Source organism: Pinus tabuliformis, chromosome 9 (genome assembly GCF_031772625.1).
Source record: "Pinus tabuliformis cultivar Carrire ecotype Pingquan chromosome 9, CPIR1, whole genome shotgun sequence".
NCBI lineage: Eukaryota > Viridiplantae > Streptophyta > Pinopsida > Pinales > Pinaceae > Pinus > Pinus tabuliformis.
The window spans coordinates 404,360,568-404,432,656 of record NC_142307.1 but is presented as its reverse complement, the minus strand read 5'-3'; the positions used below and the strand labels follow the sequence as shown (position 1 = coordinate 404,432,656).

General features: G+C 35.5%; 3 pseudogenes; all 3 read left to right on the top strand.

Moving 5' to 3' along the window:
- Window positions 1-38,294: 38,294 nt before the first annotated feature.
- On the top strand, window positions 38,295-40,864 carry LOC149148859 (putative galactinol--sucrose galactosyltransferase 1; annotated as a pseudogene).
- A 482-nt stretch (window positions 40,865-41,346) lies between these two features.
- Window positions 41,347-44,252, top strand: LOC149148858 (NF-X1-type zinc finger protein NFXL1 pseudogene; annotated as a pseudogene).
- A 23,249-nt stretch (window positions 44,253-67,501) lies between these two features.
- On the top strand, window positions 67,502-69,147 carry LOC149148857 (uncharacterized; annotated as a pseudogene).
- Window positions 69,148-72,089: the final 2,942 nt, after the last annotated feature.

The window sequence follows — 72,089 nt, the reverse complement described above, 5'->3', positions numbered from 1 at the left end:
TGCGGGACCGCAGGTAATGCTAAGAGAAAGTGCGGAACCAGAGTTTTATAGACTTTTGACGGCTTTCTGTTATTTTCAAGGCTTGATATGAAGAACTGAGGCTTAAGACTTGCAAAGGAGGAAAGTATGAGTGGTGATGGACTCACACAAATTGTAGAATGTCAAGGTGACAATTTTTGTGCAACACTAACTTATGTCTAATCTTGGAGATCTAATTCTAACTCAAATGATCATAATCAAGCCACTTATGCATCATGGTCTGACTTTCTTGCTCTTTTTGTCAATTTAAGGTTTTGTAGATTTGTGTGCTAACCAGTTTCGCAAGATTTTGATCCTAAATGAAAATTGTAACTCTTTTCAGTATCACTTTAGATTTTTTTAGAGGTTTATTTAGAGAAGAAATTGTTTTCCATCTATTTCTATGCTTATTAGGGATGGATTTCAACAATAGAAAGTTTATTATCTAGATTTTTTTGAATTTCTATTTGTTTCCAAAGTGCGGGGCCATCTCATCAAATATTGTCCCCATTGGAATTCCCTTAAAGGGCTTCCCCATCTTTAGGTGATGTAATTTCTTTAATGTTGTTGGTCTGATAGGTAAGTTGGGTTCCTTAGTTCGGTCCAAGTTTCTAAGGAGGGCATGTCTAAGACCATTATAGGAGGGACTACCCATCTTTCAAGACCTTGAACTAGCCACATGTTGGGGGATTTAGTGGTTTATGAAACTTCTAAAGGAACTACAGACCGATACAATAATAAACTCCCAACAATTGCGGATTTCCTCTAGTTCCTCTCTCTAATCCTCCAGCTCATACCATGCATAAAACTTTAGCCATTGGTAGTTCTCCTATTCATAATAAGTAAGTGGATGAGGGTTGTAAGTTAACTCTATAAGTGTAAGGGGGATTTGTCTCTTATAGTATTGGACAAGCCTGATAGTACTATAATCCCATCCCCATGGGTGAAGCATTTTAAGGAAGTTGTGATCCACTTACCTAAGAGGGGGGGAACCTTCCTTGGCAATGTCTAATACGTGGAGCACTTTGGCTAATCCAATTTTTTTTATTTAATCTCTCCCTTATTTCATGGAATTTCAAAGGAATGACCAACCTTGGTACGAAGTAGGTTGCTTGATTATTTCTTCAAGAAGTTAAGCCAAAAAAAATTTCTTTGTGGCAAGTCAAATCATCCAATTTTTAGCTTCATAGTCACATAAGTTATGTTTGGAATGGGCCCTTTTAGGCCATGGGTCATGATCAAGGAGGACGTGGGTGATACCATCCATTTCACTGTATCCACATATTTTTGTTACAACTTAAGTGAGTACCTAAACAATTGTTGTGTATGGATTACTATGTTCCTTTAAGAGATATTGCTAGGTTTTCGTTTCATATATGCCACAAACCTTATATTTGCACATACTTGTCTTTGGATGTGGACATATATCTCTCTTTCATATGTTGAGTGGATAATTGTTAGATATTTTAGCATGGATGAATGTGATGGTCATGCAAGAGGATGGTTTGGTTTTGTGATCAATGATTCAAAGAAGTAGGCTTGGTCTAAGTATAAAGCATCTCTTTAGCTACTTGACCTCAACCGGGGGAAGACATGGTTTGTTTATAATGGATGGTTTACTTGGTCCAACATTAGATAGGGCTCTACTAGAGTGTATGCTAAGTTGAATTGGATTTATGGCCTAGGGGAGAATATATCCTTTTCAATAAAATATGCATTTGATTGATGTGTTGATTGCATATATAGGTTCATGTTGCCTATCCATTATGACTTCCATTTTGGTAGGGCACATGGTGGAATCCAAACCTTTTTATTTGATCCAAGTTAATGTTTCCCATATGGAGTCTATAGGTTTATGGGATTTTTCCAATCATGTTTGGAATCTTGTTACTCATCCTAGTTGGAAAAAGGTTTGATTTTATGATGGGAGATAACCATTCCCATGTATAATTGTCATTTATTTGAAGGTGAGAATGATATTTTATAACACAAATAGGGATGGAAGATGAATGTATGATGACATGTGATTGAAAAATGGAAAATTTGAGGATCATCCACATAGTATTGTAGGATGAGGAGGGTAATCTAATGACTAAAGAATTCTACAAGTGTTTTTTATTCCCTAGAGCTTGGTTATAAAGTGTCATGTGAAAGAGAATATGTGCATGGCCATGTATGGTGGTGAAACTAATTTAAAAATTCAAATCTCACATAGAAAAATGCATGGTCATGTTGTTGGTTCTTATGGATAATGCTTTGATATGGGATATTTTGTAGAGATGAAGTTAGAAATCACCTAATAGATCTCCTTTATGCAAAGAAAATGAAGAAAGAATCATACAATTTTTTGTATAATGTGCATAAATTCTATTCAATTATGGTAGGATGTTGGATTTGTTACATGTTTAAGGGATGATTGGAGAGGATATACAATTGAGGAATGTTTGTACTCTTGTTTATCTCTCCAATTATTTTCAATATTTGAGATAAGATTACATGGTAATATTTCCTCTTTGTCTTTATAGAGGTGGTACTCCTTTGATTTATAAGAAATAAAATAAAATGTCTAACATAAGACCAAGCTTCTTGTATAATAAATTCCTAACCCAAGACCAAGCTTGGAATGAAATGAATATTGACCTGGATATTTATAATACTAGTTTCAATGAAATAAATGAAAAATGATACATTCATGATACATTTTTAAAAAAAGTACGACATATTATTCAACCAAATGAAATTAATTGAGACAAATGTGCAGAGAAATTTAAATAATCGTTTCCTCTTAAAAGATTAAAGGAGAGACATACTCAAAATCTCATGTTTCAAACTCGACATTGGACATAACACTAGTTATGATTTCTTGGGAATTATGTGTGGAGCTTTTTAAAATGATATTAAATAAATTGTTTGTAAAAGTTCATAATATTTGATTAAAATAAGAAAGCATTTGTTATAGTGAATTGGGATGGGCTCCTATGGACCATATATGGAGATGGAAAATACTTGGAATAAATAAGGTAATACAATCAAGAAATTATCTTAAGCACTCAAATATATTTATGATACAAGGTTGAATGATTATAAACCGATAAGAAAGTAAGAGTATGTTTTTATAAAATTTCTTCGCTTACAATGTTGAAAAAAAAACCTTTTTTTTCATTAAAGCCTACTTTTAATGTTGAAATTTGAGGGACCTTGATTGTTGTAACCAATTATTTAATGTTTGCCACCATCAATTATATTTTGTAGCACATGTCTGAACCATTGTTTGATGTATTAGCATAATTGTGCTACTATTATCCGTAACTGAATCAAGAAACAAAAAAATTCATTTTGGATTTATTTTAATTTAAATCCAATTTAATGGATAATAGTTGCCTGGCCTTCATTTTTATTAACAAATCCAACAATCACCATTTAATTTCCCCTTCAAAAAATCATTAAGACTATTAAAATCGTTTTCCCAAAATATTTTAAGTGTATCTAATCATCCTTCCATCTAGTTCCTAGTCAGCAATATGGCATCCATTATCAAAGGTGGCATTTCTAGTTCCTTTATCACATCACCAATTTTGAAGAAATATCCACTTCTTTTAGCTTTAATGACATCACATTAACAAATTAGTTGATGAAGTACATTGATTCTTTCTAGCTAGCAAGCTTGTATTTATTTGAGCCTATTCTTAGATGGAAGAGATTTTTCCTTCCTTTTAAGCTCATTCATATTTTAAACTTTGAAAAAAGGCGTTTACATCATTTTTATAGGCGTGTTCATCATTATCCACATCCTTTTGTAGACATTTCATAAGGAATGAAATCCTAGTAGCAAGAGTACTAGTAAAACTTGTGGCAACATCCCTGGCTTTGAAAAATAGGGTGAACCATTTGTTGATATTATTTACAACATATTTCCTTATTCCAGTTAATAAAATTGAATCCCTTTTTATCCTTGAAAATGATTCATTTTATTGATTAATAAATTCAATGGGTTTGAAGTAGATAATGGTTCAATAGTGGTTTGGGAAACAAAGCAACATCCAACTCAGTTATTCTTCTTTCTAAATTTATATTTTATTTTTCCTATTTGTTGATTGAGTATGATAGAGCATCTCTAGTGGCTTAAATAAATAAAAGGACTTTTGAGAGTTCAATCTCTTCAATCATTATTTTGAATTCCAAATTTCAATGACCTTTTTAATCTTCCAATTAGTTTTTCCAATCTGTAATTTCTTTTATTCTTTATGATATCTTGCATGATGTAGAGTGACTAATTCTTCTTCAAAATATATTGGTCCTTCACAAACCAATTTTTTAACTACAACTGATATTTTAATTAATTGTATCCCCATCCATACAAGTATTATGTTATCATCAATTTCAATCTACTTAAAATTTATTTCTCCCCTTTGAAAATTTTTCTCCACCATATTTATCTTTCATTCAGAGATGATTAAAGTAGTATGTGATTTTTCAAGTCCTCCAAGAAAGATCTTCATATCCTCCATCACCTACACTATCAGTGTTAGTTTGATTCTATTTAATCAACACTTCTATGACTTTTATGAGAATTGAATATTTCTATGACTTTTATGAGAATTGAATAGATTTTTGTGCACAACAAGGGGAACTAGCATTGATACTAGTTGTAGATTTCTTTTTGTCTTCATTAGTACTTATTAGAGTATGAATATGATCCTAAGGGATTTGATTTTCATATCCCTCATCAAGAGATACTTCAAAATCTTATTGTAAACCTTGATTATCACCTGCTCCTTCACTTAATTGTAAAGACTTGCTTAAATTTGAACCATAACTAATTGACGTCATGTGGACCAAGGAAACACATTTTGGGTTGAAACCCTCATAGGCTTGGGCCTACTTATTTTTAAAGGAATTAAAATATGAAGTGTATCAATTAGGTTATATATCCTCCTTATTTTAATTTCTTCAATTTTGAAAGGTGTTGAAATAAATTTCCTTTTCCTCTTTTGTCGAAAAAGTGATACCAAGATTGGCACTATCTATAAATATCTACTACAAAAACATCGCAAATTAAGTATGGGAGGAAGGAAGGCTTTCCTTCACGCCTAAATAACCCAATATAATAGAATCATCTTGGGTACTCGAATATTCCTTTCCCATGGAGATATTTCTAGGCTATCTATGAGAATTTATCTACTATAGAACCAAAAACCATTCTTTAGAATCTTGTAACAAAAGAATTTTTAGCTTGATAAAAATAGAATGGGGTTTCATACTTCCAAATTTGATAGGGTCCTAATTTAAGTCGATATTTCAAGGCTAGGGAAACCATGAAATGTATTCTAATATAATAGAGCATAAGCTATATAAGATGTCATAAAAACCTTTTTGTTTGATGAAGGTTATCCCATTGGTAGGAAATTTAATTTGAGATGATATAAGCCCAGTTGAATATGGCTCTTTCACGTATTGAGTAGTGAATAACATAAAAAAATATATTAGATATTTTTTTTTGGGATTTAACTGTGTTAAGTAAGTCATTAATCTATTACCATTTCCATTAGAGGTAATAGTAACTGACTAATTTCTCATGATTTTTAATAGTCCACTTAGCACTCATTGCACCAAGTGATTTTCATAGGGGTGAAGAAGTGAGATTGAAACTAGTGAAATGAATCACATAGAGTCAATCATCACTTCCGAGGCTTGCACTGGGTAGGCCATTGAGAATGCACAATTTATGCAAATAACCATGGAAATTCTTTGTATGGATTTGCAAGTGAATGTATCTCTATCTTGGCAAGATACTTTCAAGCACTAGATAACTGAATAAGAAAATTCTTACAAAGATTGATTCCTCCACCTTGAGAATTAAGAAAATCATATGTTTTAAAAAAATTAAGATTTTATTTGCAGTAGGAAGTAAAAAATTCGTTTAAAAATACTTCAAGGTAATGGGACATAGGTTCTTCTAATGAGCCTTCATTTTGTATAAAATTGTATGAACCTTCATTTTATATAAAATTATATGAGCCTTCATTTTGTATAAAATTTATTTGCACACCAAGACACTAACTCTTTCGATTCAAAAAACTAAGGCATCAAATTAGCTTTTGCTATTACATAAGTCCAACCTTGTTAGAACCTGTGAAAGTTCATAATACCATTCGTATGAAACAAAACATTGAAATTTATGGTTCTTTCATCCCAGAGTATTGGTAGTATCCCCATAGAATGGATCCCTTCTTCTATTTTCCATATTTTATTAAACAAACGTCAATAATATTTGGTACAATGAACCCCACTTAATGAGGACTTAAATAGTATTATGTGTCACTATATTAGTCTTTAATTTTCCATGGTGGTGCATGTTCACGAAAAATGTTATTTATTGAATGCAAATATAATGACTTATCTAACAATAATATATTTCAAATGTGTGAAAGATACATTGTTAGTGAGACTTTAATTCACTTTGAAAAGAGTGCTTCATGCAACAATGTTGAATATGATATGTCTCTTAAAATTGATTTTTCCTTTTCCCAATTAAAAAGAGACAAACTATGCAAATGAATGAGTTCAATTTGAGGAATGTGGAAGGTAAAATTGAGAATATGGAAATGTGGAGGTATGGAGTTTCTTGGGAATGCAGGGAAATTTCCATATTAATAGTCTTTTCACATTCCATAAAGTTCATGAAAATGGTTTAAGTATTGAAGTGAGGTAGGAGTGTGGAATTTGGGAAATGTGGGAGTTGGTATAGGTAAATCTATGCATTATGTAAAATAACTAAGTGTTGAAAAATATGGAATAGGGGAATGTGGAAGTATGGTGAATGAGATTATCAACATTTCATAAAAACAACCAAGTATTTTAGCAATGCAGAATATGGAAAATAGTATTCTCTCCATTCACACTTCGGAATTTTTTAACTGTAGTGTTGTAGAAATATATTGTTTGGAGTGGGTTAATGCAAATAATTGTAAATGCGTGTCTCTCTACATTATTTAAAGCTTTGAAGAAACTAAGGGGTCATACATAGGATTACCATTTAGTGAAAAATATAGGAAAACGAATAAGAAGGATGCATATATATTAATCAAGGAATATTGGTCAACAACTCCCAATGTGAAAAACATCCTACTAAGTCTATTAAAGAATTTTATTTGAATATTGTATCGGGAATATGGCCTATCAAAAATTGAAGTATATTTGAACTCAATAGATTGATTCCACTAACACAATGTGCTACTCAAATTATAATCATATTAAAGAGCATTCAAACACCAAAGGATGAGTTTAGTTGATGTGATTGATATAATAGGTTCTTGCTATATTTTAATCAAACAGCTGGGGGAAATCAACAATTATGTGGCATAGTGGGGATTATATATATAAGGGATACACATATCATAAAATTCAAAGTAGGTTTAGGTAAGGGAACAAATAAATTTGTTGTGGTTATGGAATTGAAAATATTACTTATACTTGTAGTTGAAAATGAGGGTGGGGGCCAAGATTTTTTTTTATAGGGAATTTCAAGTAATGATCAAGTGGATGCATGGTTTAGGAACTTTGGAGAATATTATTTTTAGGGATATATTTTAAGAGATACAAAGGATCAGTTTCATACCAACATGTAGATATAGAAAGGAATACATCTACATATGGATTAGCAAAAATTGGACTCTTATGGATATAGGTCAATGGCATGTCACTTAGGATCTAGAAGGAAGAAGGGATGAATATTTCAATGTTACATTCTATCAATGTCTCCATGAACAATTTGTATTTAGTTTTTTTATGCTTTTAATATTGAATTTAGAATGATATTAAGATAATTGATTTTTGGTCAATTATATTGCTTTTAGAAATCCATTACATTTAAATCATCAATTTGAGTTTGTAAACCTATGAAGTGTAACGAAAAATATATGCATGACTTAGTTTCTAACTTATCTATAGAAAAATACTTGTTGAGATAACTATGTAAATAGAGTTCAACTATGGAAAGTAAATGGAAATCAAATAAATAAGCAGAGTACTAATTCTCGACACTTTTAAACCATCATCCTGTAAATATTTCTTATTGAAAAATAATTACATAATTCTTTATTCATTTAATCAATAGGTTCTATAATTGAATTAAACAATCATTTAATCATTTTAATAGTTCATGTGAATAGTCTTTACTATGAAGACACCGAAGATATGAAATAAAAGAATTGAATTGAAACATTCACACAATTGGAAATAAAATAATTTTGTATCTAAAAATGAGCAACACACTCCTCACTTAGAGGGCCCTCCTGGCTTGATGAACAGTACTGAGAAATTATTATGAGGTTGAACTTGTGAAAATTAGCCTCAAGTCATATGGAAAAGAACAAGTTGTTATTTGATATTAATCAAAGGATAAAAATGGAAATTTTCTACATTTGACTCATAAAAATATGCTTAACACTTATCCTCTCTTCATCCATTTCCTTCCTCCAGATGTAGCTCCCTAAAATGACTAATATCCTCTCAAACTAATACATATAACTCACCCTTCATGAAAGGAAAGAGGTTACAACAAGATAAAACCAATCCCAAAATAAGTGTATTAACAACCACCCTATCTTAGATATAGGATAATGGGGATCATGTGAACATCGTATGAATATTATGTGTAGATCATATGCAAATCATATGGAGATCATAAGAAGGTCAAATGAAATGAAGCCTCCTAAATTCCAGATGCTCAATGTATACATGACCTGTTGGTCAAATAGGGAAGTGCATATTTAAGGAACAATTTTCAGAAATCCCTTTAGAATCCCCATCAAAACATCCCCTATTTTGTGATTTTTAAGGATTCTGCTCCAAGTCACCTAAAGAACAATATTCTGCATAAAACCCATGTTTTAGATTTTCTTGATTCATCTTCATCAATTTATAAATAATGTGGAAAAATCACATTCCAACTATCTACTATAGGTTTCTATAGTTACTCTGCTATAGGGTTCCGTTGTTATGGAAAATCTAGAAAACACCAAAAAAATTAAAAGAAAGTTAGGAAAGGACAAAAATCATTCTATGTAACCATCAAATCCTGAAAGTCAACTGTACTAATGCTCATATGACTTATGAAGTTTGTATGATATGAGAACAAACAAATATATGGTAATGAAGGTAACAATGAATGAGGAATAAAGGAATTTTATAAAATATTAGGTAAAATTACTTTCAAAATCATGTCAAGACAATGATTTGACATCTCCCCCATACCAAGCATTTTGCATGTCCTCATGCAAACTAGAGAAGTAGCTAGCATTCTCAAAATTAAAGTAAATTGATCCATGGATTTTTCTTTGTTTGGTTTTAGGTATTTTGATCATTGTATTATTAGTTAGTTTTCATATACCATGTCAAGACAATGATCTGACATCTCCCCCATACCAGATATTTTGCATGCCCTCATGCAAACTAGAGAAGTAGCTAACATTCCCAAAATTAAAGTAAATCGGTCCATGTATTTTTCTTTGTTTGGTTTTAGGTCTTTTGATCATTGTCTTATTAGTTAGTTTTCATATACCATATCTTGGAAAACTTGTATAATTGTTTTGTTCTAAGATGGCAGTTTTGTGTTGTCTTTATATAGATAAAAAAACATTGTCCCCTTAAGAAATCATGTCTAGCCAAGATAATGAAAATTTTCAAACTCAATTTTTATCAATTCAAGTTCGAGGACTCAAATTACTTGACATATTGATCATATTTTGTATGTAAGATGTTTGAATCATAGGGAAAGAAGGAAATGTCCTCATGCAATAAGGATATAGGAAATTTTATCGAAGCCATAGTGTAATGGATGATGATGGATGGACAATGGGGTGTGATTCAAGCAAAATAAGCAGACTTGTTGAAAAATCCAAAAGCTTTATGTGCATGAAATCCACATTAAATGACTACTTAGAAAGAGAGATTTCTTTCCTAACTTTACCTAACTTGACTCTCTGTATGGTGTTGTGAGAGACAATCATTGAACTCTAGTTGCATTATATGGAAGGTAAAATGATAGAAATCAAATGAAAAGAACTCATACTATAAATCTTGGAAATTTTGGTAGTGGTTAGTCATGTTTTCCATGAAATTTTGAGAATTTTAAGACCAATTCTATAAATAATGACTTGTTAGTGGATTGTTGAAATAATTTTGTTGATGATAGACATTTTGGTAACCAACTTTTTGTAGTATAATTTTTTAACTACTATCTCCCATAATAGAAATTTATTTCTCATGAATCTTGGTGAGGTTTTTACCATTACCTTTATGTATATTCTCACCAAAAATCACATTCAACGGATGCATGAATCTTGAGAAAAATGAAAAATTGTTGTAGGTGATAACAACCAATTTCTTGAAAAATATCAATTGAAATTTCTCCAAATATGTTATATTTGATTACCATACCACAATGCATTTATCCTCCAAATTTTGAGACCAAGAGATGCAGGGTTTGCAAGATATCGTCAAATAAATTTCTACATTGTTTCATCTTTCATGTTGTCCAATGTTGCACAAAAATATACACCGCAAACTCATTTTAAGGCCAAATTGAGTGATTCAAAAGGGAAACAATGTATCTTTACCTATTTTACCATATAATACCTTTCAAGTTTCATTTTGATTGAAAAAATAACATGTTGTGAAAAAGTATCTAATTCTAGTTTTATTCATACACAGTGGTAAAAAGTGAAAATTTGTCTTAAAAACTTGTTTGTATTTTTTGGGAATTTTGTTTGTGTTTTACACAAATTGTTATATTCTTGAAAAACAAGGCCCATATCTTGGATTTTTCCAATTCGGTCATTTCGATATGCAAATGAGGTCGAAATTTTCCCCTGCAGATATGATGCTACATGAATTTCTTGTAGTTGCAATAGAATGTTAGTAGCTATAGAAACTATGCTTCTAACTTTTACTTTGACCATTGATGAGCCTCAAAATTGACATATTTTTACACCTTCTTTCCCCTATTATTAATTCATTTATTAACATATAACCCTATATTAGCCCACTCCAATTCTTATATGAGGAATTTATACATAAAGTGTTTTCTATTGCATTTCCTTAGTATTTTATATGAATTTATGTATAAACATTGAAAAAGATCAATTATGTATTTATATTTGAGTTAATTTTCAAAGATTATGTGCCATATAGGTTGTTATGCAGGTTGTGATGTTTCCACAGGGGATGTTTTGGCTGTCATTTTTGCAACTCTCATTGCTAACTCTGAATCTTATTTTTGTAATTTTGAACCCTGTTGTTGCAACTCTGAATCTTATTGTTGCAACTTTGAACTTCATTGCTACAATGAAATTACTACAACTCCAGTCCATGTTATTGTTGCAACTCACTACTGCAATTCTGGTGCTACAATTCCCATTGCTACAACTTTGGAATCATGTATCATTGGAACCTTGAGTTGATGTTGTTACATAGTTGCTATTCTATTATTTAATTGGGATCAATATTAGACATATTAAATGACATTTTAATAATTATTTTGTAATTATGTATGAGTAATTTATTGTTTGTTAATTATTAGAAAATCAAATGAAATATTTGTGGAGGCATATTTATTGTAATTCCACTACAATTTAACCCATGGCTAATTGTTTTGTTTTCTTATAAAGCAAAGAATAGAGGAAAATATATCAAAAGAAATGACATTATGGTGACTAATGGATCTAAACACATTAAATATGGATATCAACATTAACAACTAGAATTTAAATTAAATGGTTGGTAAACCGAGAAAAAACAAAAACAAAAACAAAAATTGTAACTTTATTTTTTTATATTCTTACATTAATTATAAAAAAATTGATATAATAATTAAATATATATAGTTAAAAAGAAATATGTAACAAGATCATTGACTATAGAGATTTTTAATATGTAAATAGACTTTATTACAATACCATGGATTATCAACACCACATACCCAAAATACCATAACTCATTTCATATGATACTTTTTGATATGACATTTGTTTTAAATTAATCAATTTAATTAAGATAGTACAAAGAGCATAACTACTTTTGGGATAAATATCAACCTTTGATCTATAACTATTACTAAGAATTTTATGTGAATGTTAAATCCCTACCATCCAGGTAATATTCATAGATAATTAATTAATTTTTTGGAAGCCTTATTCCAAAATAGACATGTATCAACGTAATAAAATTATCATTAAACCACAGATTTTTCATGAATCTTGCTAATCAATTTATAATGCCACTACAATTAACACCATAACCCATGACTAATTGTTTTGTTTTCTTACAAAGAAACCAACAAAAGAAAATATATCAAAATAAATGACATTATGGTGACTAAGGGATCTAAACACAATAAATATGGATATCAACTTTAGCAACTAGCACAACCATCTAAATAAAATGGCTAGTAAATTCCAATAGGCATAAATTCATGATAAACATCAAAACATTTACTTCATGATACATTTCACATTGCCAATATTAAAAAAAAAAAAATCACAAAAATTAACTAAATTAGCTCAACCATATAAATTAAATGGTTGGTAAATGTTAAAAAAATCATAAAAGATAACTGAATTATAAATTTAATTTAAATTATGATTACATTATTTTTCTTTTTTTGTGACAAGAAGAATTGGCAACTAGATCGGTTTCATGCTTGCATAATACAAGGTCGATTTTGATTGTTACCACTATAACCCCTAAGTGCCTACATCACTTCAGACTGTTACCACTATAACCCCTAAGTGCCTACATCACTTCAGATTGTTACCACTATAACCCCTATGTTCCTACTACTATAACTCCTAGGTGTATAAATCAATTCTGATTGTTACATTTATAATCCCTAAGTTCCTACCGCTATAACCCATTGATCTGGATTGCTCATTATATTTTTTTCGTCCATCTTGATGCTTTTAGAGTGGAAAAAGTGGAGGAATCAGTTCACAGTATTGTTTTTACCGACGGGACCCAGTTTGAATAAACAATGTTTGAAACCTTCAAGGAGTGTTTTGAGGAATCAGATGACATTTTTTAGGGGTAATTATTTTTCGCTTTGGTGCAAAACATTTTCATGCTATTATACACACATATACCTTTCCAACAACACAAGAATCGCATCAGTCTGAGTCTGTATGCGAAAGTGATGCCATTCATAAATTGACCTTCCTATTTTCACCACCATAATTTGAGAGGATGCCACATCAACCCCAATATTCATGAAAAAGAGGTTAGTTATGTGATTATGATGTAGAATACTATAGAATAGTCTATATTGTAACTCTGGTTAAGAGTTGAGGTAGTTAAACCTAACCACTAGTAGGTTATTGGGTTGTGTTATAACAAGGCCACTAGGAGGAAAAGGGATTCCATTCTTTCGAGTGCATTTCTTCCATAGCTGAGAAAAAATAGCCAAGAGGGATAGGATGAAGAGAACATACAGAATATTTTTGCAGTGTAGCATCCCACGATCTAGAGGCTATACTTCTTTTTACTTGTATCCATATTTCCATTCATAGAAAGAGAGCAAAGAAACCTCACCTTCCAGCTAGGCTTTTCTCCCAAAAGGGTTTCCCATAGCATATCTTGTGTCAAATGTGTGTGTGTGTGTGTGATTTTATTTTTCCATTCTTTATTTTCAACATAATTTTCATTTGAATGCATGCACTATTAACAATAAATCTACAGATACATAAATCTATTAAAATTGTAATCGTGTATAATTTCATATTTTAAATATAATATTATTAGATCTGTTGTGACAAACTGTCTAATGGAGTATCCATGTCAGTTTATGGATCATATTGGTATCAAAGGATGTTTCGTTGGGTGTATTATGGACATTTGCAGGGGATCTATATCGGTTGGGCTAAAAGTCACAAAACCTTAATTGTGGTCGAAAAAATTGTGACTAACTCTCACGATCTTGCAAAGGAGAGGTTTTCACGGCTATAACAAAAAGTTGTTGATATAAATCATAATGTAAATCTCCTCATGGCGGCCCTAAGCAATAATATTGGGATATTTAGAGAAGATGGAGGTTCAAATGAAAATGTAAAATCAGGAGGGGGATCAGGAGATCAAGAAGAAACTAAGAACCAGCAAGAGAAGGAACCCGAAAAAGATCAACCTAGTTTGAGTGTCATGAATCAATCCAAACCATGTTTAAAATGGAAGAAAAGGTCGATATCAAGTTGTACCACGGTGAGATTGACGCTTTCAAGTTGAATCACTGGTTGCAACAACCATAAGTGTATTTTAGTGTACATCAAATTGAGGAAGAACATAATATCTCATTTTTGTGGCTAAAATTAGAGGGCCATGCCCGAACTTGGTGGGAGAGCCACAAAGAGATTGTAAGGTCCCTATAATACTAGTGTATTCCCTTTATTGTTATTGTTAGTGTGTCTCCCTATTCTTATTTCTTTTCCCATGTATACCCCATGTTATTATTTATGTGCCCCATAGAAGACCACTATTATTATTGTTGTCCCTTTACATTAATATTGTTATGTAGGCTTTGATTATAGTGTGACCCCTTATACTCTTATATATACCAAGGAGGTCTTATCATTTGAATCACCAAAGAATTGTTCATTTATGTAATATAAAGTAGGTTCCCCCCTCGAAGAGGATAATTTTTAAGTTGTTCATCTATATTTTCTTCTATTTTGTGAGTCGGTTGCATAACATTTGATATCAAAGCTTTGGATTCTAGGGTTTTGCTTCTTCAAATAGGTCATCTTGAAATTTTCGCTTTAACTTTTTTCTACAAAGCTTCAGAAGATGAAATTTCAACCATGTGGAGCCGAAATATTAGTGAACCTTTTGTACAAAATTCAAATCTTATTTCGCTATATTTTCAGAGATATGATCCGAGGAAGTTAGAGCTTTTGTAGGCTCCAGAATTCCATATCAAACAGGTGAACTAGGGAAAATCATCATAAATTTCTCTTCGAGAATCAAATTTGAATTTTGTAAAAAGTGACTAAAATTGAACATACTTTAGTTGTTTGGATATAATTTTGAGGGCCAAAGGTCGAAATAGTGACACGTGACACTCTGTACAAGTTTTCTCTATCGAACTAGTCTACAATCAGGCCATCGTGGGAGATTTGGCATAATGCTTTCTTGAAGAATACAATATTGGTATGGCTTGTGGGGTTGGAAATAAGACTTATATGGATACTAAAATATGGAATTTCAAAATTTTGAGATCCATTACAAAGATACAACAACTTCAATATCGAGCTCCTAAAAATCAAGAAAAAGGACCTGTGTATTCTTTTAAAATTCGCAAAACTTTTGTTTGAAAAAATAGTTTGAAGTGATTCGAAGGGAATATTGAGGCATAGATATTAGTATTTGGTTCTAAAATTCCTCCCAAACAAAATAATTCTACACCCATTAAGCCCTCAAAAATATCTCCTATGACTCATGAAGAGGAAGAATTGCAACATGATATATCAAAATTACGAGACCAAGTGCAACAAATTTTTCTGTCACAAAGAGATAGCAAAGGTGAAGTAAAAGGGGACATGGAAATTTTGAAGGATGGTTTAAAAGCATACATGGAATATTTTAAGGATGGTTTAAAAGTAGACATGGAAGCAATGATGAATGTTGAGATGGAAGGATTGACAAAGTATTTTCAAGAAAGATTTCCCAATGATGACAAGATAATCCATGAAAATCATGGTGAGGACCAAAGGAATATGAATTGTGATTTTAGAGACTCCAATTTTTGGTTTAAGACCCACCACAATCCAAAGATTGATATGAGGAATTTTGATGGAAAGGATCTAGTAACATGGATACTACAGATGGATCAATATTTTTATCTTCATGATGTGCAACACATACAAAAGGTACGCATTGCAACTTTATATTTAGAATCCAATCATTTTGTATGGTATCAATGGATTTTTTCTCATAAACTACTTGCTACTTGGTCAATTTTTGCAGATTAAATGATAACACGTTAGGATGATACAAAGAGAAACACCTTCTTTAGCCAATTGATAAATCCCAAACAAAAGGGTTCAAGGGCGGAGCACATTGAGGACTTCCAAAAATGAATATCAACGTAATTGATATTCTAGAGAAGCATGGGATTGACGTCTTCATAGGGACTTTGAAGTATAAAATCCACCATGAGTATTGCCTTTGGTAACCTGATTCATTAGAGAAGGCATTCAAGGTGGAAAGAAAAGTTGAAAGCAAAATTATGGCTACAAGGAAGTCTACCACTCACAACTACAAAGATGGAAGTGTTGTTTATCCTAGCTTTCCACAACCTACAAGGTTGATGCCACAAAAATTGGAGGAAAAAAGAGCAAAAGGGATTTGTTACATTTGTGATATAAAAAACATTAAAGGTCATAAGTGTGCTAAGAAGAACTTATTCTACATAGATTGTGAAGAGGAGGAAGAAAAGGAACAAGAAACATCAAAGGAGGAGGATAACACCAAGAACCAACACCAAAGAAAGAAGAAATGAATATGATCATATGTTGTAATGCATTGGTAGGAATTACCACTCCTCAAACGCTTAAGATATAAGGGTATATCAAGAAGAAAAAGGTAATAGTGTTGATTGATTTGGGTAGTGCCCATAATTTTATTCATTGTAAGATAGCCAAGGAATTGAATTGCTTCCTATATCTAAGACTAGAGTGTCAAGTGATCGTTGTAAATGGAGGAACTATAAATTTCTCTAGAAATTGCAATAATATCAAGCTAACCATGGGGAAATATGTATTGAATAGTCAAATTATTTCCATTCCAATGGGTGGTGTCGATGTTGTATTAGGAGTCCAATGTTTACAATCTTTGGGGATGATACCTTTTAATTTTCAAGAACTTTTCTTGAATTTATTTTGGGAAGGAAATGAAGTTGAATTAAGGGGTATCGTAGGAAAACTAGGAAAGATAATTAGCTCTAATGGCATGACAAAGCTTCTGAATAAAGAACAATGAGACGTAATTGCACAATTATGGTCACTAGAGGTTCAAACATCAAAATCATATATTTCCCCAGATATACAAGTATGCACACTTTTGTGCATTATCTCATATTTTTAAAGCCATTACAGTTGTTGATGCATTTATCGAAATAACTCAGAAGCTACATGGAAGCCCAAATTTATTGTAAGTGACATATATCTCATTTTCACTGAAATTTTGGACGGAATTATATTCTTGTTTTGGTACTCAATTAGCTCATAGATCATCTTATCATCCTCAATCTGACGAGCAAACTAAGAAAGTGAATTTTTTTTTGGAAGGATATCTTCGTTACTTTGTATCTGATAAACAAACACAATGGATCAAGTGGTTACCTCTAGTTGAATTGTGGTATAACACTTCCTTCCATACTGTAGCAAAAATGACCCCATTTATCGCACATTATGGATATCATCCATCACATCATCTTTAAGAGAAAATTATAAGGTTCAAGAAGTAGAAGATCACATGGAGCATCAACAACAAGTTCTCCAACTCTTAAAATGATAACCTCACTCTGGCACATAATCGAATGAAACAACAGGAAGATCAACATCACAGTGAAAGAAGTTTTGATGTAGGCGACAAGGTATTTTACGGCTAAAACCATACGAATTAAAGCCCCTCAAGCAAGCTAAGAAGGATAATAAATTATCACCCAAGTACCATGGTTCCTATAAGGTGTTGCAAAATATTGGTACTATGGCATAAAATTGGAGTTTCCTGCATATTCCCGAGTACACCTAGTTTTCCATGTTTCATGCTTAAAGAAGATTATTAGTGACGAGATCCAAGTTCAAACAGTGTTGCCAGAAATTGACAAAGAAGGAAAATCATATTTGAGCCTAAAGCAGTCACAAAAATAAGAACCCGACAACTACAGAATTGATTAATTTCAGAGTATCTCAATAAGTGGAAGAACTTACTCACTGAATATTCCACATGGGAGGATGAGAATTTTATACAGAACAATCCATAACTACTCAATTATTGAGGACAACAATTTTTTGAAGGAGAGGGGCATGTTAGGTCCCTATAATACTAGTATTCCCCTTATTATTATTGTTATTGTAGACCCCTATTGTTATTGTTGTGCCCCTGTATCCCCCATGTTATTATTGTTGTGCCCCATAGAAGCCCACTATTGTTATTTTTGTGTCCTTACATTATTATTTTTATGTAGGCTCTAATTATATTGTGACCCCTTAGACTCCTATATATACCAATGAGGTCTTATCATTTGAATCATTAAAGAATTTTTCATTTATGTAATGTAAAGGAGGTTTTCCCCTCAAAGAGACTAATTTTTAAGTCATTGATCTATTTTTTATTCGATTTTGTGAGCTTGTATAAAAGAGACCCTAAGGGTGGAGGGAGAGCCTACAACAACTAAGTGGGAGGACTTCAAAACCCTCGTTAAGTCACAGTTTTACCCTATTGGGTATGTAGAGGACCAATGGATCCAGTGGCACTACTCTAGGAAAAGATCGGGGCAAACCATGCAGGAGTACACCATAGAGTCTAGAAAGATGGCCATAATTCCAGGTATCTCCCCCAAAGAACCTAGATGTACTCCTCAAGTATTTTGGGGGTCTACATCGCCATCCATTGGAGAAAGTGATGTTGTTCAAGCCCAAATCAATGGACAAGGCTTATGTACATGCACAGTACGTTGAGAACATAGAACTAAAGAGAGAAAAATCAAGTGGATCGAAGCGGAAGGAGAAACAAGATGCTTCTAAGTAGGGGGGAGAACAAGAAGAAATGAGGAAAAGATAAAAATATGGTAGCCATAACACATCAGTGCAAATATCCGAGAAACCACTATAACCATTGCAACATTGATGGCCATCCATAGGAGAAGTGTTGGAATTTGCATTCATAGAAATGCCCGAAGAACAAGAAGAAGAATCCCATGCCCATTTATTAAAGAACCAAGTTGAAAGTATCTCAAACATGGATGAGAAGATCATTGTACATTAGTGCGGAAGGAGGAAAAATTGAGTATACTTCTGCCACTGAAAGAGAAATAAATGACCAAAATCTTCCACATAAAGATAAAGGTTAAGAAGAGAACGATCAATGCTCTTTTTTACTTAGGATCACAGGTGAACCTCATTGAAGCAGAGAAAATCAAGAATTTTGGGATGGACGTTTGTGATCATCCTAACTCATATCCACTATGATGGGTAAATAAGGATGCATAGCTAAAGGTAACTAAATAATGCAATATTAGATTTGTCATCAATGCTGATTTTATTGATGAAGTAGAACTAGATGTGGTTCACCTTGATGTATGCGTATTCATGTTTGGGAGTTTCTAGATGTACATGTGAGATGAGAAATTCATGTCGATATCAAACCAATATCAACTCATCAAGGATGGAAAATCTTTCATCATCAACGTGTACAAAGGGAAAGTTGAAAATTTTGTTGGTTAGTGCCAACCAAGCCAGGAAATTGATTAGTTACAGTAAGAAGTATGTTTTATTGTTTTTAAGAGAAAATCAATATGTAGATGAGTTTGTAAGAGGTAAGGCATCCCTGGAGGGGTGTAATAAGAAATAGAAACAACAACTAGAGGAATTTTTGTGGGAATACATAGATGTGTTCTTATATCTTAAAGGGTTATCACCTAAGAGGGAAGTGGAGCATGATATCCAACTATTGTCGAACTCCCCTTTTCCAAAAATTGGGTTGTACAAGTAGTCTATAATAGAAAAAAGTGAGGTGAAGAAATAGTTGTAGTGGCTACTGGAATAGGGTGTAATTCGACAAAGTACTTCACTGTGTGGGTCATCGGTCATCATTATGCCAAATAAATATGGGACTTGGGGGATGTGTATAGATTATAGGGCATTGAAAAAAATCATTATCAATAATAAGTACCCCTTGCTCAAGATAGATGATATGTTGGATCAACTGCATTGAGAAAAATACTTCACCAAGTTGGACTTAAAGTCTAGATATGACCAAGTTCAATTCAAATAATAAAATACCTAAAAGACCACATTTAAAACTAGACAAGATTTGTATGAGTGGTTGTTCATGTCATTCAGCCTATGTAATGCATCACCTATGTTTATGAGATTAATGAATGATGTACTATGCCATTTTATATATTCATTTGTTATTATCTATTTGGATGATATATTGATATACAGTGCTACCTAGGAGGAGAACATCTCACATTTGATGCAAGTGTTAGAGATATTGAGGAACCACCATCTACTATAAAATCTCAAGAATTGTGAGTTTTCATAGAAGTATTTGGTGTATCTAGGGTATGTGATAGGTGGAGTGTTGGCATTATGGCTCAGGTGTTGTCCTTAATGGCAACCCTTCAGGTGGTAGATCGTTGTTCTTCATGTCAGCAGCAAATATTGATGATCAACTCTTAATTTATTGAAAAATTTAAGAAGGACGCAGGTACACCTTTCAGAAAGTGCGTACCCGCAGGTAATCCATGCATAGACCGCGTCCAGGGACGCAGTCCAGCCGTTCAGATGGTGCGTCCACCCAGTGCACACTTTTTAAGGCAGAGAAAAGCACACGTGGGGGTTTCTTGTGATTTACTCCTGGTATCTAGCCGACGGTATTGTGTTTTTAAGGTGTCGGCTCGTGGTATTGTTCCTTGATTTGAGGAGGAGCTTGCCTATATAAAGCAAAGGAGATCATTTGGTTTGTGTAGGTCTTTGGTTGAATATCTTATTGGGTGAGATCTAGTCTAAATCTAAAGAAGGTGAATCTACTGAAGGACTAAGATCTCTTTGGCGCATGATCAGATCTGTAGATCTGTGTGTTTGGGTTTCTCTTAAAGTCTTGAAATCATTCATACCCGAAGGCACACAGGTACAGTGAAGGGAAAGTGCGCCGGGACGCAGCGCAGCAGAGAGAGACCTACGTGGGGACGCAGGGCAGACGTGGCTCAGGTGCGTCTGGGACGCAGTTCAGTAACGAGAGATCTGCGTGGGGACGCAGGACAAACCAGGTTCAGGTGCGTCCCTGAGGTAAAAAGACACGGCGCGATAGTATCTCTGGGTGCGTCCTTTGAGCAACTGGACGCGGCGCGATAGTGTTTTTGGGTGCGTCCGTGCAGCAAAAGGACGCAGAGCAGTTGAAGGAACAGTGCGTGGGCACGCAGTGCAGCAGAAGGATCTCTGCGGGTGGTCGCAGGAAAGCAGAAGGTGAACTGCGTCTATACGCAGGCCACAGAAGGGAAAACTGTGTCTCTATTCTGTTGATTGTATTTCTCTGTTGATAAGGTGTTCTGGGTTAATTCTGTTATTGCTGATCTGATAACTGTAGTAGACAGTAACTGTTATGTACTTGATGATCATTTGATGCTTTATGAAAAGAAGTAGAGAGTTGTAGCTCTCTGCAGGTTGCAGCCTGCGTACTGGTAAAGGACTGCACCAGTACAAAATCATTGTAAAAGGAGTTTCTAATTTGAAAGAAGATAGAGACATATTGCAGCAGGTGTTTTTCACCCACATTGGGTTTCCACCTTACATCTTGTGTTCTTTGGTATGACTATATGTTTTCTTTGTTCATGCTCATTATTTTATGGTACTGATATGCAAGAATAATTCAAAGATCAAATAAAGAAGATTTGTTAAATTGCTAGATAATACTGATTCACCCCCCCTCTCAGTATTATTTCCAACAATTGGTATCAGAGCAGGTCCTTCAGAGAAGCTTGATCGCTTGAAGGTAGATCGTTCATCATGAGCAACTACGAGAGAGAAGCATCAATCAGGCCACCGGTTTTTGATGGGACAAACTTCAACTATTGGAAGGTAAGAGTTACTGCATATCTTCAATCTCTTGGTACAGAAGTTTGGGACATTGTAGAAACAGGCTACGCTTTTCCTTCAGCTACTCCTACAGATCCAGCTAAGAAGAAGAAATATGAAACAAATGCAAAAGCAGTCAGTACTCTATTAGGAAGTATATCCCAAACGGAATTCATGAAGGTAATGCACTTCAAATCAGCAAAAGAGATATGGGACAAAATGGTCACGAGCTATGAAGGAGATGAACAGGTAAAGCGAGCTAAACTTCAAACTCTCAGGATTCAGTATGAGACTCTCAAGATGTATAATGATGAAAGTGTGGCTAATTATTTTCTTCGGGTAGATGAGATTGTTAATTGTATGAAAAATTTGGGTGAAGAAATAAAAGAGGCTATAGTAGTTGAAAAGATTCTAAGATCATTATCCCCCGAGTTTGAATCTAAAGTATCTGCAATAGAAGAAAAGGAAAATCTCTGAATTCTCATTATGTCTCAGCTACATGGAATTCTAACTGCTTATGAAATGAGAAAGGGAGGTCCATCAGACAGAAGGGAAGCTGCTTTCAAGGCATCAGGCAAAGAAGATTACTATGAAGCAAGCCATGTTCCAGAAGAAGAGGAAGAAGAATCAAATTTTGTCAGAAATCTTCAAAGGGGTTCTGGAAGGTTCAGAGGTAAGCTACCTTTCAAATGCTTTGCTTGTGGAAGAGTAGGTCATTATGCTACAAAATGTCCCTATAAGGATAAAGGTAAGGAACCTGCTAGATGGAACAAGAAACAAAGTACAAATAAGAAAAGCTACTACACCCATGAAGACAGTGATGGTTTATCAAACAGTGATGAAGATGAACAAGGTAATAAATATAAGTTGTTAATGGCATTTGAAGATGATGATTATGAGGATGCTGTAGATGTGAATAACCTCTATGATGAAATTACTAGACTCAAGAGATGTATAGAAGAAAAGAATGTGATCATTGATACTCTACAATTTCAAATTGATGAAAAGGAAAAACATCTTGAAAAACTAGAAGGTGAAATTGTTGGTCTCAGAAAAGAAATTGAGAAAACAAAAGCTATTAATCTTAAGTTTGTCAAAGGATCTGAAACTTTGGATGAGATTATCAATGTGCAGCGGTCTCCTCTAAACAAGACAGGTTTGGGTTATAATGGAGAAACCTCTCAAGCATCCACCTCAAAAAGTTATCTTGATGCGGCAAGAAGAAATGAGCAGAAGAACAATGAAGATAATCAGGTGAAGCAGGGACGAAATACAAACAAAAACTATCAAGGGCAATCCATCTTAAGGGTGAACAAAAGCTACAACCAGCCACAGGTAAAATCTTCTCAGTTTGGTTCAAGAATAGATGAAAATAGAAATTACAATCAGTTGGCAGGTAGATTCAATAACCGCAGAAGCTTCTTCAATGGACAATGCTTTTCTTGCCATAATTTTGGTCACAAAGCAGCTCAATGTGTTGCATATAAAACAATCATGACTAGGGAAGCTCAAAAACAAAGAAGCATGACAGGGATTACAAAAAGGACCTATAACAACTTTTCGGCTCTTGAAAATGAAGTTGAATGTTCCATTTGCAATAATTTTGGTCATGAAGACTCTGAATGCAGGAGCAGGTTTCAGGAGAGAAAGGAACAAGAGCGAAAAAAGGAACAAGCCTCAAGCACCAAAACATGGAGAATAAAGGAACCTCAAACATAAAGATGTGGGATAGCATTCTATGCAGAGGGACAGGAAAATCTATGGTACATTGACAGTGGATGTTCAAAGCATATGACAGGTGATAAAGAAAAACTTGAGTCTTATTCTACTTTAGAAAAGGGAAAGAAAGTCTCTTTTGGAAATGATACTCCTGCAACTATAAAAGGAAAAGGTATTGCTCCTTTAAAAGAAAATGTCAAGGCTGGAAATGTTTTGTATGTTGATGGATTGAAGCATAATCTACTAAGTGTCAGCCAGATGTGTGATCAAAGAACCGAGGTTATATTCAGATCAAATGGATGTCTTGTTCGTGATCTTGATACAGGTAAAACAGTGCTCAAAGGCAAAAGAACTCCAAATAATCTGTACATATTTGAAGAAGGACAACAACAATGCTATCTAAGTAAGGATGAAGAGCATTGGTTATGGCATCGAAGGTTGGGACATCTAAGCTTCTCACAAATAAGGAAAGCATGCAAATATCAGGGAGTTCGCGATCTTCCAGATATCAAAATTCCTGACAACACCATATGCAAATCATGTCAGTTTGGAAAACAAACCAGAACTAACTTTCCAGAGAAAGAGGGATCAGCTAGCATGCCTCTTGAGCTAGTACATACAGATACATGCGGTCCTTTCAGAAAAAGGACACCTCGAGGAGAAGAATACTTGATATTATTCATTGACGATTTCTCCAGGTTTGTTTGGTTAGGACTTATGAAGCACAAAGATGAAGCATTCGAAAAATTCAAATCCTTCAAAGCTTTGGTTGAAAATGAATCAGGTCACAAAATAAAGTGCCTCAGATCCGATAGAGGTGGGGAATTTACTTCAAATGAATTTTTCGATTTCTGTGAAGAACATGGGATAAGAAGAGAATTCTCTACAACAAGAACTCCCCAGCAAAATGGAGTTGTGGAAAGAATGAACAGAACAATCCAACAAATGGCTCGTGCTATGCTTGATGAATCAGGAACTCACGCAACTTTCTGGGGTGAAGCTGCACATGCTGCGGTTATTATTCTCAACAAAACAAATGTCCAGGTAAACAACACTCAAACTCCTCATGAGCTCTGGAGTGGTAAAACTCCTTCGGTAAAGCACTTCAAAATCTTTGGGAGCAAATGCTATATCAAGAATACTGATGAGCAGCTTGGCAAACTTGAACCTAGAGCAGATGAAGGCATTCTTCTTGGTTACTCTCCACATAGCAAAGCATACAAGTGCTACAATAAAAGACTTGGCAGAATTGTTGATAGCATTGATGTGGTGGTTGATGAGAAGGGATACATTCCTAGGCAAGTACATCGGGAAGATATCGAAGATGATGAAGGCTACCCTCAAAGACAGAATGATGAAGAAGAAGAACCTCAAGAAGAACCTCAAAAAGAACCTCAAGAAGAACCAGAGGAGCAAACAAGAATAGAAGAAAAGACTCCATCCAGATATATTCAAAAAAACCATCCAGAATCTCAGATTATGGGACAGAAAGAAGCAGGTGTACAAACTAGAAGAACAGTTGCAGAAGCCTCAAGCTATTTGGCATTACTCTCCTCAACTGAACCACAAAATGTGAAGGAAGCATGCAAAGATGAATGTTGGGTGAAAGCAATGGATGAAGAACTTGAGCAGATCGAAAAGAACAACACTTGGGAGCTAGTTCCTAGACCAAAAGATAAGAATATTATCGGGACAAAATGGGTCTTCAAAAACAAATTGAATGAAAATGGAGAAGTAATTAGAAACAAAGCCAGACTTGTTTGTAAAGGGTACGCACAGCAAGAAGGAATAGACTTTGAAGAAACTTTTGCTCCTGTTGCAAGACTTGAGGCCATCCGAATGTTCCTTGCTCTCTCAAGTTTTCAAAACTTCAAAGTATTTCAAATGGACGTGAAATCAGCCTTTCTGAATGGAGACTTGGAAGAATAAGTGTACATTGAACAGCCAGATGGGTTTATTCTTGGAAATGATCCAAGCCTCGTATGCAGATTGAAAAAGGCCCTCTATGGTCTCAAACAAGCTCCAAGGGCTTGGTACTACCACTTGGACAAATATCTTCATCAACAAGGGTTCTCAAAAGGTTCAGCAGATAGCAATCTTTATATAAAAGTTGAAAATGAAAAATTGCTAATTCTTGTTGTGTATGTAGATGACATTATTTTTGGCAGCAATGAAGAAGCTATGAGTCAAAGCTTTGCCTCGGTCATGCAGAAAGAATTTGAAATGTCCTTACTAGGAGAACTGACATATTTCCTTGGTTTGCAAATCCAACAAAAGGAAGAAGGAATCCTTTTATCTCAAACCAAGTATCTCAAACAGATTTTGAAGAAATATGGCATGGAAGATGCAAAACCAGTATGTACACCCATGGTCACAGGATGTAGCCTCAGTGCAAATGATGAATCTGCAGCAGTACATCAACCAACCTACAGATCTATGATTGGAAGTTTACTTTATTTGACAGGTACCCGACCAGATATCATGCATGCAGTTGGAATAGTTGGAAGATTTCAAGCAAATCCGAAAGAGACTCATCTTCAGGCAGTGAAGAGAATTTTCAAATACCTTCAAGGGACTCAAAATTATGGCTTATGGTATCCTAGAGATACAGATCTTACACTTCATGCTTATACAGATGCAGATTGGGCCGGAAGCGTGGATGACAGGAAAAGCACAAGTGGTGGTGCATTCTTTATGGGTTCCAGACTGGTATCTTGGTTCAGCAAGAAACAGAGTTCAATTGCCTTGTTTACAGCTGAAGCGGAATATGTTGCTGCTGCATCTTGTTGCACCCAACTCCTTTGGATGATGCAGACATTGCAGGATTTTCAAATCACTTGTACACCACCAATCCCTATATTATGTGACAACACAAGTGCAATCAGCATCTCAAAGAATCCTGTTATGCATTCAAAAACCAAGCACATACCAATCAAGTACCATTTTCTCCGGGAACAAGTACTTGAACAGAAGGTCAAATTGGAGTATGTTCCTTCTAAGGAACAAGTTGCTGATATTTTCACCAAACCATTGCCCAGGGACACTTTTGAATACCTTAGGCAAAAGCTGGGGGTTGTTGATGCATCATCTTATTGTTGAACCTCTTCTTATTGGTGATACAGGCTCAGGGGGAGCACATAATGCATTGTTGGCATTATGGAGGATGGTCAGAAGGAGATCTTGGAAATTGCTGCAATATGTCTCTATCTCTTTCATGGTAGATTATGGTTCGTCGCTGCAGATCTGGTCCATATTCAGGAGGAGCATGATCTTAGGGGGAGCATACCCTTTGCCCTTGATGTCAAAGGGGGAGAATGAAGCTGAAGATTATGAGGTTGCCATCAAGTCCAAAGGGGGAGATTGTTGGCATTATGGTTCAGGTGTTGTCCTTGATGGCAACCCATTCAGGTGGTAGATCGTTGTTCTTCATGTCAGCAGCAAAGATTGATGATCAACTCTTAATTTATTGAAAAATTTAAGAAGGACGCAGGTACACCTTTCAGAAAGTGCGTACCCGCAGGTAATCCATGCATAGACCGCGTCCAGGGACGCAGTCCAGCCGTTCAGAACGTGCGTCCACCCAGTGCACACTTTTTAAGGTAGAGAAAAGCACACGTGGGGGTTTCTTGTGATTTACTCCTGGTATCTAGCCGACGGTATTGTGTTTTTAAGGTGTTGGCTCGTGGTATTGTTCCTTGATTTGAGGAGGAGCTTGCCTATATAAAGCAAAGGAGATCATTTGGTTTGTGTAGGTCTTTGGTTGAATATCTTATTGGGTGAGATCTAGTCTAAATCTAAAGAAGGCGAATCTACTGAAGGACTAAGATCTCTTTGGCGCATGATCAGATCTATAGATCTGTGTGTTTGGGTTTCTCTTAAAGTCTTGAAATCATTCATACCCGAAGGCACGCAGGTACAGTGAAGGGAAAGTGCGCCGGGACGCAGCGCAGCAGAGAGAGACCTGCGTGGGGACGCAGGGCAGACGTGGCTCAGGTGCGTCCGGGACGCAGTTCAATAACGGGAGGTCTGCGTGGGGACGCAGGACAGACCAGGTTCAGGTGTGTCCCTGAGGTAAAAAGACGCGGCGCGATAGTATCTCTGGGTGCGTCCTTTGAGCAACTGGACGCGGCGCGATAGTGTTTTTGGGTGTGTCCCTGCAGCGAAAGGACGCAGAGCAGTTGAAGGAACAGTGCGTGGGCACGCAGTGCAGCATAAGGATCCCTGCGGGTGGTCGCAGGAAAGTAGAAGGTGAACTGCGTCTATACGCAGGCCACAGAAGGGAAAACCGCGTCTCTGTTCTGTTGATTGTATTTCTCTGTTGATAAGGTGTTCTGGGTTAATTCTGTTATTGTTGATCTGATAACTGTAGTAGACAGTAACTGTTATGTACTTGATGATCATTTGATGCTTTATGAAAAGAAGTAGAGAGTTGTAGCTCTCTGCAGGTTGCAGCCTGCGTACTGGTAAAGGACTGCACCAGTACAAAATCATTGTAAAAGGAGTTTCTAATTTGAAAGAAGATAGAGACATATTGCAGCAGGTGGTTTTCACCCACATTGGGTTTCCACCTTACATCTTGTGTTCTTTGGTGTGACTATCTGTTTTCTTTGTTCATGCTCATTATTTTATGGCACTGATATGCAAGAATAATTCAAAGATCAAATAAAGAAGATTTGTTAAATTGCTAGATAATACTGATTCACCCCCCCTCTCAGTATTATTTCCAACATGGAGGAGAGATGAAGATAGATTATACCAAGATGGAGGCCATCATGAAATGGTTAGTGCCTACCAATGTTTTTAAGGTTAGGATTTTCATTAAGGTAGCACAGTACCTAAGGTAATTCATAGCCTCATTTTTAGCAGTAGAAACACCACTCCACACCATAACAACAAGTGGAAAGATTTTCCAGTGGGGAAAGGGTCAGTAGAGGTCTTTTGAGGAGCTAAAGGAGAAAGTTAGTCAAGCACCAATTCTAGAATTATCAAAATTGTAGTGGCCCTTTGAAGTGGAGATAGATATGAGTGGAGATGTTATGGGAGTTGTCTTTATGTAGGGAGGAAGGCTTGTATTCTACAATTCTAAAGTATTTCATGGGGTAGTTCTTAATTGCCCTACCTATGGGAAGGAACTTTATGCTCTGGTGCAAGCTATGAATAAGTGGAAGCACTATCTGATGGGAAAGGAGATAGTAATCCACATAAATCACCAGTCGTTATTGTACTTGAAGGCCTAGAGTAAGCTACAACAAACTAGGCATTACAAGTGGAAGGGTTTTCTACACCAGTTCCACTTGGTGATCAAGTACAAGAAGGGAAGCACAAACAAGTTGGTCAAAATTCTTTCAAGGCCACCCACTCCAAGGATCACATCTTTGGGAACTCTTATGCACATAGAGTCATTCACCCATGATGCATATAGAGAGGCATATTCAGAGGATGAGGATTTCAAGAAGGTGTTTCAGTAGTTTCAAACTCAAAGTCATTTGTATGATGGCAACAACATTGTTGACTACCATCTCTAGGATGGGTTACTCTATAGGCTGGATAAGTTATGTGTTCCTAAATGTGAGCGATTGAAACTAATTAGAGAGGCTCACACCTCCAAGGTTACATGGCACTTTGGTGTAGGGAAGACCATGGCCAACTTACAAAGTTATGTGTATTTTCCCAAGATGAAGGAGCATGTAGCTAGGTTCATAAGAGGATTCATGCTTTGTTGTACCAACAAGCCTAGCAACAGGAAATAGGGTATACATCATCCCTTACCTATACCCACTCGTTTTTGGGAAAGCATTTCCATGGATTTTGTATTATGTTTACCAACATCCAGGAAAGGACATGAATATCTATTCATGGTAGTTAATAGGTTCAGCAAGATGTGTGTTCTGATGCCCTGTAAAAATACTATTAATGGTTAAGAAGAAACAAACTTGTTCTTTACATAAGTCTGGGTGCACTTTGGGATACCAAGGAGAATTGTTCAGATAGGGATGTGAGATTTATCAATGCATTCTATACTACATTGTGGGAGAAGATGGACACGAACTTGAAGAGATCTATAACATTCCATCCATAGACAAATGGATAAACAGAAGTAGTGAATAGGACTTTGGTGCAAGTTCTAAGGAGATACAACCAGAAGCATTTGAAGACATGAGATGAAAATCCGATATACATACAACATTATTATAACAGAGAAATCCACACTTCTAGAGGAAGTTCCCCATTTGAAACCTGTTTTGGATATTTGTCGCCTTCACCTTTCGACATTTCATATGGAAAGTGAGGAGGAGTGAGGGAATATCATACAAGAGACGCCTTAAGGGATGAAAATTTTATAGAGAAGATAAGGTAGATCCATCTATAAGTAAAAAATACATTGCATACTTCACATGAGAAATATAAGGCCAGAAATGGTTAGCATAGAATAGAGAAATATTTCAAGGTGGGAGAAAGAGTATGGCTATTGTTGAATAAGGAGGGGTTATAAGGGCCTGGTAAGAAAATCAAGGCTCTAAGGTATGGATCCTTTGAGATACTGGAAAAGGTCAATGATAATGGCTATCAAATCATTTTACCACCATGTATGTGCATTTACTTAGTTGTGAATATAGAGAACTTGAAACTCTATGAGCCTTCCATGCTAGATCAGGAAGAGGAATAGGTCCTACCCTTTATGGAGGACTTGGCACTAGATTCTTAGGTAGAGTTCACAGAAGATACAATTTTTCAGAATAGGTTTTGAATCACAAGACAGGGGTAGCATGACCTTTGGTGGATTGGGTTGAAAGGACAACATCTAGGAAAATCTAAATAATACACTAGAGAGAAGGTGGAGGAAAAATTTCCTCACCTTATTTAGTAGAATATTTTGGGGACTAAAAGCCTCCCAAAATGGGGATGTGTGATCTGGATTAGATCATTATATTGTTTTTCATCCATCTTGATTCTTTTAGAGTGGAAAAAGTGGAGGAATCAACTCATGGGACAATTTTTACTAGCAGAACCAAGTTTCAAAAAGTAAGGTTTGAAGCTTTCTGAGAGCGTTTTGAGGTATCAAAAGATGTTTTTTTTTTTTGGGGGGGGGGGTGGGGGGAGGGGGGCGGGGCTAAATTTTTTTCGCTTTAATGTTGCACCTTTTCATGTTATTCTACACATATAGACGTTTCTAATGGCACAAGAATCACATCAGTTGGGAATACACTTCAATATTAGTTGAAGTCCGAGAGAATAATATATACATGCAAACCTTTCATTTAAATCATAGACTATTCATATTCATATTTATTAATTACTAAATTACATTCATGAGTGGAACATACATAGTGAGAAGGACTATGTGATAATATTATATTTGTTAAATGGTTTGATATTCACATGCAGAGATGTGATTTAAGTAGTGTGGGAAGGAGTTCGAGATAGTTGTCCAATTGATTGGTATTGTGTATGCAGTGGGTATATGGTTTACATCAAAGGCATATCATGTACTTGCTAGTGGGAGAAATTTTTTGATTAAGAGAAATCTAGTCGTAAGGGTTGTATATAAACCAGTATAGATCTATTTTAAATATGGATATAACATGAGCTGAGAAGGATCCAATTTCTTCACATGCAATTTTTTTTATGAACCGACATGATTTAAATATTTTGTATAGTTTTTTAATTTTTTAATTTTAAAAAATTTAAAAAATTTTATTTGGGCTAACATGAGCAAAATTTTAACTTTGATGATGAACGGACATAGTTGCACATCATATTGGGCTACAGAATGAGCTTCTCGGTTCAATTAGTCTTTATGTGTTCTAGTGAAAATGTTTTTAAGGTTTGGTTGTGAGAATTTTTTTAATAGTGTTTACAAATATTTTGTGGAAATTTCATAAATAGATTGTTTTTGTGTTCAAACCAAAGCCGCCTTGACCTAAATTTCACATAAATTTTATTTGATAAATGATTTGATAAAAATCCTATATGTACATGTGTTTCAAGATTGCGTGAGAGATAACCGGTAGGGATGAGAGATGATTCAAGATTGTGTGAGAGAGAGTCAGTAGGCGTGATAGATATTTCCTATGGAGTGGGTATGTGGTGTTATCACAATTTCAGTCACCAGTTTTAAAAGCATTGACAGTTTCAATATCAACATTGATTTGTAAAAAATAATTGTAGAAGTGTTGACAGTTTCAGTGTCAGCGTCGAGTTGTAAAAAAACAAGGTTAAATCATTTATAGATACAATATCAGTGTTTTTGCAAATTTTGAAAATAAAATTGCGTTGACCTTTAGAATAGCAGTGTATACGTGTAAAAATGGTTAGTTAAACTCTAACAATTAGAGTCTCGACACCAAAGAAAAAATGCAAATCTTGTTTTGTGTCCAAATAACGTCCTAATGGAGCACGCGTCATCAAATGAAAAAACATCTATCAAGTGAGCGCTAACAAGTCAGATGGTGATGTAATGTGATGGGTTTCCGGATTCCGCCACCGAGAGGTAATGTTTGGTTAAAAAGGTTATGATTGCATGTTAATATTTTTGTAATCATATTTTAGGTTCGTTATATTATTTACCAATTGCTACGTTGTGGAATAATTTGCCGCAAATGGTAAATCCCATATGATATATAGTTAATGTTATATGTTTTACGCCGAGAGAAAACAAGTTGTTAGTATCCTGAAGGCTCGGGATCGAATCCCTCTCTCGATTCTGGTGTTAACATTTGATAGTAAAAGATATGGGAAGGGGCGGGAAGATACACAAAGGAGAACCCAAAGAACTTGAATTCAACAACATTTTTGAGAAGCAGGGTGGGAACAGTTCTTCTCCTGCTATACAGGTTATCACGATGGAGTTTCTAGAGCTTTTGCAAAGGGTTTCAATGGTTAGTAGGCTAGTGTTGGGGGAATCTCATTTCTTGTCACCAAGGAGGTAATTGCAGAAGTCACAGACCTACCTGTAGATGAAGAAAGAGCCTTTAAAAATCTTGTTTTGGCTGAAATTGATGTGTCATTTTTCTTGAAGAATGAGTTTAAGGAGAAGAATTGATGCTAAAAAATTCAGAGGTCCGGGTTGAAGGATGAGTGGCATTTTCTCCTGCGTATTACCTAATCTTACTTCACATGTGAAGGACGCTACAATCGGGTGAATCTCTACCATTTTCGGTTCCTAACTCACATAGAAAGTTAGTTAAGGATGAACACTCCTTATTTTATGTTAGAGAGTCTAAATCATATGTCTGCTAGGGTTAGGGCAAGACCAAATGCATCTACTCATTTCATATATCATAAAGGTTTGATTAAACTATTGATTGAAAGCCACTTGAGAAAGGTAGGGAGGACTTGGGAACATTTTCTTTTCTGGGGAGGGTTTGAAATTCAAACTATAAAACCAAAAAGGGGTAGAAATAAAGGAAGAAAAAAGAAATCCAAACAACCCCAAAACCTAGAATAGGGGACCTCATCTATGAAAACAAGGAGTTAACCAACAAAAACAAGAACTAGTTCCTCCTTTAGTTCCCAAATTACCGAAGGTCTATACCAGGAAGAGTGAGAGGCTGAGAAAAAAAAAGGATGCCCCTTCACTCAATGTTATTCAACCTATATGAAAAAAATTCAACAAACAAACAGAGAAGGGAAAGGGAAAATTGATTGAGCTCGAGATAGAGCAGAAACCAGTTGAAAAAGAACTCACCAAGTTAGCAAAGATGTTCGAAGGTGGGAAAATACTACACACAAAACCATGGAATAAGACGATATTGAAAATTAAACTAAAGTAGAACCCTGAGTTGGAAAAACAAGTTATAGATGTAGACTTAATCTCCACGAGTTTAAAGAAAACCAAGAAGATCAAAGTCTCAATGAAATGGGTCTCTACATAGGCTGAGAGGACTAAGAGACAAAGGAAAACTAATGTTGACATCCTACTGGAAGAAACTAGCACACTCAACTAGTTGGTATTTGACGACACAGTTTTGATTGCCAACTTCCCAGATGGAATTTTGACTGAAGGCCAATAATCTTTTTGTCAGCGATTTGCACTGCTAAACGTTGATGAGCACTCACAATTTTAGTGTTAGCTCAATTTTGAAATCGATTTATATAAAACATTGACAACCATCTCGCCAATGATCTTGATCCTTATCCAGTTTTGAAGGAGTATCAGTGGATTGGTCAATGATGGAAGATCAGGAAATCCCAAAAGGAGGAGCAACATAACATATGCCATTTTTAGCATGGGGACGAGGTACAAATTCTAGGAAACCAGGAAAAATATCAGTCAACGATTTTGACCACAATTTCTAGCCAATATTTTAGTAGGTTGTTTTATCTTTAGATACAAATATTTATGAGTTTATGTAGTATATTCGTGTATTAGATATGCATGCTTTATGTTTAGCAAAAGGAGAAACCTGCTTTTTAATTTGTAATTTTTCTTATAAAGACAAGTTATCTAGAATGAAGAGGGGTTGGTTTTTAATTAGAAGACTTATTGTATGTTGTATATTTATGAAAGTTTAATGAAGGAAGCTTGATTCTGCAACAAAGATTCTTGTGTTGGGAAATTTGGATATGTGTTCTGTTGTTTATGTTTTCCTTTCTTTGTTGTCATATGTATGTTCTTCTATGCTTGATGAGAGTAAACAAACATAACTCATATTTATTGTGCTTCAGTTATATGTTTAGTCATCCATAGCTTTCTGATCAATGCTTTGTAGAATTCATCCTTTTGATGCTCTCATAAGTATACAATTGCCCTTCTATTCTGCATTCCATCTCAAAAATTTAAAATCTCAAAGTATCTCATCTACCCTGCCTCTATGAATGTTTTAGTTGCTTTCTTGATTAAGCAAAATATTTGACTTCATGCCCAATGAAATTCTATCAAACCCTACCACATTTTGAAGCCTTGTTACAACAAATCTAATCATTGTTTTAAGTACATAACCAACCATATTAACTAAGTTATAGAAGGGATCCCCCTTCGAAATTGAAAGGGTTAGCTTTCAATTCAAAAGTGGTTAGAGGTTACTTTAGAGTTTTTCCCCACAACCAAGGTTTTCTCTAAGTGATAACATATGGTTTATATCATAAGCCTACGGTCCACATCCTATCTCCTACAATATGTTCAAACCTTGGATCGATATAACATGATTTGTATTTATCAAAGTGTGGTTCAGATACTTGTAACATTACTTGGAGATTACAGGAGGCGCTCCAACCATTCCCAATACTACCAACGGCTCCAATCTAAAAAGAAGACTGCGGAAACAATCCTGCAAAGTAAGCTAATGCAATCCACATAGGGAATGTTGTTCATAGAATTTTTCCTACTTGTTGAGCCCATTTCATCCAAATTTCGGCATCAATTTTACCAGTGGCTAAACAAATTAATATGTGGGAGTTACTAGCCTGGATGCAAGGTGTAGATTCACCCAATTGGGTCGCCACCACTCCATAGTGAAAAAATGAATATCAGTGGTGAAAGTGATATAAAGGTGAATATATACAATTTTATTTCAGAATTCAATATGTATGGCTTATATTAAATTTTAAAAAAATTACCAACTCACGGGCTGCAAGTATGTACATAATACTAAAACCCTAAATTTAACACTCTGCAACTAATTGCATCCTAAATAACATCACCAAAATTAATTTAAAGAGGCTATGACATTTACCTCAAAGAGTGCAAGAAAAAACTGCCACTGTAACGAACTCCCTCCCTCAAAACCTTCGTGTTGGTAAATTTAATAAAAATCACTGTGTAAATTTTGTGTTCTCCTGTAACTGCTTATCACATGTTCCACTTATTTGTGTGCATGAAAAAATGATGAAGTGATTAAAAGATTGTTATATGGGTTATATTTATTTATATTTATATATTTAGTTTTGATATTAAAGTCAACATTAAATTATGTTGTTTTTTAAAAGTTATTATTAGTTATTAGTTAGTTATAATATAGCCAATATTAAAAATATTACCTACATTCTTTCTTATATTACATCTAATTCCTACCTCATACTAGGCTTTAGAGTGCCTCTCACCGAAATAAAAAATAAAAAATAAAAAAATTCCCAAATTAAAATTATAATAATAATATTGGTGAATATGAACCATAATAAACCCTAGTATTAATATCAACCCTAATAATACTTTTAGTATTAATAAATAATGAAATCTAATAATATCAAGATGTTGACAGTGATGGACCCGCCAATATTCAAGGGGATCTCCCTAGTAAGAAGCATAGAAAATTTTAGGGGTGAATCTTGGCCCAAAGGCGAAATTTAAGGGGTTTTATATTTTGGAGGGGTGAAATTTTTATATTACACCCATTTTCTATAGTTAGCCCAAAATTTATTTTAAAAAAATATTTATTACATTTTATCCCACAAAAATAAAAGGTGATAAACAATGCAAAGCCAAAGTCGCCTGATTTGGGAGATTGCATTTGCTTGCAATCACCCGATTTCATGGGTTGAAGGTTGGATCTAGTTGTAATTGCCCCCGATTTCCTGGTTTGCAAATCAAAAATTGAGGGAAGAGTTGAATTTGGGGGATTCTCCTGTATAAGTTATACAATTTCCATTCATGCAGGTCGAAAAATGGCATACAACCTCCGCAGTGCCTTTGGACTTACGATGGATGTTGTTTGCACTATGGGCTTGCTTACATAGTGGTATTGATCATCCTTCTGATATTATCGTGGAATGACTTGGCATAAATGGAAACAACATTGCAGGTGGGGCATGCTTCCTTACGTTCCCATTCACTGATTCATGCAGAACCTGACCCTTAAAAGAGTATCCTAAGAGTTACGACTAGCTAAAGCCCTAAGTTTACATGTGTTCTTGTACATTGCAACTACATGATTGAAGATGGCAATACCCGGACCTATAACAACAATAGTGGTGCTCATCCAGGAGAATTGATCATTCGACCACATGGTGGGCTGGATGAAGGAGTTGAATCCAAAGATAAACGGTGTAACAGGGGAGGCATGAAACCAGTCTCAGTAGACATTGACTTCTCGTGAACTCTGTGTTAATGCCACACAGTGGTGTGCCTTCCCTTCATAGATGGGGTGCTGGAGTTTGGTGTTATAGAGCTAGTAACTATTGAGACTATACAAAACTCCAAGTTTGAGCCACTAGTTTTATGGCCTTCCTCGACATTCTGGAAGCTGCTGCAATGGAGAGGGCATTCTAATGGAAGATCTACTTGGATATTGGTGTGATTGTGTGGGATTTTGATGGTGGTGGAGTAGCGCTTTTGCTCGAAGCTAGGTAGATCCAGTTTGCACTATTTTAGTAATGCTACATGGATATTTGGTTGGGTTTGAGGAGTACTATACATATGTCTGGTAGTTTTTTGTTTTGTCTACACTGCTCACAATGTGGTCCTTAGATACTTCCCATTTTTTATTTCTCCCTTGCCATAGTTTTGGGGTACTGTGGCATATCGGGTTATGGGGTAACTTTCTCCACCTATAGTGACTTCTAATATGCATGACACAATTCTGGCTTTCATTCTTTCCTACGTACTATCTGAGATTTCCCAGATTCTGATTATATTCCTTATTGTAACCTACATCATTTTTTGCATCTTTAGAACACACATTCGACCTAGTCACAAGCGTCCAGATGCCTATTTGGACTAACCTCATCTCCTTGGCATGCCCTCACTTATCTCAGAAATGAAATTGGTCCTTGCAATGAAACTGTTCATGGAAAATTGTTGTTTCTGAATATTAGGGTTTGAAATCAAGCTTAATTTGAATGTTGTTTGTATTGTTAACTTTTTTGATGTGGCTTTCTCTGGGGTAATGATCTGATATATTTTACTAGTTTTTCTATTACAACAAAATGCATTTGAATTCCTGCAACAGAATGTTGCATTTGCTTTTGTGTTTTACTCCTTTTTGGGGGAACATGATATTGTATTCATAAGTGTAGTTGCATTTTCTTTTGTGTTTTACAACTTTTTGGGGGAACTTGATCTTGTATTTAGAAGCATAGCTGGATTTTCTTTTGTGTTTTACACCTTTGTTTTGGGAGAATTTAATCTTGTATTCAGAAACCTAACTCCATTTGCTTTTGTGTTGTACACTTTCTTTTGGGGAACTTGATCTTGTATTCAGAAGCCTAATTTGAAGGTCATTTTGACTGTTATTTTTTTCAATAGTCTAATAGTTTACATGATCTACTTATGTAAAACCCAAAGTAGTAGAATGCTAGGTATTGGAATCTATCATTTTATGTTTTTTTAGTTGCAACATTATTTGGTCAAGAATGAGTTTCATTAATATCTGAAGAAACTACATGTTCATGTATGATAATAAACACCAAAATGATATTTGGATCTCTTTTTTTTTGGTTTTGAACTTTTGATATGTTTTTTTGAAGGACATACTGAATATTACATGCTTAATAATGCAATAAAATATCATGTAGGAGACTACTGTATTAGGATATATTTTGTCTTCAATTTGGATGTTTTCTTTATTGTCAAGACTAGGTTTCATTAATTTATTGAAAGTGCATGCTTAAGTGTATGAAATCCTTATTATCAGTGTCTTGTATTCATAAAATGTCAACTTCAATGTGCAGGACATTTACAATGCATTCTGGTAGTGCAAGAAGTGCATTTTTTGGGGAATTTTTTGGTTATCCTGATCACAATTCTTTTCTATGGGTTACAATGGATGATTTTATATGTATTTTTGCAAAGGCCTTCATTTTATGTCTTTGTTCCATTTCAAGCTTTGGTGTATGACACAGAGGATGGGCTCCTATGGGAGAGATGTCCGATTTGAGACTATTTTTTCTAGTTGAAGGTAGTGAAGGTTCACCTTTGAGCACTAGTGTGGGCGATAGCATTGAAGAGCCAAAAATTAATATTGTTTTCTTTCCACTATTGGAAGGATCTTTCAGAGCAGTTTTGCAAGGAAATGAAAAAAATGAGCTTGAAATATGTCTGGAAAGTGATAAGAATTGCAGGGATTATGAATGGTATAAAATAAAATTCTTAATATGACTCAATTTTCAATTCCCTGGAGTAAAATAGACATTCTGATTTTCTCTTGAATTTACTTCATATTTGGCATTCCAAGAGATCCTTCTGTTGAGAAAACTCAAGGAGTTTATTCAGTTTTTGTTGGTGCTAGAATGAATCCATATGAAGTGATTACTAGTGCAGTAAAGTGAGAACGTTTCCATGTTTCAAATTTCTTATTTAATTTCATCTCTTTTGGAACTTTTCAAATTTCAGTATCAATGTTATATGATTAACATCAATTATTGATAGCACAGGGTTGTTGAGAGGCATTCTAAAACTTTCTTATTTAATTTCCTCTCTTTTGGAACTTCTCATATTTTAGAATCAATGTTATATGATTAAAATCAATTATTGATAACATAGGGCTGTTGAGAGACACTCTTAAACCTTTGCTCATCGTGAAAGAAAGATGGTAATTTCTCATGGAATTGAAGCTTGGTTCTTTCCAATGGTGTCTGAAATTGTTCAATGTGCTAAAACGTTTAGCTTGCCTTGACTTTTAATTGAGAATAACACATATCCATTTCTAGTTTTACTAAGTCATTATAAGTTCTCCCTGGCTCTTTGTAGTCTTATGATTTGAATATTTCTCTTGCAATTACCTGATATACTCAATTGGTTTGGGTGGTGTACATGGGACGCATTTTACACAGATGTCACAACTAAGGGTGTAGAAAAAGGTTTAGAAAGTTATATTATTTTTCTTGCCCTGCTTTTATGTTCTATAATCGTATATAAACTCTTGTCGAGATGTATTTACACTGTGACCTTATCCTAAGGGTCTAATTCCAAATGTTTGTGATTTTTTTGTATTTCTTTAACAGTCTAGAGAAAGGGGGCACCCCTCCAAAGTTTCTACTTCTTGATGATGGTTGGAAATATGTTGAAATGGACTCTAATGCAAAGCCTCCTCCAGTTGGAAATACAACAAAGTAGGTTTGACCTTCTTTTTTCTTCAAATATGACATTTGAAGACAATAATTCATCTCTCTTTGAAATCTGAAGATAATTTCCTTTTGATTCTGAATCTTCTTGCAATATGAAGATAATTTCCTTTTTATTCTCAAAGTTCTTATAATCTGAAGATAATTTCATTTTGATGCTCAATTTTCTAGTGGAACTCTAAACATTCTATGGGCTCATAATTCAATTTTGTAAATCGGCTGACACATATAAAAGAGAATTATAAGTTTCTAAAAGATGGAAAGATTGGTCAAAGACAAGAGGATCTTGCTTTGGGCCTCAGACAAATTGTTACAGAAGCAAAGAATACCCATGATTTAAAGTAAGCTACCATAGATGTCCATTAGGAGTTACTCAATTCTACTCCTTATTTATCTATATGCTCCAAACCCTTCATTCTAGTACTTGCGTCATGAATTCATAAGCTACTTTCTTTGTTTAGTGACTAGTAGATATATTTAAACTATCATTTGTATATGTAGACTACTTTCCTCCATAGTTGATTTGACATGCTAGTTTGTTCTCAGTTTATATTAATTTTTTATTATTCCAGGTACATTTATTTTTGGCATGCTATCACTAGTTACTGGGGAGGAGTGAAGCCTGATGTTTTTGGAATGGAGCATTATAATTCAAAATTTTCATTCCCTATTTAGCCTCATGGGATTCTTCTTCACCAACTAGATGAGGCATTAGAATGCATAAAATTAAATGGATTGGGCTTAGTCCATCCCAAAATTGTGTTTCAATTTTATGACGATGTCCACTCGTATCTAGCAAGTGCTGGCATTAATGGTGTCAAAGTGGACGTCCAGAATATTATCGAGACATTAGGTGCAGGGCATGGTGGTCGTGTTAAATTGGACAACTAGTATCATCAAGAAATGGAGGCTTATATTGCTCAAAATTTCCCTAATAATGGGATAATTGCTTGCATGATTCATAATCTTGATGGTCTTTACAGGTCAATTCCATAGAATTGTGTATGCTTTCTTTTCTCTCCCTTGATTGTAACAGTAACAATTTTGTATTGAATTTTTCATGCAGTTCCAAACAAACTGTTGTTATAAGAGCCTCTGATGATTTCTGGCCAAGGGATCCTACATCACATACCATTCATATTGCTTTTGTAGCCTACAACAACATTTTTGTGGGAGAGTTTATGAAGCCTGATTGGGATATGTTCCATGCAATGCCCCTTATAATATATCTATTATATGTACTTCCAAGTTTATTTTCTGATATTCAAGTCTACGAGTTGTAGCTGATTATTATATATTTAGGATGATAGGCCTTTCTTTTAAATCAGTTAACCTCACAATTTTTCTACCATTTTTACTAACTTGTGACACCTGTCTAATAACTCTATCTTTATTCTCATGATATTTGTCGTTACGCCTATGATTTCCACCAAATCCATTTTTGGAACTTCACACTCTACAAGCGAGTTCCTTGGTCGCGACTTCATTGGGTATAGCCACAAAGAATTTATTATTTACTACACTTGTTGTCTTCGATGGACTCTGCAATCAAACCTCTGTACATAATGCAAACCAGGGCATTCTTGGGAAAGAGAATGTTGAGAGTATAAGCAATTTTGATAATGACAATGTGCAGAATGGGGTATCCATCCATGGACAAAATTACACAAATGAGGACCTTATGAACCCCTCCATTGACAAAAATCAACTCACACAATCTACAGGTCAACAGAGATGAGAAATGAAGGGTTTCAGGAATAGGAAGATGGTGAAAAACAACCAAGATTGGAGGAAGAATATTCTTCATCCTCCTTTGAGCTACGAGTCTATATTGACAAAGAAGGATAGTAGGGAGAAGACAAATTTTGATAGATCTAGTGTACCAAAGCTAGTGCAAAAAATTGAAGAGAAGTTTAATAAATGATTTATTAAAGGTTGACTGCATGATATGCTATGAAATACTTGGATGATCAACGACAATTTGGTCTTGTGGTAGTTGTTATGCCATTTTTCACCTGCATTTTGTAAGGAAATGGGAAAGATCTCCATCCTCTGTAGATTTGTTTGTTGGGCAGAGTCAGGGTTCCAACTAGAGATTCCCTGGTTATCAGTCTGTGCCGCTTTCACTCCCAAATCATCTTCGTCACTATTGTTTTTGTGGGAAGGTGCAAGAGCCAAGAGTAGAATATTATCTCACTCCACATTCATGTGGAGGACCATGTGGGAAGCCACTTGAAAAGGAAAAGAAAACTCCCAATTTCTCACATAAATGTACTATGCAATGTCATCCAGGAATTTTCCCACCTTGCTCAGTAATGGCTCCCCCCAATGTTGCCTGTGTGGTAAAACAACAATTACAAGGAGATGTTATGATCATAAATCAATTGAATCATGTGGACAGTGCTGTGAAAATCCTCTCAAATGTGGACACCATTATTGTGACAATGTCTTCCATGAAGGCCCATGTGATCCTTGCAAGGTTCTAATAAAAGCTTCATGCTTTTGTGGGGAAAAGGAGGAGATGATACTTTGTGGTGATATGGAGATCCAAGGGGAAATAGACTAGAAAATTGGTGTATTTGCATGTAAGAACCCGTGCATGAAAATGCTTTCCTCTCAGAATCATAAGTGCAACAAGATATGTCATCCTGGAGAATGTGGAGAGTGTGAACTATCACCTAGGAAGGTCAAATCTTGCCCCTATGGTAAAACTCAACTGCAAAATCAGAGGAAGAGTTGTATGGATAGCATACCAACCTACTCAAAGGTATGTGAGAAGCTTCTTCCATGTGGAAAACATTTGTGTATAAATGTCCTCCTTGTTTGGTTTCTGTTAATAAAAAATGTTGATGTGGATCATCATCTAAGACAGTCCCTTGCTAGAAGACCATGGTATCCGTGGAGGAGAACGATGAATTCACATGTGAAAAGCATTGTGGACAAAAGAAAAATTGTGGTAGACATAGATGCAGTGAAATAGGTTTCCCTCTTACAAATTGAGGGGTTTCAATTACTCATTTAGGTGATTGGGATCCACATTTATTTCAAATGCCCTGAGGGAAAAAATTGTAATGTGGGTAGCATTTTTTCCAAGAACTTTTCCATAGTGGCCACTATCCACCCTACCTTGAAACTATTTTCACTGATATTTCTTGTGCATGTGGGAAGACCTCAATTTCTCCTCCAATCCCTTGTGGAACACCCATTCCTTCATGCTCATATCCCTGCTCCATTCCTTAGACATGTGGTCATCCTACGACTCATGATTTCCATATCAGGGATTTCCCTCCTTGTACTGTTCCTATTGCAAAAGAATGTGTAGGGGGTCATGTAGCTCTGAAAAATGTGCCATGTGGTTCTCAGGACATTAGATGCAACAAGCTCTGTGGGAAACCATGGCAATGTGGAATGCATGTGTGTACTAGGACATGCCATCTACCTCCATGTGACTCAGTTTCCAAGGAAAATTCATCATCAATAGGTAGAATCTCATGTGGGAAACCTTTTGGAGCTCCTCGGAGAGATTGCAGGCATACTTGTACTGCTTCATGTCACCCACCTCTTCCATGCCCTGATACTAGATGTGAATTGCTAGTGACTATTACTTGTTCATGTGGTCGATTGACTGCAAAGGTCCCATGTGATGTTGGAGGCAACAATACCAGAGTTGATCCTGTCTTTAAAGCCTCTGTTCTTCACAAATTGCCTGCTCCTCTTCAACCAGTGCAGTCAAATTCAAATAGAGTGCCTCTGGGCCAGAGAAAGCTTGCATGTGATGAAGAATGTCTAAAGTTGGAGAAGAAGAAGATTTTGGCAGATGCTTTTGGCATTTGCACAACAGTTGATCTGCCAAGGGTGAATGAACAAATTTCAGAACTTCTAGATGAGTTGATCAAGAGAGAACCACAATGGGTTTCAGCTGTTGAGGAAAGGTTTAGATACTTGGTTTTGGGGAAAACAAAATCTCGCTCAAGCAGCATTCGTGTGCATGTTTTTGGTTCTATACCAAAGGAAAAAAGGGATATGTTGAGACATCTTGCAGAAAGATGGAAACTCTCCATATATTCATCTAGATGGGAACCAAAACGTTTTCTGGTCATAAAAGCTACACATAAATCAGTATCCCCATACGTAGCATAATTCGTAAAGGGTCACTTCCTACGATAGGGATGGTGCAAGCTCCACATTTCATTTCAGTTGTAGATATGGATCCTAGGCTCATCCTTGCGTTGTTTGATTTACTAAGAGAACAGAAGTGAGTTCCATGATTTTGAGATTTGGAGTTGAGTGTGAACTTGTATCGCTGAATGACAAGAATGCAATATCCATATTTATAGATCATGTGAGGGTATATCGAGGTGCTTTTGGAGTCCCTCATAATGGTGGATTAACCAACCGCAATGCCTGGGCAACAAAAGACAAGACATCAAAATAGGCTAATGCATGGAAAAAAATTAAAAATGAGTAATAATGTGTGTGGATGGAGGATTCATGGGGGAGGATTGGTCAAGTGTTGAAGTATCGAGGCCAATTTGGCAATTCCAGAGAAATCCTATTTTAACAAGAAGAAATCCATATGGAGCTGTTGAGAAATATAATGCAGGAGAGACATCGTCAACTAATGTAGCCCAAACACCTTCCAAGCCTCTAACATCTGTGGGTTCCTGTTGATGCCTTGAAAATCACTGCATCAACATCGGGGAAAACCACCTAGTCCGAACCCTAAAGGCAGCTCCTTTTCCATTTGGTGTGGTGGCTCCAACTGGATATAATGGGATGAGTTTCCCAATGATTGGTAAATAGGATGAATAAGTGGTTGATTTTCTATTATCTAATGATAATGGATGGATTTTTAATTTTAAAGTGCAAAATAATAAACAACTAATCTATCCCGAGAAATTTCCAATTTAGTGTAACTTTTGATGATCTTTATTTATAAATAGGCATATAGATGACTATATTGACAAACAAGGACATTCATTCATATGATAATTACTTTGTTCAAATAGTTGAACAAAGTAATCATTAATACAATATTACACTATTCTTCATATATCATTGACATAAATATGATTGAAAGTATAACATTTCCTTAAACATTCAATAGTGATAAGTATAAGGACTACTGTTAAAACACATACATATATCCAATGATAGCAAGATTGAATAAATGTTGATTCATATAAAAGAATGAAGCAAAGACATAGATAATAGTACCATATGTAATTCGGATCCCTCCCGATATCAATCACATTCAGATTCTGTCTTCTAACTTAGAAATACTCTCACAAAAAGCAATAGTGCATATCTCATCAAAGCATTCTTCATTAAAAATAAAAAATATAGTCCGAGTCTTCATAAAAAAAATATATCAGAAGCACAGTAGTGTGACTCCCGATCCAAGTTTTATACAAAAATTGAGGACCCATTCTAAGGACATTAAAGGGTCTATAAATACTATCTAAGCTAACTGATTATGAAATAAAAATGCTATTTATGTTGTATAACCAAATCATAAAGATCTCCTTAAAATAGGCTCTCTTGCAGTCAGTAGATTGGTTCACTATTTCGGCCGATCATCCTTTGGCTTTTGCTGGCAGATAGAAAGCATTGGTTACAATTCTAGAGGGTGACTCAGACGAGAATGCAGTTGAGCTGATTACGTAGCATCATGAATTTCGGGAATCATGTAATTGATTGCGTCGGTTAAACATTTCAGTGCTGCCCTTTGACTGTATGGTTTAACTAGGAAGAATCAAAAGGTGTCCCAAGTTAAACTTTGGATGCCTACGATTAGTCACTCCTTCTTATCCAATTCTTGTCTGCATGCCTGTTCTAATGTTTTGGTTGATGGTTGTTTACCTGGAGTTCACAGTGAAATCATATTAGATAGATAAAGAGTATCATTAATTAACTCAATCAAATTACCAGTAGCTAATCTACATCTTGAAGTTTCCCTTTCTGCTTTCGTTAATTGTGACTGCCATTCTAGGAAAAGAATCTCTTTGTGTGATTCTAGAATTTTAGGTAGATTTGCAGATTTCCCTTCACTGGTTTCTTGCCAGGCCAGAAAGTTTGTTAAAGTCTCATTGGCCTGTTCCAAATTATGTCTGGTATCAACTGATTTTTCAATCATTAATGAAGCAATCTCACAGAGGGGCTCAGCAAGGGAAATATTATGACATAGTAAATTTAGCTGTTTAATCAATGCCTTATTGATCTAGAGAGCCTCGGACTTGAATTTTGTTAGTTGAGGAAAACTCTTGAACTTCTCTACTTGTTGTGATAGTTGAGCGATTTGCTCATATTTTGTTTTACTCATTTGTTCATTCATTGTCTTCAGCTTGGCCAATGTTGTGGATAATTCCTTTTATTTATGTACTACACTTTGGTCCATCCTCTATTTCTCCTTGAGAAATTGCTCATTTAGTTGGTTGTTTACTTGCTACTACGCTGCTAACTGTTGTTCTAATTGATCTATTCTTTGTTGTTTTTCGGATACCTGTGCCTCTAAGGAAACAATTGTCTGATCTTTTTCCTTGGGTAAATTCCTACTTCTGATGCTTTATCCATAGTGGCTACCGAATAAGCCCCGGCATATTGAGAGAGTTTGAACTGGGAGCTTGTCGCCTATAACCTTCTTTAAACATGAAACATGGAAAACTGGGTGCAATCGAGAAGTTGCAGGAAGCTCCAATTTGTATGCCATAGTACCAATCTTTTGCAACACCTTGTACGGACCATAATACTTTGGTGATAATTTATTATCCTTCTTAGCTTTCTTAAGGGACATTTTCTTATATGGTTGTAGCCGTAGGAATACCCAATCACCTACATCAAAACTTCTTTCACTGCGATGTTGATCTGCCTGTTGTTTCATTCTATTATGTGCCAACACGAGGTTATCCTTTAAGAGTTGGAGGACTTGTTGTTGATGTTCGATGTGATGTTCCACTGCCTGAACCTTAGAATTTTCTCTTAAATATGATGTGATGGATGGTGGTTGATACCCATAAAGTGCCATAAATGGGGTCATTTGTGTTGCTATATGGAAGGAAGTGTTATACCACCATTCAGCGAGAGGCAACCATTTGACCCATTGTGTCTGTTTATCAGATACAAAGCAACGAAGATATCCTTCCAAACATTTGTTTACTATCTCAGTTTGCCCATCAGATTGAGGATGATAAGATGAGCTATGAGCTAACTGAGTACCAAGACAAGAAAATAATTCTGTCCAAAAATTTCCAGTGAAAATGGGATCTCTGTCACTTACAATAATCTTTGGGTTTCCATGTAGCTTTTGAATTGTTTCCATAAATGTAGTAGAAACTGTACTGGCTTTAAATGGATGTGATAATGCACAAAAGTGTGCATACTTGGTAAGTCTGTCAACTACCACCATGATGACACTCTTTCCCTCAGACTTGGGTAAACCTGTGATAAAATCCATTGAAACCTCCTCCCAACGTTGGCTTGGAATGGATAAAGGTTGTAATAGACCCGGTGTCTTAATTGTTTCAACTTTATTTTGTTGGCAAACCAAACATTCCTACACAAACTTTTGAATATCTGATTTAAGGCCATCCCAAAAAAATTCCTTCTTAACCCTGTGGTAAGTTTTTAAAAATCTTGAGTGCCCTCCTAAGGGAGAAGTGTGCAATTCCATAAGAATCTTTTGTTTTAGCTGGGAATTCTTACAGAGGTATAAGCGATCTTTGTACCATAACGAATCATTTTTCCAGCTAAATGTATCAGACGTACTGGAATCTTGTTGTAACTTTCGAATAAGTGCCCACACTTCTTGTCATTCTTCCATTCCTCCCTTGCTTCGTTTATCCAATCTGGTTGGATAATAGAAATGGCGCACAACAATGCTTCCACATCCTCATCCTTTCTTGAGAGTGCATCTGCCACCACATTTTGCTTCCCTTTTTTGTAGATGATTTCAAAGTCATAACCCAACATCTTTGTGACCCACTTTTGTTGCTCTTCAGAGGATAATCTTTGTTCTAAAAAGTATTTAAGGCTATCATGATCCGTTTTTACCTTGAAGTGTCTTCCCATTAGGTAGGGTCGCCATTTCTTAAGTGCATGGAGTATTGCCAACATTTCCTTCTCATAAATAGCTTTGCTTAAAAACTTTCCCTTGATTGGACGACTTTCAAAAGCAATGGGTCTTTCATCTTGCATTAGAACAGCACCAATTCCATTTCCTGAAGTATCACATTCCACAACAAAGGTTTTTGTGAAGTCCGGTGTAGCTAAGACTGGTGCTTGGCACATTGCCTCTTTAAGATGTTCAAAGGCCTTTGTTGCTTCCGGAGTCCATGAAAATGCATCTTTCTTCAATAATGTTGTTAGAGGTGCTGCTATTCTCCCATAATTCTTAACAAACTTGCGATAATACCCTGTCAACCCGAGAAATCCTCGCAGATGCTTTATGGATGTGGGGATTTTCCATTCCTTAATGGCTTTAATTTTGCTAGGGTCTACCTTAACTCCTTCATGAGATACAATATGACCCAGATATTCCACCTCCTGGACTCCAAAGAAACATTTGGATCTTTTTGCATATAATTGTTTCTCCTCCAATAGTTGTAGCACCATGTCAACATGTTCAACATGATCCTTCCAAGACTTGTTGTAGATTAGTATATCATCAAAAAATACTAACACAAATTTTCTAAGGAATGGTTTGAAAATTGAATTCATCAAACCTTGAAATGTTGAAGGTGCATTGGTAAGGCCAAAAGGCATGACCAAAAATTCATAATGACCCTCATGAGTTCTAAATGTTTTTTTCGGAATGTCTTCAATCTTCATTCTGATTTGATGATATCCTGAATGAAGATCCAACTTGGTGAAGTAAATTGATCCATGCAATTCATCCAGTAATTCATCAATGACAGGAATGGGGAACTTATCTTTAATAGTGAGCTTGTTGAGCTCCCTATAATCCTAACACATGCGCCATGATCCATCCTTCTTGTGCACCAATACTACTGGAGCAGAGAAAGAACTTTGACTCGGTTGAATTATACCAGCCTCTAGCATTTCTGCAACCAAAAGTTCAATTTCACTCTTTTGGTGGCCATAGGGATATCTGTACGGCCTGATGTTTGGAGGAACACTTCCTGGAATCAGATGAATAGCATGATCATGATCACGCATAGGTGGGAGACCTTTGGGAGTCTCAAATACCTTGGAATGATTGTCCAGGAATTTTTGGAGATCTGGAGAAATAGATGATTCCGATGTGGAAACATCTAGCGAAAATAATTGTGCAATTACACCTCTTTGCTCCTTTTTTAGAAGCTTTGTCATACCATTAGAGCTGATTATCTTTCCTGGTTTCCCTGCAATACCCCTTAATTCAACTTCCTTTCCTTCCATAGAAAATTTGATGAAAAGTTCTTGAAAATTAAAAGCTATTGTACCCAAGGATTGTAGCCATTGGACTCCTAGTACAACATCAGCACCTCCCATTGGAATGGAAAGCATTGAGCTAGTCAATACATATTCTCCCATGGATAGCTTGATATTATGGCACTTTCCAGAGCAATTTATTGTTCCTCCATTTGCAATCATCACTTGACACTCTGGTGCTGGATATAGGAAGCAATTCAATTCTTTTGCTACCTTACAATGAATAAAATTGTGGGTGCTTCCTGAATCAATCAACACTATTACCTTTTTCTTCTTGATTTGTCCTTTTATCTTGATGGTTTGAGGAGTGGTAATTCCTGCCAATGCATTACAAGATATGGTTGGATTTATTTTCTCTTCATCTAAGCTTTGTTCCTGGAGTATATCCTCTTCTTTTGACCTTTCTTGCTCCTTTTCTTCTTCCTCTTCACAATCTATGTAGAATAATTTCTTCTCAGCACACTTATGACCTTTAGTGTATTTGCTATCACAACTGTAACAAAGCCCTTTTGCTCTTTTTTCTTCCAATTTTTGTGGTGTCAACCTTATAGGTTGTGGAAGACTAGGGGCAACAACACTTCCATCTTTATAGTTGTGAGTGGTATGCTTCCTGGTTGCCATAATTTTGCTTTCCATTTTTCTTGCTAACCTGAATGCCTTCTCTAATGAATCAGGTTCCCAAAGGCGAACATCATGTTGGATATTATCCTTTAAAGACCCTATGAACACATCAATCCTATGCTCCTCTGGAATATCTTTTACCCTTATGTTCAATTTTTGGAACTCCTCAATGTGCTCCATTATTGAACCCTTTTCTTTGAGACTTATCAATTGGCTAAAAAAAGTGTTGCTTTTTGTATCCTCATAATGTGCTATCAATTCTTCCGTAAAAATTGCCCAAGTGATAAATTGTTTACGAGAGCAAAGCCATTGATACCATACAAACTGATTTGGTTCCAAATATAAAGTTGCCATACGTACCTTTTGTGTGTTTTTCACATTATTGAGATCGAAGAATTGCTCCATCTGTAATATCCATGTGGCGGGATCCTTGCCATCAAACTTCCTCATATCAATTTTTGGAACATGGTGAGTCTTCGATCCAACATTAGAGTCTATGGAATCATGATTAACATTTCTTTTGTTCTCATCATGAGTTTCCTTTAGTACCCTTTCACCCTTAGTGACCATTTCTTGTAGCAACTTATTCATATTTATCTTCAATTCTTCCATCTTATCATCCATGCCATCAATTTTAGCGTCCATGCCATTCACCTTAGCTTCCATGCCATCCATCTTAGCTTCTACTCCTTTCTTTAAACCATTTATCTTAGCTTCTACATCTTTCCTTAGACCATCCATCTTAGATTCTGTTGCTTTTTGTGCAAGTGACACTTGTTGCACTTGTTCTTGTAATTTTGATATATCATATAGCATTTCTTCTTCTTCTTCATGAGTCATGCTAGAGCTTTCAGGTTCCTTACTAGGTGTTTGCATTTTCTTTCCTCGGGGCATCAGTTACCGATAATAATGCTCTATTATGCCCTTTGAATTCCTTCAAAATAAATTTTCAAACCAAGCTTAAGAAAAAATTTAAGAAAATCTACACACCTTTTTTCACTTTGTAGGAGCTCGATATTGCCTCTGATGTATCTCTGTATTTTTCAATCATCTATTTCTTAATTTGTGACCTGCAGTAGCCCTCTGTGTCCTCTTTCCAATGCCACAAGTCTGACCCAAATTGGATTCTCCAAGGAAGAGTTATGCGAAATCTCCCACAGTGACTTGATTATAGACTAGTTCAGTAGAGCGAAATTGTACGACGTGCCACGAGTCATTGTTTTGACCTTTGGATCTGAAAAATGCATAAAAGAAACTACAATATGTCCTCTTTCTATACCTTCTTACGAAATTTCAATCTGATCCCCAGAGAGAAAGTTATGACGATTTTACCCAGGTCACCTATTTTGAATGTAATTCAGGAGTCTGCAAAAAGACAAAATTCCTCAGATCATATCTCCTTAAATATAGCGCAAAAAGCTCTGACATTTGTACCCGAGGTTCAGCGCGATCTCTTCTCAAATGGGTTTTTTTTGCAACTTCTGAAACGTCACAGAAAACAATTTATAGCGAAAATTCCACAATGACCTGTTTGGAGCAGCGAAACCCTAGAATCCAAAGCTCTGATACCAAATGTTAGGAAACCAGCTCAAGAAAAGATAGAAAAGATATATCAACGCTTATAATTCAGCCTATTCGAGGGGGAAACCTCCTTTACATTACATAAATGAACAATTCTTTGATGATTCAAATGACAAAACCTCCTTTCTATATAGGAGTCTAAGGAGTCAATATAATCCAGCCGACCTAACAATAATAATATAAAGCCACAAAAATAACAATAGAGGGATTCTATGGGGCATAGTAATAACAATATGGGGGCAATAGGGGCACAAAAATATTATTAAGGGGTATAACTACAATAATAATGGGGTAATCACTAGTATTATAGGGACCCAACAATCTTTTTACTACAGCCCTATGCGTAGGGTTGTAAAAGGCATCTAAAGGTGGTATTTCTTCTATATGTAAAACAATTTCATTCGATTGATCCTTAGGAATTATCTCTACATCTTTGCTGGTGGGTAGGCCACTGGTTCTTTCAATTTGAACGGTACGTGCTGTCTTGTGACCAGCTATCACTTCAAGCATACTAAAACCTTGTGAATTCTCAGGATTGCTTATAATGGAATCGAACTGTTTCATTCTTTAAGGAGCTTGGGATCAATCTGAGTATCTATATTCATGTGTTCACTGCCTTTTCATGTTCTTTCTCCTATTCTTTCTGTTCTGGCTCTTTCCCTTTTTCAGGAATTTTTTCCATAGCAGGAGGTTTGTCAATAGTTTGTTGTTCAAGCTCGCTTGACTGGATTCTTGGGTTAGTGGCTAATAAGTCCAGAGGCAGAGTTTGCAACCTTTTTTCTCTAAGCCTATTAAACACTTCCAACCCTTCATCTTTATACCTGATCCTGGCCAATGTTTTTACCTGAAATAATGATTCTGCTGAGGAAAATAGGTCATCAAATTCATCCTTTTCATGATCAAACTTTGTAAGTTTGGCTTGTTCAAGAACATTATAGGCGACTTTTCTTGGATCATATTGTCGATTGGGAAATGGTTGCAAGATTGAACATTTGTATTTTTTCCATTTCCTTTTCTGCATGTTTGTAATCATGGAGAGTGTAAACACCGCATCTCAAAGGAAATGAAGGCCATACCTACTTCTTAGAATTTCTAAGGGTTTTGGATGTCCCTTCTATTGTTATCTGATAGGCCAATTCCCAGGCTAACAGCTTATTGGGCACATATAAGGGAAGAACATGGGGTTTTGTAAGGCTACCAAAAAGCCTTATATAGGTAAATTTTTCTTCTCTGAACCAATTTGCTACAGTATTTAAGTCGATCCATGCTTCCTCAGAAATCCTGGGGGCAGGTTTATCAAAAATAGCATAGTAGATAAGCAGCATAAAACCATTACAGATTTGGTACAAATGATCTTTGTAGTGAGCTTTCCATAACATTTGATGATAAATGTGAATTGGCTTAGGGTCTTGGGGAGTCCATCTCCATCCAAGTACCAGATATTCAAAGTTAAAACAGAGAGTATCCATAATATAAGCACTATAATAAAAAGGGGGAATGGTCTGGTAGTTTTGCGTGAATTTGATCTAAATTCAAGAATTGTTGTGGCTAATTTGTCGAACAATATGTTTGCCCAATCCATCACATAACTATTGACAACTTCTTCTATTCAAGGGACCATTTCAATAGTGAATTTAGCAGAGTCATGTAACCCCCACATTCTAGACATCATAGCCCCGGCATAACAGTAAGGAGAAGACAATGATTCTACAGAGTACTTACCTGATGATTCATGTTTGTGCTTCTCAGGATTTTGTCTCCACTATTTAATCAGGGCCGATTCTGTCTCATTTTCTTTTGAAAATTTTCAAGGAAGACTTTGTTGTACCTCTTTTCAGGTTCAGGCAAGTGATACATTTTCCTTAAATCATTAGGCTGAAAGGAGCCAAAAATCCTCCCGTCAATTGTGCAAAATGTTCTATTTGAAACTAGAATTTCCTCTACCACCCATCTCACTATGTCAGTGTATGGAAGAATCTTTTCTCGTGCTGTTATTCTGTGCAAATATGAACAAGCTAAATCTCTGAGGGATGCTTCCGATTTTCTAGTTGAGTTAGCTGTGGCTTCTTCTGATATTTCCTCAGGCTCCTCTACTTCAATTAAATTGTAAATGCTCTCCCAACTAGTATTTCCAAGGCCGAGGCACGTAGTGTCTGAAATTAACCCTTTTTTGCTTGGCCCTGGATCCTTGGCTGGCTGCACTGTTGCTGTAGGAGTCGCTGCTGCAGATTTCTTTGATCTCTTTCCCATTTGTTTCAAATTTCTGATTTCTGCACAAGAGATGAGAAAAACGTGATACAGAGAAATGCTGCTATAGATTAATATGAAAGAATTACGTCGATCAACAGGTGATAATGGATTATAGTGAAATTTCCGCGGATAAAATCTACAAAAAAAATCTTCCCTTAACTACTTCATTGATTAGCCGTTTAACCTGTCAATCATGGTAAAGGAGGTTTTAAATTCCCATCACGTCGTTTATATGCCAAATGATTCATTGAAACATGGCTTAGATTTCTCTAATGGATAATAAGAGATAAATCGCAAATCGGCGATTAGTAATGTGAAAGGAAAGGCTTTAATGCTTTGTTTTAAACATTTCTGATCACCAAAAGGTGATATGATGCATGCAAACTTCCTTAAATATACTCTCTAGATATGTACCTTATTAATGCATTGCAGTCGGGGAATGGATTCGGGCTTTATTACCATGTCATTGTGATTTCACCGATTGCCGATTGTGATATGCCTTATCGCATTGGAGGATTAGAGTATGCCTTTTAATCATGTGTTGACTGTTATTTCCGATTGCCGATGGCGATAGCTTTATCGCATCAGAGAAATTAAGGGGTGGGCTCTATTTCATTTTGTTGTGCCATTTGACTTCCCCGATATCCGATTGTGATTGCCTTTTCGGATCGGAGAGAATAGATGTGTCTTTGTGCGTGCTTCCTTTGTTGTTGCGATATGCGATCTTCCGATCGCTTTATCGTAATAACAAAGAATTTTATAATTTTTTAAAGACCCACTTTATTTCTATTCAAAAGGCTTTCAAAATATTTCATTTTACCTTAAGTCTTTTGATAAGGGTTTTTCTTATGATGGGTTAATACCAATTTATTCACATGTCTAAGTTTATTTTAAAAGGGACCCATTTCATATTCTGATTTTATATAAAAATTATATGAAATGGGGGGGTTGTTGTACAACACAACAATTGGAAATTCACTAGGAGAAACAGTTAACTCTGAGAAATTAATTAAAATACTTAAACTTTCTTAGTCCAGAAAGCTTAGATGATAGGGAAAATCTAATATAACTAAATAATCATAGATTCTGAAAGTAATGTTAACTATTTTTGCTATTTCCTCCTCTTGTTAAAATTAAATACATTCTAAGTTTTAAGTAAACCTTAATTGGTTGGTAATGATAAAACAAAAGACTCTTCCAACTTAGCCTTTATAATGACTCCTTTTTCATAGGTAGAGCCTCTGCTGCCAACAAACATTTATAGTCTCAATAGGGTTACCATTTGACCATTCATTATTCCATCCATTTCAGAGTATAATTAAAAAGAATGAATCCAAAAGATATGTTTCCATATTTTTGTATCATTTTTTTCCTTTTTTCCTTATTTTGTAAGATAAAAAGCCATTGTACTGGTTTGGTGGCCAGCTGTTGACAATGCCATTCACTGGTTGTAGTTTAATTGAACAAGCTAGCTCATGATGAGACCCCTTGTCTTATAATTATAAGCCATTACCCTGTTTTGGTTTGCAGTGTTGGTAATGTCAGTTGAACTATTCCCCTATGATCATGGTAAATAGGCTTGTAATAAGACCTCTTATCTTTTATATCAAGTATATTTTAGAATTACACTCTGAGTAATTATAAACTTTGATGGATGGGATGAACAATTTTCTCCTTAAGAGAATATGGATGACAGGGTGAGAGTGGAAGATGCTAAGATTGAATCAGTTTCTGTTTTGTATTGATAACCATTTTCAGGCTTTTTAAAACATTAAAATGATTTACAGTAGTTCTAAGTTTAGAGAAGATTTCACAAAAATAAAATGGGGTTTTCAGAATCTAATTATACCTAATTTCTTAGAATTTTCTTTTTCCTTTAAAGCTTCCATTTCTTAAAAGTAAATATCAAAACTATTTTCTTTTGAGTAACTTTTTCAATATAGCAAAAACCAATGGGAGGATTTTTACAACTTTATTTTCTTAAGATTTAAACAAAATAAGTTATGCACACAAATTCTGCTAAAAATTGAATATTTACAAAAGGAGAAGGGGTTACCTCCTCAATTGAAGAATTTTTTCAAGATAAGGCTTTTAACAGGAAGAGAATCTCTCTTTCCTGATAGATCTTGCAATATGAATGTAGAAGGGCCTATCTTCTCACTGATTTGAAATGGTCCAAGCCACATTTTCTGAAACTTAGTATATTTTCCTTTATCCTCATGGGCTTTGTCCCACTTCAAAACTAGATCACCAACTTGTAAATGTTTTGGGCCGGATGAAGTTGTATCAAAAGATGACTTAATAATCTGCTGGTTCTTTGCATGTATAGCTCGGGCCTTTTCCCTTTCTTCTTCTAGTTTCAAGATTTGATCATGTCTTAGTTGAATAGAAGATGAGGGACTTTCTTCAATAAACTGCACTAAAGCTAGTGATGGAAGTACTAGATTTGCTGGTATGACAGCTTCCTTTCCATATACTAGATTAAATGGAGAAGTGCCTATGGAGGCCTTCTGTGTTATTCGGTCAGCCCATAGTGCAAATATCAAATATTTATGCCAGTTTTTATGATTCTGCTCAATAGTTCTCTTAATGATTTTGATAAGATTTTTATTGGTGGATTCTGCTAAACCATTACCCTGAGGGTAGTAGTTTGCAAAATACTTCAATTTAAATCCCCTTTTGATAGCAAACTCAAATATAGAATTTCCAGAGAAATAAGATGCATTATCAAAAATAAGAGCGTTTGGGACACCAAACCTGGTAATAATGAACTGATCTATGAATTCAATGATTTCTTCAAAGTTTGTTGTCTTCAAAGGAATTGCTTCAACCCACATAGTAAAGTAATCGATAGCTATAAGGATATACCTATGTTGTTTGGATGAATGTGGAGTGATTTCCCCAATGATGTCTAATCCCCATTGTTCAAAAGGCTATTCAATGTTAATTGGTTGCAAAGGGAAAGCTGGCTTCCTTTGTCTTCCACTGGTGGTTTGAAAACTTTGGCATTTCCTTACATATTCATGAGTATCTCTGAATAGGGTGGGCCAATAATATCCAGCATGAATGATTTTTTGAGCTGTTGTATCAGCTCCAAATTGTCCTCCTGCTGGTTCGTCATGTAGCTTCTGTAAAACCTTTTGCGCTTCAAGTTTTTCTAAGCATCTTAATAAGATTGAATCATAATTTCGTCTAAATAATAAATCATCTACAATTATGAAGTTTTTGGCTTTCAATATTATGGCACATTTGTTTTTATAGGAAAGATTAGAAGGAGTATATCCATTTTTCAAATAGAAAATCAGATCTACATATTGAGATTCTAGATTAGTGATACTTATCTGATTGATTTCTTCAGTATCTTTTGTACCTTCAGGTTCCTGAATAATGGATGCTTCTGCTAGCAACCTATAAAAACCTTGGCCTTTGACAATCTTTGCTGGTTTGATTTCCAAGTCATATTCTTGTAATGTTGTGACCCAATTTGCTCTCTTTTCCCCTAATTCCCTTTGAACTAGTAATTGTCTTACTGCCGAAAAAGGGACTATAACTTTTGTATGAGCTTTTAAGAGAAAGGGTTTGTAGTGTTTAATGGCTTTGTACACAGCAAAGGCTTGTTTTTCAACTTCTGAGTAATTAAGTTCAGCACCTTGAAGATTTGAGCTATAAAATGAGATTGGTGCTTCCAAGTTTTGATCGTTAATTTGTGTCAGCACTGCTGCATAAGATGAATCAGATGCAAGGGTATATAGCATGAAATGATTTGAAAAATTAGGAGTGCTTAAAGCAGGGGCATTTATGATTGATTGTTTGATGGAATCAAATGCCTCTTTCTCTGCAGGCCCCCATTTAAACACCGAATTTTTCTTGATCATAGTTTGCAATGGCAAAACAATCTGGGAAAAATCTAGGACAAATCTTTTTACAAAGTTCATTTGACCTAAAAATGATTGCATGGATTTTTTATTATGAGGGAATGGAATATCATAAATTTCTTTGATTCTATTTGGATCAATATAAATACCATCCTTTGAAACAATGAAGCCTAAGAGCTTTCCTTGATTAAGGGCAAAAAATGACTTCTTTGGATTGAGTGAGATACCATACCTTTTGCAGCGTTCAAAGATTTGTTTTAAATCATGTAAATGATTTGATCTTTTCTTGGAAAATAGAGTAATATCATCTAAATAGACAACTACTAATTTATTGATCAATCCTTTGAATGCTATGTCCATTGCTCTTTGGAATGTAGCTCCAGCATTGATAAGTCCAAAAGGCATTTTTTCGTAGGCATAAGTTCCCCACTTGGTTCTAAAGGTAGTCTTAAGTCTGTCATCAGGATGGACCAAAATTTGGTTATATCCTAAAAAACCATCTAAAAATGACATTAACTCAGAACCAGCTACTGAATGGAGTGTCTACTCCATGGTAGGTAAAGGGAAGTTATCCTTTTGGCTTGCTTTGTTAAGATTTCTGAAATCGATACAAATTCTGATATCGCCATTTTTCTTCCTTACTGGCACCATATTGGACACCCAGTTTGAATGTCTAACAAGAAAAATTATCTTAGCTTTCAAGAGTTTGTTTAATTCAGCTTTTATTTGACTCTCTAAGTTAGGATGAATCTTCCTTAACTTCTGTTGTACTGGTTTTTGTTCAGAAAGCATTGGAATAATATGTTGAATGATCGATGTATCATATGTTTTCAAATCATCATATTTCCAAGCGAAGACATTTTTATACTTACACAATAATATAATGAATGAAATTATTTCTTCTGAAGAAAGTCCTAATCCCAAACTGATGTTTTGAGGATTATCCTCAGTACCTAGGTTTATCAATTCAAATCTCAAAGTAGAACTCTGGAGTTTTGAATTAGTCACCTATTTAAACCTGTCCTTGATGTCATAAAGATCTTCAAGCTTGACCACTGGTTTAGGTATTGAGTTTTCTTCTTGTTTTTCCTTCATTTGAAGGTCATGATCACTTTCATCAATGATTTGATCATCTTAGGTCTTGTCAGAAGTTAAGAAATTTAAAATGTCTTCATCATGATTGAATACTCTCCAATTAGTGACATTATCAGGAATTGATGATCTAAAAATTAACTCTACTGAGAATCTGTCTGGGTTGTAATCTTCAGATGGAAGGAGCTTGGAAGCAAAATTAGCTAGTAGATCTGCTACTATATTCTGGGATCTAGGGATGGGAGAAATATTGAATGCTAAAAATTAAGATATAAGGTCCTGCACCAAATACTGATAGTGTTTGAGGTGACTAGAAAGGCAATGAATTGTATTTCTAACTTGTTTTATAACAATTTTTGAATCACCAAACACTTTTAGATATTGGACTTTAAGACCAATTTCTTTGTAGAGTCCTTGAATTAAGGCCTCATATTCAGCTGTATTGTTTGTGCATTCAAATTCCAACCTACATGATAACATGGTCTTTTCTCCCTCAGGACTAACTAAAATGCATCATACTCCTGCACCTTCACTATACTTAGACCCATCAAAATATAATGACCAAAACAAAGATTTATCTACAATTTTATTTACATTTTCCTCAGCAACATTAACACATCTTGATATATCTGTTTGTGAAAAAATTTCAATTTGAGATGTGAAATTATTAACTGAGAAAGGTGATGGTTGAGCGGTGAAATTGCCAAAGAATGATTCAAATGAGTAATTCCCCAAAATATTGTTATTGAATGCTATTGGTTGATTTTCTTGTTCGAATTCAGTAACAGTATGGGTCATATGTTTCTCCCGATTAATCTTGATCTGATTTGGCTTTCCTTTATAAGGTAGCCACATATGGGACCAATCGGTGGAAATATAACCATGGAGTTTCTCAGACCAGTCTCTACTCAAAAGAAAACCATAGAATTCAGGTATATCAGTGATTAAAATATCAATTCTCTGAACCACTCTTGGATCAGCTGATAACCTAATAGTTACTGAGTTGATTTCTCCTAAAACCTGGACCTTAGTTCTATCCAACTGTACAACATGAATCGCATACTTCTGGGGTTCAATGTTCAGTTTAGAACAAACTGAAACTGGCATTATATTAGAGGAAGCCCCTGAGTCAATCAAACAATTGTGTAGATTTCTATTATAGATCTCGTAAGTTAAGAGAAAAAGAGGAGTATGTGAATTGGATCTATCTCCAATTAAAACAACATCAGTAGCTTCTACTCTACCAGGAGGTGGTTTACCTGACTCATTAGCAGCTTTAGACAATACAACATTGGGAAGAGGAGAAGAAGGTACAACATTTAACTCCTTAAGCAGGAGTTTTTGTTGATGTTTGAGTTTACTAAGCTCAAACATAGTGATATTTGCCTTTGTTTTCTTCATGTCTTCAATAATATTGTAGTCCATAGAATCTGAAACTACTATTGTCTTAGATGTTGGAGGTGGATTTGAAGTTGATGGTTGATTTTGGGACGATATTGCTATAGATTTCTTTGTGGGAACCTTTTCTTTGGTAGTAGTAGTACCTGCATTCCTTTTCTTTTGATTTATTTGAATAGGTTTAGGAGTACCTTTACTCCTGGCAGTTACAGGGAAAGCTTCCTATTCATTTTATGTATCGGAATTAAGAAAAATAAAGTCCCACATCCCATGACATTCTACAATCTCTTCTTCTTCAGGTTCTTCGGATGACAAGACTGTTTCTTCTTCTTCTTCCTCTTCGGGATCAGAGTCTGTGTTGGATATTGCATTTGGTGGTTTTGATTCAGGTTTCTTAAAATTCTTGAATGGCCTTTTTGTTGAAGTCTCAGCTACTTGTGTTTTGATTTCTACCATTTTGTTTAACATAGTCTTGAGAAATTTTTGGAGACCCTCCATATCATATGGGTCTTTAGGGGTTTTCTTCTTTGAATCATCTTTAAAAGAAACTTTTTGGATTTTCTGTCTTCAAGAGCAGCCTTTTTTTCTAAAGCAATAATGTGTTTCTCTACCACAAGCGCCTCTTTCATGTTTTCAGCTAAAGTTGGTTTTGCAGCTCTATCTACAAAAATAGCTATATTTGAAGGTAAAGCTGTTATATACCATTCGCTTCTTATTTGCTCACTTGGTTTAGAGCCACTTGGAATCTTATTCAAGAGTTTATTAAACCACGAATTGAACTCCTTTATAGGTTCTTTGGATTCTATCCTAAGATTCGAGAGATCATTGATTAACGTTGCTAGAGATCTGTCATCACCATACTTAGTCAGGAACTGTTCTTGAAAAATTCTCCAACTTGTAATGGATCCAGAGGGCAAGGAAAAATACCAAGACCCAGCTGATCCTTGTAAAGTATAAGGGAAAAGCCTAACAACAACGTCTTCTTCTGTCACTCCTTTTAAGTTAACTGCCAACATGAAGTTGTTAATATGCTCATCAGCTTGTATTCCTGCATCTGGATTAAATTTCAGTAACCATTTTTCAGGGTGTGCTGGCAACGGATGTAATGGTGCAGGCATCATGACAGCACCAGGATTATTCCATGGATTCTGAGCCATTATATAACCAATACTAGATGATATTGCCGATGAAATTCCAGATGTTTGGGAAGGAGATGATATTGAGGTTTGAGGAGGTTGGGATGTTGAAGTTCCTGATCCTTGTTGAACAACAATGTGTAATGGAGGAGTGGATGGTTGACTTTGCACTGGAGAAGATGAAATGGATGATGATGAGATAGTCTCACTATCATATCCTTCAGTTGTCTTTCTTGCCCTTTTCTTTTTTGGTAAAGGGAACTCAGGAGGTTCAATACCAAGCTTCCCACTCTGAAATCTGGTGAGATGGTGAGGTGGAATGAATTGCGAAGTCTCACTGCCTTGAGATACCTCAGATTTCTGTGGTGATATCGAAAAGCCTTGAAGTTTATGGATAAGAGACTGAACTTCAGGAGACTTAGGAGTTAATCGTTCTGGGGAATGTTGGGGTTGAGCAGTGGTAGTTGACTCCTCTTCTTCTCGTTTGAAGACTGGAGTTCCAGTATGCAAAGGAGAGGTCGGAGGTGAGGTGGAGGGAGATTTACTCTCAGAATGGGTTGTAGATTTGGGTTGGCTCGCCATTCATAGTTCATGCCCTCCTTCTAGCACCAAAAATGTTGATGCCTCGAAAATCACTGCATCAACATCGGAGAAAACCACCCGGTCCGAACCTTAAAGGCAGCTCCTTTTCTGTTTGGTGTGGTGGCTCCGACTGGATATAATGGGACTAGTTTCCCAATGATTGGTAAATAGGATGGATAAGTGGTTGATTTTCTATTATCTAATGATAATGGATGGATGTTTCATTCTAAAGTGCAAAATAATAAACAACTAATCTATCCCGGGAAATTTCCACTTTAGTGTAACTTTTGATGATCTTTATTTATAAATAGGCATATAGATGACTCTATTGACAAACAAAGACATTCATTCATATGATAGTTGCTTTGTTCAAATAGTTGAACAAAGTAATCATTAAAACAATATTACACTATTCTTCATATATCATTGACATAAATATGATTGAAAGTATAACATTCCTTAAACATTCAATAGTGATAAGTATAAGGACTGTTGTTAAAACACATACATATATTCAATGATAGCAAGATTGAATAAATGTTGATTCATATAAAAGAATGGAGCAAAGACACAGATAATAGTACCATATGTAATTCGGATCCCTCCCGATATCAATCGCATTCAGATTCTGTCTTCTAACTTAGAAATACTCTCACAAAAAGCAGTAGTGCATATCCCATCAAAGCATTCTTCATTAAAATTCAGAATATAGGTCCAGTCTTCATAAAAGAAAATATCGAAAGCACAGTAATGTGACTCCCTATCCAAGTTTTATACAAAAATTGAGGACCCTTTCTAAAGACATGAAAGGGTCTATAAATACTATCTAAGCTAACCGATTATGAAATAAAAATGCTATTAGGTGGTATAACCAAATCATAAAGATCTCCTTAAAATAGGCTCTCTTGCAGTCGGTAGATTGGTTCACTATTTCGGTCGATCATCCTTTGGCTTTTGCTGGTAGATAGCAAGCATTGGTTGCAATTCTAGAGGGTGACTCAGACGAGAATGCAGTTGAGCTGAATACGTAGCATCATGAATTTCGGGAATCATGTAACCGATTGCATCGGTTAAACATTTCAGTGCTGCCCTTTGACTATATGGTTTAACTAGGAAGAACCAAAAGGTGTCCCAAGTTAAACTTTTGATGCCTACGATTAGTCGCTCCTTCTTGTCCAATTCTTGTCTGCATGCCTGTTCTAATGTTTTGGTTGATGGTAGTTTACCTAGAGTGCACTGTGAAATCAGATTAGACAGATAAATAGTATCATTAATTAACTCAATCAAATTACCAGTAGCTAATCTACATCTTGAAGTTTCCCTTTTTGCTTTCATTAATTGTGACTGCCATTCTAGGAAAAGAATCTCCTTGTGTGATTCTAGAATTTTAGGCAGATTTGCAGCTTGCCCTTCACTGGTTTCTTGGCAAGCTAGAAAGTTTGTTAAAGTCTCATCGGCCTGTTCCAAATTCTGTCTAGCGTCAACTAATTTGTCAATCATTGATGCAGCAATCTCACAGAGGGGCTTAGCAAGGGAAATATTATGACATAGTAAATTTATCTGTTTAATCAATGCCTTATTAATATGGAGAGCCTCAGACCTGAATTCTGTTAGTTGAGAAAAACTCTTGAATTTCCCTACCTGTTGTGATAGTTGAGCAATTTTCTCATCTTTTGTTTTACTCATTTGTTCATCCATTGTCTTTAGTTTGGCCAATGCTATGGATAATTCCTTTTGTTTTTGTACTGCACTTTAGTCCATCCTCTGTTTCTCCTTGAGCAATTGCTCATTTAGTTGGTTTTTTACTTGCTGCTACACTGCTAACTGCTATTCCAATTGATCTATTCTTTGTTGTTTTTCGGATACCTATGCCTCTAAGGAAACAATTGTCTGATATTTTTCCTTGAGTAAATTTCTCACTTCTGATGCTTTATCCATAGTGGCTACCGAATAAGCCCTGGCATATTGAGAGAGTTTTGTGAGGTCTTCGGAGGGATTGAATTCTTCTTTCCATACCACATTAACCATCTCTATTTGTACAGGTAAAAGGGAAGATTGATCAATCCTTCCCTTTTCCTTTGTATTTTTACTACAACCCTATGCTTAGGGCTGTAAAAGAGATCTAAAGGTGGTATTTCTTCTATATGTAAAACAATTTCATCCGATGGATCCTTAGGAATTATCTCTACATATTTGCTAGTGGGTAGGCCACTGGTTCCTTCAATTTGAACCGTACTTGTTGTCTTGTGACTAGTTGTCACTTCAGGCATACTAAAACCCTGTGAATTTTCAGGATTGCTTATAATGGAATCCAACTATTGTCATTCTTTAAGGAGCTTGGAATCAATCTGAGTATCTATATTCATGTGTTCACTGCCTTTTTCCTGTTCTTTCTGTTCTGGCTCTTTCCCTTTTTTAGGAATTTTTTCCACAGCAGGAGGTTTGTCAATAGTTTGTTGTTCAGGCTCACTTGACTGGATTGCTGGGGTAGTGGCTAATAAGTCTAGAGGTAGAGTTTGCAACCTCTTTTCTCTAAGCCTATTAAACACTTCCAGCCCTTCATCTTTATACCTGATCCTGGTCAATGCTTTTACCTGAAATAATGATTCTGTTGAGGAAAACAGGTCATAAAATTCATCCTTTTCATGATCAAATTTTATAAGTTTTGGCTTGTTCAAGAACATTATAGGCGACTTTTCTTGGATCATATTGTTGATTGGGAATTGTTGCAAGATTGAGCATTTGTATTTTTTCCGTTTCCTTTTCTGCATGTTTGTAATCATGGAGAGTGTAAACACCGCATCTCAAAGGAAATGAAGGCCATACCTACTTCTTAGAATTTCTAAGGGTTTTGGATGTCCCTTCTGTTGTTATCTGATAGGCCAATTCCCAGGCTAACAACTTATTAGGAACATATAAGGGAAGAACATGGGGTTTTGTAAGGCTACCAAAAAGCCTTATATAGGTGAATTTGTCTTCTCTGAACCAATTTGCTACAGCAATTAAGTCAATCTCTGCTTCCTCAGAAATCCTGGGGGTGGGTTTATCAAAAATAGCATAGTAGATAGGCAGCATAAAACCATTACAGATTTGGTACAAATGATATTTGTAGTGAGCTTTCCATAACATCTGATGATAAATGTGGATTGAATTAGGGTCCTGGGGAGTCCATCTCCGTCCGAGTATCGGATATTCAGAGTTAAAACAGAGAGTATCCATAATATAAGTACTATAATAAAAAGGGGGAATGGTCCTAGTAGTTTTGCGTGAATTTGATCTAAATTCAAGAATTTTTGTGGCTAATTTGTCAGACAATATGTTTGCCCAATCCATCACATAACTATTGAATGCTGCTTCTGTTAAAGGGACCATTTCAATAGTGAATTTAGCATAGTCATGTAACCCCCACATTCTACACATCATAGCCCCGACATAATAGTAAGGAGAAGACAATGATTCTACAGAGTACTTACCTAATGATTCGTGTTTGTGCGTCTCAAGATTCTGTCTCCACTGCTTAATCAGGTCTGATTCTGTCTTGTTTTATTTTACAAAATTTTCAAGGAAGGCTTTGTTGTACCTCTTTTCAGGTTCAGGCAAATGATACATTTTCCTTAAATCATCAGGCTGAAATGAGCCAAAAATCCTCCCGTCAATTGTGCAAAATGTTCTGTTTGAAACTGGAATTTCCTCTACCACCCATCTCACTACGTCAGTGTATGGAAGAATCTTTTCTCGTGCTGCTATTCTGTGCAAATATGAACAAGCTAAATCTTTGAGGAATGCTTCCGATTTTCTAGTTGAGTCAGTTGTGGCTTCTTCTGATATTTCTTCAAGCTCCTCTACTTCAATTAAATTGTAAATGCTCTCCCAACTAGTATTTCCAAGGCTGAGGCACGTAGTGTCTGAAATTAACCCTTTTTTTCTTGGCCCTGGATCCTTGGCTGGCTGCACTGTTGCTGTAGGAGTCGTTGCTGCTGCAAATTTCTTTGATCTCTTTCCCATTTGTTTCAAATTTCTTATTTCGGCTGATTTCTACACAAGCGATGAGAAAAACGTGATACAGAGAAATGTTGCTATAGATTAATATGAAAGAATTACGTCGATCAGTAGGTGATAATGGATTATAGTGAAATTGCCGCGGATAAAATCTACAGAAAAAATCTTCCCTTAACTGCTTCATTGATTAGCCGTTTAACCTGTCAATCATGGTAAAGGAGGTTTTAAATGCCCATCACGTCGTTTATATTCCCAATGATTCATTGAAGCGTGGCTTAGATTTCTTTAATGGATAATCAGAGGTAAATCGCAAATCGGCGATCGGTAATGTGAAAGGAAAGGCTTTAATGCTTTGTTTTAAACATTTTTGATCACCGAAAGGTGATATGATGCATGCAAACTTTTTAAATATACTCTCGAGATATGTGCCTTATTAATGCATCGCAGTTGGGGAATGGATTCAGGCTTTATTACCATGTCATTGTGATTTCGCCGATCGCCGATTGCGATATGCCTTATCGCATCGGAGGATTCGAGTATGCCTTTTAATCATGTGTTGACTGTTATTGCCGATTGTCGATGGCGATAGCTTTATCGCATCGGAGAAATTAAGGGGTGGGCTCTATTTCATTGTGTTGTGCCATTTGACTTCCCCGATATCCGATTGCGATTTCCTTTTCGGATCAGAGAGAATAGATGTGTCTATGTGCGTGCTTCCTTTGTTGTTGTGATATGCGATCTTCCGATCGCTTTATCGTAATAACAAAGAGTTTTTTTAATTTTTTAAAAGACCCACTTTATTTCTATTCTAAAGGCTTTCAAAATATTTCATTTTACCTCAAGTCTTTTGATAAGGGTTTTTCTTATGATGGGTTAATACCAATTTATTCACACGTCTAAGTTTAGTTTAAAAGGGACCCATTTCATATTATGATTTTATATAAAAAATATATGAAATGGGGGGGTTGTTGTACAACACAACAGTTCCACAGACATTTCATCCTCTCAAGAGAATAAAAATTACTCTTCCACTGAAGTGGATGATTGGGAGAAAGATTTTGATTAGGTTATTTGGTTTACCATTTTGATTTGGTTATATAGCTTACGAGGAGATGCAAACATTTTGTCTCCCTTTGGTTCTAGTACAGGATCTATAGTTCAAATGTTTCAAGCCTAGCTAATGAGTTTTAGAATTTAAAATTAAGATGTAGTAATGGGATACATTCTTACTCACCATTCTTTTGAGATGGGTTGAGAATTTCGGAAGCAGAACACGGTTTGGTCCATTGAGCCTTATTTCCTTGGTTTACATCGATTTCACAATAATTGTGGAAAGTAAACTTATACACATGGATTCCTATTATGGTAAATGTACCGGTTTTTCAAAGTCGATTCCCTTGATTTAAATTATGGATACAAATATTTTTTCATGCTTAACTACAATATATTATGCTTTCTCAAGTAAAATAAACCTTTATTTTGTGATAAAATTTACTGTCAATAAGATACACTAATAGTTTTACCATTTTAGTATTGAATTTATTAAAATTAAAGTTAATAGGGTAACCATTTCCAGTGTTAGTCCTGAAGTTTAACATTACAACTATGCTTTTGGTTATATACTAGGAACTTACAAACCGGATTCAAATCCATGGATGTGCTTGCATTTTGACATGATTTTTCATCTAGCCTTGGGAAGGAACTCTAATCTCCAACTGTTGCCTACTATAATTTGTGATATTGTTGATGTCCATGTATTAATGGTAAAGATTCTAGGAAAATAATGTTGTTACAGGACTGCACAAGGAACATTGGGAAACTAAGTCTAATATCAAGTTGCCTCCAGAAGATCTTGAACCTTGAGAATTTTGGAATTCTAAATGAGGAGCTTTGAATTCTAAATTGAGGTTCCTATTGTAAATTTTTTCAAGTGATTGTTTCACTCTTGGGTGTTGCAATGGCAAGATTAATTCTTGAGAATTACATGGGAAATACTTCTTCACTGGTCCTAAGAATTATTTGGGAATCTTGCTTCACTGGTATAATAACATTTCAAACACTAAAAATAGCCAACCTATTTCAGTAACCTAACACTGTCTCATGTGTTGACTGATTGTTGCAGAAATACGGGCTTGGGAAGTAGTGCCACAGAGAAGTCAGCATTGAATTCTCACAAGATGCGTCCATTTATCATTGTTGCAAGTTACACAACTTCACCTATCCACTTGATCAAATAAGGGAGCTTCATCCCATCCCCGTCCTCAAATTAAATAATTTTACCTCTTACCCTCACCTTTCACCCTCCAATAATAATAGGAATGGTTGATATTTTTAGCTAAAAAAATAACCTTTTGAAGTACCTCTACATAGAAAATTATATTACCCTGCATTTCTACAAGTTCCCTGGGACCTTTGTAAGGACTTGTCTAAAGCTATCTGTCTCACTTTAGTGGTTAGTAACCTCACTTCCTTTCCCTGGGTCCTCCTTGGTCCTTGGTCAAGCATCTAAAAACCTTCATGGATCAGGGCCTAGTAGAGAATGCTTCCACCCCACCAGGGAATGGAGAAGCCCAGTTCTACAAGCCATTCCTTGTAGTGGCACCATGACCCTACCTAATATGACACCTTCCACCCTTAACCCAACCTCCACCCTTCTCCCACCCTCAAATCCACCCCCACCCTTCCCATTCTAAAAGAGTTCTGCTTATTATTACAATCTTTTTTAGGAGGAAGTTCTAATGGTGAACACTGCCTAATTAGGATGGCTTAAGATAGCAGCATCGCACCAAATCATAAGGAGTAAGTAATAAGAAATATGCAGAAGAAAAATGGGCTAGAAACTCAAATAAGCCCTTTGGTTTTGAACTAATTTTCTGATTATCATTATGTTTATAGAGAAATACAGATTGCTAATTCTTTGAGAGCTCAGATAGAAGTTTAGAGAAGACTCCATGACTAGCTAGAGGTATGACAATTTTTTTCTGAAATTATGCAAATCGACGAACATAATATCTCTCCCCTATTTTAGTTACCTGATGACTGAATGGAATCTATCTCTTGTAAATGTCAATGTAGGTTCAAAGGCGCTTGCAGTTGAGAATAGAGGTGCAGGGTAAATATTTGTAGACCATATTAGAGAAAGCACAAAAGACATTGGCATCAAAAGCATCAACATCAGCATGCCTTGAAGCCACAAGAGCCAAGCTTGCAGATTTGGCCTCCAAGCTTCCTACAAATAGCATGAAGCCAAATTACTCTCTAGTGAAAGTGACTCCATTGATGGACATTCATAGACAAGATCATGGGGACCTAGAGGTCAAGCCCCACCTTAGAGATCATTGCTCTCAAAATCAGTTTGTAGGCCACAGCATGGAGCAGAGTCTGAACGAATCTGAGAGTCCAATTGAGAAGAAAAGGTGGAGAAAAATTTTCCATGAGAGCAATGGAGAGAATTCCCCTACCAAGCTGCGAGAATTGGGCATTTATGCCTCTGCCTATAAAACAAAAGAAGAACACGAAGAAGTGGAAGAGCTCATGAAGCCCACTACTGTTAAAATGCCTGCTGTAACAATTGTCGGAAGGTGGCAGAAGGATTGGATTTGAACAAGAAAGGGAGGGATTGGTACATGTTAGATGCAACCTTCATAGAACACTTACACCAAAAGAAAAAGTTAATATTGAGTCCATGTTACACTATTTAGCAACCAATCTCCAGGCTAATACATCATTAAGTCAAACAAATTTATATCTTTTTGTATATGGATTGATTGAGGATGGTATGGAGGAACAAAATATGGGTAGGAACACTGCTTTGTTTATTAAATCTAGCCTAACATCTTTAAGATCATTGGACTCATATAAAAATTCATTGAAGGGACCTACTGATGATAAGCTAGATACACCCAATAGGTATCTAATTTTAGTGTTTTCACTGAGACTTATTGAGAACCATATGAAAAAACTAAAAGTAGCTAAGAGTGATTAATATTTAATAGCGATGTTAGACCCTTTTATACAACTATTAGGGCATTGTCTCAAATCTAAGTATGAAGGAGTTATATCACATTTTATGAAATGTTTGGTTTGACTATTGAGACTTCCCCTTCCATCTATTGATATTCACAGTAGCAATATTACCTCCTTAGTTTTTAAATGGTCCTAACATCAGGAAAGAGTGACAATCCCTTAATGCAGTCTTCTATTGATTTACTTGTTATGATTTTGAGACATGAAAATACAACCATCTCAAATGATCCATTAAATATGCTTCTCCAACGTCCACTCTTTATAAATTTAGAGAGTATCTCAACTATCATTGCACTATCACTTTTGAAAGAAATTGTTAGGTGGAAACTGTTGGTTCCATATCTGTATGATTTAGTCACTAGATTGGTATGTTTGATGGTAACTAGTTCAGCTCTTATGATTCTCCAATGATGTAGTCAAGTTATTTTATAGTTTCTTCTTGAATACCCTCTTGGTGCCAAGCAACTGCAACAACCCTTGGATTTCTTAGTGATTCACCATTTTGTACTAGTGATTCACCATGATTTTACAAGATAATATAATCTGGTGAGAGATTCACCAATATCTATATCTATATCTATATCTATATCTATATCTATATATATATATATATATATATATATATATATATATATATATATAGATATATATATATATATATATATATATATATATATATATATATATATAGATATATATATATATATATATATATATATATTATTAATAAAATAGCCTTCCATTTTTCCTATGTATCATGGGGATTCGCCTGTTTATTATTATATATAAATCTAGGGAGGCTCTTAAAACTTTCCTTCATAAGAAGTCCTAACTCGACCTCAGATTGTTTGGAGTAGTAGTCCCAACAGTTGGTGATAATGTAGTACCTTGACCATGGTAGCGCGCAAAGATAAGTATGATGACTTTGGTCAGAAGCAAGTGTCTGACCTTACAGCAAGTCAAGTGAGATGCATGGGGTTTCTAACACACAGAGGGGAAAAGGATTTGTGTCCCTTAGAAGCATGTAATAGTACGCAGCTTGAAAGGAACACATGAGTGGAAATACATCACAAGCTGGATGCGGAATAGTCCACAAACCAAAGTGACGAGTTAATCCAGCAACACACCTTCAACCAGATTCATACAATTGCAAACAAAATGGTGCATAAGAAAATGCGTAAGTTAAACACATATATTGCTAAAGAAACTAGAATATTCCAACTACAATAACAACATATGCATGAAAATGTGTTGGTTCAATTATATTATTATTAAGTGAAAGTTCCATCCATACATACACCATTGACATCCACGAGCCTCAATAATGGAATGTTACAGTCATGAACACCTGGTCCTCCAAAGAAGTATACTCACTCTACATTGTGGAGAAGCTAAGGCTCATCACAATACTCTGAAGTCTTCTCTAAGCCTAAGCCTAGCCAAAATATTGGCTCCCAAAATCCTGTTTTATGAGTTATGAGGTTCTATTTATAACAAAAGGTGGGGTGACCCTTGACATTCCCCTTTGTGATTCTTTGACTACCCTCATGACTCTTCAACTTCCTTTACAAATAAGTCATTACATTACAAAGTGATTGTTCACATTCCACTAATGACACTTGGAATTTAACTTACAACATATTTACAAATATTATACATTTTCCACATGTACCCATGTGAGACAAAATAGGTTAGAGATAGCCAGACAAGACACAACACTATGGCTCATAATTTTGGGGGAAGATCAACTCGGAAACATCCACTTGATGACTCTCGATGATGAACCGATGCAAAGCTTGGTACTATGCTATTGTGTCCCCATACCGCATGATAGTGGGTATATGATCTGGGAACCTTTGTCCAACTCATCCTGAAGCATGCGCAACATGGTCTTGACTACGACAGGACCACTGATGTACTTCCGCATGCTTTCTGCACTCATCTCAAAGTCATCGCTGGTAGCCTCTCGCCTTAGTTTCTCCACGTACCTATCGATCTCTAGTTGGACTTGGTTCTTCTCCTTGGCTACGGTGAGGGAACCAATTGACAGGATCCAATACCTCCTCACCATCACATCCAAACTCTTGAACTAATGTGCATATGAAGCATGTATGTTACTAACAAACAGGGCGAGATACTCACAGTTGTGCACTTGCATCTGGATATTTGCTTTGTCTAGCTCTACCCGCAACTTCATCATCTTGGGCAAGTGAAGTGGGGCTCCTTTGTACCGTCTTTTCCACTCTTTCACATGGGTGATGGTAGCATGTATGTTTCTAAGAGTTTGAACAAACTCCTTGCTCCACTGCTACAAGTTATGGACACGGAAAACTACTTTGTTCGCGGTGACAAATTCATTATAGAGTTTCTCCATGGTGGTCTCAAGTATTGATATTATAGCAAATATCACTTTCCGCTTCCCTGTTATTGTAGAAACTGTGCTCTGCTCTTGAGATTTTTCTGCCTCTTGCTTGGATGCCTGTAAGTTCTTTGTCAGTTGTTCATTCTCAACCAAAAAT